The sequence below is a fragment of the Nicotiana tabacum genome, chromosome 19 (assembly GCF_000715075.1).
Source record: "Nicotiana tabacum cultivar K326 chromosome 19, ASM71507v2, whole genome shotgun sequence".
NCBI classification, from domain to species: domain Eukaryota; kingdom Viridiplantae; phylum Streptophyta; class Magnoliopsida; order Solanales; family Solanaceae; genus Nicotiana; species Nicotiana tabacum.
In genome coordinates this window covers 108,675,689-108,747,777 of record NC_134098.1, presented here as the reverse complement: position 1 = coordinate 108,747,777, position 72,089 = coordinate 108,675,689, and the positions used below count along the sequence as shown (strand labels likewise).

General features: G+C 41.3%; 1 pseudogene; it reads left to right on the top strand.

Annotated features, from left to right (window-relative positions):
* Positions 1-26,239: 26,239 nt before the first annotated feature.
* On the top strand, positions 26,240-55,723 carry LOC107792421 (NADH-ubiquinone oxidoreductase chain 2-like; annotated as a pseudogene).
* The last annotated feature ends 16,366 nt before the right edge of the window (positions 55,724-72,089 follow it).

Below are 72,089 nucleotides of genomic sequence, written 5' to 3'. Positions count from 1 at the left end.
ACGTTTTGAAACTTAGCAACACAAGACAATTCACTGAATGGTTGTTGGCTCTACCGGAGGAGTCTGAAATCAACAGCATGTAATTGCTTGGGCATTGAGTGTTCCTCTGCTTGAGGAAGTGTGTAAGAGGATCGATGTTGAGCAGAAGTGGGGTTAAAGCAGCCAACAAAGCATCCCCCTTTACTTAGTAGGGCTTGAAAGGATGGACAGTTTGTTTTCCTTTCCTGTCCAGTCGTTGGTTGAAAAGCAGCCAGCAAAGCATCCCCCTTTACTTAGTAGGGCTTGAAAATCCGCAAGCACCACTAGGCCCGGTCGTCGGTTGAATGTCAGTAGGGTCCGATATTCATTCCTTACTCAAATAGGAAGGTGGCTGTCTCAATCTAGCGGCGTGGTCCAGAACAAGCCTTTGCTGATCCATGGGTTTTTGTTTTGGTTACAAGAAGTGCTTCTTTGCTCGCTTGCGGTGCCTCGACTCGAGTTTCCGCTGTTGGATTCAGTGAGGTGATGAGAGCTGAAGCCAAGGTTCCTTGCTACGGTCCATAGATGTTCGTACGATTCTTGTGGATTTTGGGTGTGTTTATATTCAGCCTCTCGTTAGGTCATCACTGAAGGATTTTCCACCTTCTCAAGCCTCTCTACCATACCCTTAGAAAGTGACAACAGATGAATTGCATTACTAAATGGAAGAACTTTTCAAACTAGTTGATAGTTGTTCCCTGATTGCACCCCACAATGGGTTCTAATTTACTAAATCACATGTTTCTATTTTCGGAACATCACATGTAGAGTGTTTTTGGGGAGAATCACTCAGCGCGGGGCCTCCCGTGTGAGGTCAGGTGATGATCAACAACTTAGGTAGGAAATGCTGAAAAGGGGCTAACGATGCAAGAGCTCTTTTCCAAAAGTGATAGGTATGTGTTGGGTAAGGGTTCCAAACCTTCCAAAAGTGATAGGTATGTGTTGTTTCTTGGTACTCTCTTTCTATATTATGCCAACCTAAAAAGAGCGATGGAAAGTGGATTTCAGGTTCGATAGTCTCGAAAAGGTATGAGCGACCGTTGGGCGGTGGTTCTTCTCCTTCCTCTTGAACCTCAAGCAAAAAATCGATCTCGCCATCAGCTCGACTAAGAGTTTTGAATTAAAAAAGTTTTTTCTGGGGCTATTTATTCTAAATTTCCCTCTCCTAGAATAGAAGGATAAGATAAAAGGCAGGCTAAGCCCGTATTAGCTCTTTTAAAGTTGATACGGTAGAATTTAAAACATTGGAGCACATCCTTACCTACATCGAACTCTATGTGTTAAGAATATAGCTTTTCCTTCTAAGACAGGATCACACTTCACACTAACCAAATCTCACATAGAATCCATAAATGAAGAAAGCATCTCAATTGGAGAAAAGTTCATTTTCCCGGGAAATTTGCTTATCAACAAAATTCCACTCATAAGTAAGTCCAGATCGTGATCTAAGTTCCATTTCCCATCGAGAGGCTATGATACTGGTAAAGAGTCCTATTATTCTCCTTGGGTTATGAAATAATTCAATAGATCCGGGCTCCGTCACTGCATTCCAAGGTAAGTTCCTACTAGATCCTACTATTCCTGATATTCCTACTGGATTTGAGCAACTCGAGTATGAACACTGTATCTCTATGCCCCTCGCTTAGCCCCGCTCTTTGGTTTAGGATGGATCCGGGATGGAAGCGAAAATACCGAAAAAATGGCTTCTTTCTTTGTCTCCGCCGGACTCTTTTGTAATAGATTGATGAGCTAAACCAACAAGAGATATTACGTTCTACCTTATACTTCGAGCCCGACCGAGAGTGAGCTTCCCGATAGTCTCTTCCTTCCTAGAAATAGAACTCTAACTATCACATCCCGTCTCCTTACTCGAGATATCTGAAATAGCTCCGTAAACTAATAACTTATAATAGACGATCCCATTATCCTTATGTTCTGAACATTCTTATTGGTACAAGGGGAGGGGTGAAGAATTCTAGTTCCAGTTCTTCTTCTGCCTTATCTTTAGTACCACTTTGAGATTGAATCTTTAGAATTATGTGCCTAAGAGGGCGGGGACCTTTATAGCCATAATTCTTCCCCCGGTTATACCTCCTTCTATAATAGTGATCTACCCCGTAAATTCCACCCATGAGCTATCTATTCTAACCTATCTTTGCCTAGCAAGATATGTCTAGTTCTCTTTCCGCTTGCCTATCTCAGTAAGAAATTGGAACAATCTGCGATTTCAAAGAAAAAGCTTAGGCGAGAGCTATACCTTCTGGAACTGGAGCAATAACTGCTATAAAGTTAGGAAATGCCCAGGAACGATCCCTAAAGCAAATACTCGCAAAGCTCCACGACTAAGTACACCCATTCAGACTTGCTTTTGTTCAATTATAAAAAAATAAGCACTTTGATGAACATTTATAGCATCATTCAAGTAAATACAGATTAAGATCGTAGAAACATGAGTTTGTGATATACCTACACCTAATTACATGCCGGTTAATGCATGAACTTTAAATAAAGGATCAAGATCCCCTATGAAATATAAAAGATCATTCATACATAGCATAGTCCAAGTGAACCCACTTAAAATCTTTACTGAACTATGACCAGCCATCATATTAGCAAATAAACGTATTCTTGAGCGTAATGCTCGAAAACAATAAGGGATTTGCTCAAGAAGTACTAAAAAGGTGCTAATGGCAGTGGGGCTCCTGCAGGTAATAAGAAGCTTAAAAAATGAAGCCCATTTTTTTGGAAATCCCACTATAGTAATGCCAATAAAAATAGAAAATTAAAGACCCAAAGTAATGAGAAAATGACTTGTAACTGTTAAGCTACAAGGTATCATACCCAGGTGATTACAAAATAACGAAAAAGTAAAAGTGACCGAGATGCAAGGGTAAAACTTTTGTTTAACATTTCCGAAAAGACCACCTATTTGTTCGTTTACCGGGTTCAGCAGGAAATCATAAATAAACTATACCAAGGATTGTCCAGAATTTGGTACTGAGTTTCCTCCTCCCTTTTTAGTAACATAATAAACCAAATGTAGGACCAAACTGAGAGTTAGTAGCATAAAGAAAGATGGATTTGTGAATGAGAAATATATGTTTCCTATTTTAATAGGAATCAATGGGATTATTTCAAATTCTTCAAGTGGGTTATAGAAGAGTGAATTTATCCAGTTGAGTCATTCTTGATTGATTGAGACAAAATGATTCCCTCAATACAGCTTAACTCCGTTAAGCCTGTACGAGTAGTGAAGAAGTATAGAGCACTTTGGTTGGTTGTTGACCAACGGAAAGCATGGGAGAAAAAAAAGATGGACGAAGACAACAAAAAGGGACACTTCCCTATACTAAGTGACACCAAAGTACTCTTTAAGCGGACTTGAAAGCATTAGATTGAATCACACTGAAGGTTTACCCCTCACCTAGTCTCCCCCATTACGAAAATTGCGGAGAAAGTCATGATAGACGGGGGCTATTTCGCCCTTGCTGTTGTAGTTGAAGTAGCATTATACGAAGAAATTTTTTGAGTACTGTGTTCATTACAGGATCACGGGAATACGGATCAGTTAGACCGGCTCTGTCTAACTGCAAAATTATATACTCTAGGATTTCTGGCCTTAAGCCTTGTTCCCTAAAAGGGGATTCGCGTAAAATCGGAAGAAATTCGCTGTCTGGTTTATTGTGAAAGAGATTAAAAAGTTGATCCTGAATATTCACTTTTAACTCTAAAACATTGATATCGAACAACTCATTATTTACCGCTGTTAGAAATTCAATCGGAGTTCAGGTTTCATTTAAAAAGCTTCTTACTAACTCTTTGTATCCCCTAGCGTTAAGTTGAGGAGGTAATTGGTCGATTTGTAGTGCTTCTAAGAGACTGATTCAAGCATAGAAGTCTATCTCCAGATCCTCAAGCTCTGGGAACTGACGACCCCAAAGAAAATGAGAATTGGAGAGAAGGGGGGGGGGGGCAGATTATCCTGCCTAACTGGAAGTGAATTTGTATGGGATGATTCTATAATTATAGTAGTATTAGAACTGGACGAATCCGTTTCTCCACTTGAGGAAGGGGAGTACAAAAAATGCGAAAAAAGAGCAAAATGTCTATATGACCATGACCCTTTCTTAATAAGTAAGGAATTAGTAGCAGATAAAGTATCCGTATTAAAATATGTATTAAAAATCTTACTACTCAGGATAGTAAATAAGAAAGTTTCATCCAAAAATGAATTTGACCTAAAGTTAAAGTGCCATATCTTCCAAAACTTTCCTTCCATATAGATCGTCGTGGCATGAACTAATTTCTTCGATTCAATTCTGCCCCTAAAGCTAGCTCCTCCTTCTCCTTTAGGATACGATCTTCCTTGGTCCTTTTTACATAACATTCTTGGCTGCCTCTGGTCCGGTAGGTCGGTCGCCCTCTAGCCAGTGACTAGCCCAGCTATGGATCTAGGTCTACACCGCCACATCGAGACACTCTTTCAAAAGTGAGATACCGGCTTTCATAAGAGGGAAGGATCACTCCGTCATGCAGCACAGCAGTGTTCATCCAACTAGAAATTTCATAAGAGAAGAAGAATCGTAGCGTAGGGTCGACATAAACAATCGGTTAAAATAGTCTAATGAGAAAGCATTTGTTCACGTTCGTAGTTGCAATAAGTTTTCGTTTTTTAATCAAGATTGGCTTGGTCTTTAGTCTACCTAATGAAACCTAAAATCTCACTCCCTCGCTTTCTCCTTCTGATAGACTAGCTTGCACATCTTCTCTTTGGCACTCATCCTTGGCTTAAGGAGTGCTCTCTCTCTTCTGTGTCAGCGAAGGAAGGATAAGAGTAAGAGCAATCGGCCGAATGATTGTTATTCCACTTACTATTATTCCAATACTCCAGCCTTGGTTTTCTGGGATTATTTCGATCTAAACCCGGAAACCCATATATTTATATACGAAATTACTTCGTCATTTTTTAGCCCTTTTTTTCATTGGGGGTCTCCTTACCTTCGGTCTCATTCAAGACATGATCAAGGGATTTCCCCTTCTGAATATTGGTATATAGGGCTTTTCTTTTTGTTCCCATTTGTCAAGCAATCGAAAAGAGACCAAAACCACATGAAAAAGGTTTCATAAGCAAACATTATTGTGGAATCAAGGGAGAGTGCCGTTTTAGAAAAGATACAATAGTTTCCGATTCCCCCGATCTTAAGGGTCAATTACGGGGGTTAACCTGTCGATCAACTTATTTCAGGGTTAACCTGTCAATCAAATGTAGGCTGAGCGTTTAGTGAAATACTAAAGCCCTACCTTATAGAATTTAATTATGTTGTTTTGCAATAACTTGGCTTTTTTCTTCTCTTTAGCTTTTAGATAATTTTAGCCACCGGGGACCGGCTCAATGAGCACCTTTGGGCGATGCTTTCTCGATCAACTATCTGACTTATTCAAAATGACGGCGAACCAAGACATGAAGAAGTGCAATGTAAAAGAACGCCTTCTTTTTGGAGGCCCCGGGCAGTGGAAGATGAATAGTCGCTAAGGAATAGCTTGAACTAAGTGGAAGTGAAGTAATACTTGGCCAATTCCCTGGTATTCATTGAAGACTTTGCACGTACCCCAGCTAATTCATTTTCTAATACTAAGGCCGTATATCTGTACTCATTAGTAGGATAAATCCCTTCACTTCAAAACAATCAATCAGGACTGGTGCCATCTTCTCTTCTTCTAACTATTGAAAGTGGAAGTTCAAGCTTTGAAGCTCATTTTCCATTATTCCTTTCAATTCTTTCAACCGATTTGGCAACTTTCAGTTATACAAAGTTAGGTGATTTACCGGGTCGACATCCATCTTGATTTTGGCCTTTATTTTCTTCCTTTGAAATGATCGACCTGACCAGATTGAAACTTGATTTGATTATCTAAGGAAGCTGAGCCAATTGAAAACTATATTTTTCAAACGAAGACTCTTCCTTTTAGGAAGACGATTCCCGGCCATTCTTTGACGTGAGGCTCCATCTTAAAACTTTGAAACTATACCAAATCATACTCGGTAACTGAAGCATGGAGGATAAGAGCCGAAAAGGGTGAAACATCCCTTTTCAAAAGAAAGCGACCAGCCAAAAATTATGACAATAGAGAACTCTTTAGCGAAAATGGTTTCCTGGCCTATTGAAACCCTTTCAGCCGATTCGCGGAAACACATTACTTCAGATCAGATTTGTGCCAATTCCTCCATTCACAGAATTCCCTTATCAATCAAACTTTCTCTCTCTTAAAAGAACTATCCTCTGCAGCTTCATCTTCAACAGCAGCACAATCTTTCATTTTGAAAAGAAAACTTGGATGTCACGAGACTTTCTCACAACTTCATTCCTTGCGTTTTTTCCATCTTTAGCAGTTCCATATTAATCGGTTTCATTCTGATCGATCACTCGAGATGGTTAGTGTCACGCCCCGACCTGGAAGCGAGACCGGCACCCGGTGCCTCACCTAACCTAGCGTACCAAATTGCGACTAAGGGACTCTGAACATATAATGTCATACTTTGGCCATGGGGCCACCTTGCAAGCCAATTTGCAAAGCAAAATATAAAACTGAATGGAAACTAGCGCTAACTAAACATCAATATAAAGCTAGGCCGACAAGGCCGTCATAGCTACTACAGCTGACAAACCATCAAATATACATACCAGGCCTACAAACCCAACATACTGCACTAACCAACAGGATATGTCTACAAGCCTCTACTGATAGATGTACTATGATCGGAACAGGGCCCCGACCTACCCATAACATATATACAGATATACATAAGATGTACACAAAAACTCTAGACCTGGCAACTCCGAAAGACGTGGAGCTTACCGATCAGGCTGAACTCGGGAAACACCTACTGAGGAGATCTACTCGTCTGTCTATCTGAACCTGCATGCATGAAATGCAGCGTCCCCGAAAAAGGGACATCAGTACGAAATAATGTACCGAGTATGTAAGGCAATAACATAACTGAAAATCGAAACTGAACTGATAATATAATAACTGGAAGAGTACTTACCGCGGGAGATCCGACAGGCTCGAGTCGATCAGTTTCTAGCCCTCAAGCAGGGTAATATGAGTGTTCGAGAGTATAGTCTCCGTTTTGACTCATTGGCCAGATATGCACCATCCATTGTTGCTACTATGCGGGACAGGATTCACAGGTTTATAGCAGGGTTAGCCCCAGAGTTAACCGAGGCATGTGCCACCGCTGCATTGCAGGATAGTATGGATATCTCCCAGATTCAGGCATTCGCCCAGAATATAGAAAGGGGTAGGCGTCGGCAGCAGGGTACAGAGAGGGCTGAGCAAGGGCAACGTAAGAGGATGAGATTTCCCAGGTCTCAAGAGCAATCTCAGGGTAGTTATAGGACCCAGTACTTCGGACGGCCACCTAGGCCTCCGCCACCTCAGTTACAGGGTTACAGGTATGACCGCTATATTCAGTCAGGACCAGGTGAGAGCTCACGGGCGTCGGGTTTGTAGCGACAGCGAGGTTCTGCGCAGACATGGTCATTTCCTCCACGGTGTGACATCTGTGGTAGAGGACACTTGGGCCAATGCCGAGCAGGGTCTGATGCTTGTTATACATGTAGGCGTCCGGGGCATATGATGCGAGATTGCCCAAATAGAGATTCTGGGGGAATGACACAACCAGCGAGTTCAGCAACAGGATCATCTATGTCCGTGCATCCTTTAGGGCGCGAGTCTCAGTCTTCGGCTGGTAGAGGTCGAGGCAGAGGTAGAGGTTCTAGTTCAGGTGGTAATCAGAACCGTATCTATGCTTTAGCGGGTCGACAGGACCAGGAGTCTTCACCAGACGTTGTGACAGGTATATTAACCATTTGCTCTCACGATGCTTATGCTTTGATAGACCCAGGATCTACTTTATCGTATATTACCCCATTTGTCGCGAGGAAGTTTGGTATAGTGCCTGAAATACTAAGTGATCCTTTTGCGGTATCTACACCGGTCGGAGAATCGATTATTGCTAGACGGATTTACCGAGGTTGTACGGTGACAATTTGTAGTTGTCAGACCTCAGCGGACCTAGTTGAGCTAGAGATGATGGATTTTGATGCTATCATGGGCATGGACTGGTTGGCAGCTTGCTATGCCACAGTTGATTGCCGAGCAAAGGCAGTCAACTTAAGGGGGGAGTATTGTTACACCCTATATTTACGTACGTAAAAATGCATCGTAAGCAAACTAATGTAGGACCAAAAATGAGTCAATATTTAAAAGTATATAAAGTAAGTTAATCATGTTACCTCTGAGGTTACAAATATTGAAGATCATGAACAACAAGTACAAAGAGGGTTGGACAGTTTAGAAGCTAAAGCAATTGAATAAAACAATGTTTCGTCGAAAGTCGACAAGTTGGGAATTTTATAACATGTACCTTTGGGGTGAGACTAGGGTGATTAACATGATAAAGAGATTATGTTATGATTTATATTAGTCGTATGACATCCGTGTGTTATGTTTTGAAGTCAAGCGAGTTGTGGAACAAAAGTCGATGAAAGAGATACAAGTATAGAACGACTTACCATGAATTTACAGAAGAAAAATTGGATGAAAGAGATAAGTAAACTCACCTTATTTGTTGGATAACTCAGCTCTTATCTTGGTTCTTCAAACTCTAGGTTTTACCTCCAATTGGAACTTGAAAGGGAGAGAAAATCAATTAGGGTTTGTGGGAAATTTGTGGGAGGATTCTTTGCAGAGCTTATATCTGGTTATTATGCTCTATTTTAAGTCTAATATATGAAGAAAATAGGCCCTTAAAAGGCCTCTTTGGACGACCCGAAATGGCCCATTTTTTGGGCTTTCATTTAAGCAAGTAGGTGACACACCTACTTGTCACCTAGCAGCTTGCGCAGTATCGCACAAATGCCCATATCTTTCTACTCCAATGTCGTATTGACAAACGGTTTAATGCGTTGGAAAATAGACTCATAGATATTTAATTTGATGGGTGGAACACCCCATAACTCTAAGTATATTGGGAGAAAATCGCAGTTACATTTGACCCAAAATTTCAGTAAAACTTATGAGTGTAACTTGTGATGACTTTCATCGACTTTTGTTCCACAACTCGCTTGACTTCAAAACATAACACACGTATGTCATACGACTAATATAAATCATAACATAATCTCTTTATCATGTTAATCACCCTAGTCTCACCCCAAAGGTATATGTTATAACATTCCCAACTTGTCGACTTTCGACGAAATATTGTTTTATTCAATTGCTTTAGCTTCTGAACTGTCCAACCCTCTTTGTACTTGTTGTTCATGATCTTCAATATTTGTAACCTCAGAGGTAACATGATTATCTTACTTTATATACTTTTAAATATTAACTCATTTTTGGTCCTACATTAGTTTGCTTACGACGCATTTTTACGTACGAAAATATAGGGTGTAACAGTTAGCTTTGGCCTTAATAATAATTTTTATATTTAGAATACCTAGACTAATGACAATCTTCCTTACTAGAATTGGAGTCTTAAGCAGCTCAATTCTGATCTTCACTAGTCTGAGAGGGCCCTCTGTTCAAGTACCCCTTCTTTTACTCGAGCCTCGGCTTTAAAAGGACTCTTTCATATTGCAGCGGTGCTGGAAAAGATTGGACTATTCCCTACCGAAACAACATAAACTCTTCAACGGATCCTCCTTTTTTCAACTAGTAGATCACCTTCTCTTAAGGATTCATACTACTACTCAAGTGACACGTGAATTGCTCAGGAGATGTTTTTCAAACCGAATTGAAATCGTAAGACAGTTCAGTTCTCTAGACCCATCTGCCGCCCTGGAGAAAGGGGGCGATATTGAAATTGTTGAACCGGAGAAATGAGCTGGAAAAGAGTTGAACAAAAGCAGAAAAGTGAAGACCAAAAGAGATAGGTGTATGACTAAACACAATCCGGAACGAAGCCCAATCGATTGGAATCGGTCAGTCAAACAAACAAAGACTATAGTTTGCGATCAAGTCGTTCGCTTCTATAGCGGTTCGGAATTCTATTTTGATCTGTAAAGTTCTTCAATTAATCCATCAAGGATAGAAGGGAGCAGGGATATAAGTAGGGGCTCCAACTCTATGGATTTTTTGGATTTCCCATAAATAAGGCCTCCAACTCTATGTTATAGCCTTCGTGCCCGCGATCTGATGGTCCTCATTCTCCCACTTGGCAAGCTGCTACTGTGAACAACAAAGTAAAGGATGCTTCCAGAAAGCGTTTGGGTTCTTCCTAGGAAGATTCCTTCTTTCTGTCCTATTGAGAAGATGATCCTTGGCCATCGCCTGTGGTGTTAGATAAAAAAGGTGACCACATCTAGTTCCGAGGTTGGCCTAACCTAACTTGATGATACGCTTATAGAGCTTTCCGACCTCAAATGCTGCATAAAGGGTCTTTCTTGCTCAGTGATCAGTCAATGAAGTCGTTCTGGATCCCTGACTCGTCTCATTTTGAGCCTTTGGCCTGTTTGACATTGGGTTAAATCTGTTGTTTGGGCATCGCCCCTTCTCTTGATCTACTTTGGTTACAACTCGATAGTGAGTTTTGAGGGTCAAGTAAGGGATTGGGTTGAAAGGAGGGTCACCATCCTTCTATATACGAAATACTTAATAGCTAATGGCTGTATGGAATCTATCCATCCAGGCTGAAGTTTTTGAGACTGAGGGCTTGGATCGAGGTCCTGAAAAGCGTTAAATGTAGTAAGGACATTGATGAAGTATAATCCCTGGTGAAATACGAAGGGTGTAAGCGAAGTGATGATGATTATTCTCTAACCGGGCTCTTAGTGGAGGTCTAAACCCATGTTTAAGTAAAGGAGATACTGATTCATTAATGAATATTTACAGGCAAAATGCCACTGACAATGTGTTGAATTGGCAGGTTACCTGATGAAGAAGCTGGGAAGGTACCAACTGCCTGCGTGGTGTTAAACCAAAATGCTAAATAGAGCGAAGGGGAAATCATGAACTACGTTTCATGTAATGTAGTACACTATAAGAGAGTTATAGTACTGCAGTGGACACAATTTAAAAATAACCTTAAGGAAAGGGCTTATATAAAATAAAGAGAAATTCAAAACAAGTTACATGCTCGTGACCCACAACAACTAATAGGGCTAACATTTTAGAACTACTATTTTGATTTTTGCAACTACATACTTTCCTGAAATAAGAAAGCCTGAAGGTGACTTAACTCCTTTTTGTTCATTTTTTCTAGTCTGCCAGGTGACCGAGTGCTCCATGAACAATGAGTGCTTCCTGCTCCGCCCGCAGCGCTTGTTGCCTCTCCTCTAAACCCTTTATGCACTCTCTGGTAGAGAAAATACATGCTTCTTTACTTGTAGGATCCATTGTTCTAATACTTCTCAAAAGGAAGTTTAGCACCCTACGGTGCACTTGAATTTCATTTTGCAGTTGCCCCATTTTGGCAACAATTGTAGAAACCCTGCTTGCCATATCCATAGCCATACGTGCTAGTACTCAATTTATTTGAAAAGAATTTGATGAAGTGAAGACACTTATCGAGCCTCCATTTGTAGAGTGGTAGAGTAATCTCACCATGCGTCAATAATTGGATGGCAGGCATAATTCTAACTAGTTCTCCGCACAACCTTTGTGCAGTTGAAGACTATCATGCCTGTTAAATGAAAAACTGGCTGGCTCTGACTACCTTGCGGAGCAAACAAAAGATCCCAAAATCACACTGCATGTATGAACAAACAAACATTGCACAACTAGCTTACGTAGAAAAGATTCCATATTCTATGCCAATAGATTCGTGACATTCATGTAGTGAGTCATCAAATGAGCCATGTTAAGAAAGCCCAAACTTATACGCATTGGCCCACAAGGTGCCCCAATAGGTCCAGAATGAAAGACCCAAGCCTACATGAATGACATGAACCATCAAAGTCTGACAAATGAAGACTTGGCCATATCAAGCATGCTTTCCTCGATAAAAGCCCACAGAAAGGGCCAAAGAACAACAAGCCTACTCATCATCAAAGCAAGTCCAAGCCGATGCAAAAATGACCTCATTTTCATGGGAGCCATTTCCTTACTCCTCAATATAGTCACAGGTTCTATACAATAAGATTTGCAGCACCTATTCAGGAACCGGGGAATCGGCTTGCAAGGAAAATGTTGATTGAAAGTCGATATCATTCTATTTTCCTCTATCTCGGTCTGGAAAAGAATGTATGCGTCAAACTTTGGTGTCTCACCGGTTTAGATACGACGAGATAATCATCAAAGTTTGGGAATCTCAACAGAAATAACTCACTGCACCGGTACCAGTTATGAGCCACATTAAGTGAATAGTTCCTGGTCTTTGTCCCCTTAATGCATTATAAATTGCCAGGAAAATTAAAAAGAAAAAAAAACTTGAATTCTATAGGTTTAGCTAAGACGATTTCAGAAATTAGAAACTTATTCCTTTTTTGTTTGGTGCGAGCTCAACTTAAGCTATATATTGCCCGAGTTCAATCACTTGCGGACGAATTTCCAAATCTATTTAGTATGGAGATATTGGCACAAGAAGGTGAACTATCATTATATATCAATATTTTGCTCCGGCTGCTATTGACTTGACTACATTGTCTCACTGAGCAGTGTTTTCTCATGGAGGAAAGAAAGATGGGCCAAATCATGCGGGTAAGTTCCCAAGAAATTTCATACTAGCTACTTCCACTACTGTCACCCCTAAGTATTGCATTATTTGTGAGAGTTCGGCCATTTGAAGAAAAGACATCGGATTATACAAAGTGTCCCTAATGCTATGATGTTGACACAATCTGGTTGGCGGCATTTTCTAATTCAAAATATTAAAGATTATTTGTACCATTGTTCCAATGTATCTCAGCCTTTCTGCAAGTTCCAATTTAGAAGGATGAAATTGACCATTAGAAAACAAAACAATGGCCAATAAAAAGAATTCTCCTTTGAAGTTTATTTTAAGGAGCATAAAACCAGGCGAAGAGTCTAATTACTGCTTTTCTGTTGTTTCACTTTATAGGGTAGGATCATCGTGCCTTTGTAGGTCATAGAAAAGAAAATACATAAAGCCTAACAAGCAAGCCATGCTTCCTTGAAATTTTCCCGAATTGGCATCAGCTATGGTTGATTAAGAAAAAAAACTGGAAACAAGAGATCTGGTTTTTTTCCAATTTCTGATTCCAGAATGTCTGCATTTATTGTTGTTGTTATAGACGAATGTTTAGATGAGCTACACCTCCTGAATTACATCCCTCATCGCATGTATTTGTTGATTCACTTCCCCCGACAATGAGAATTTAGAGTATATTGTATGGCCGCACAGTATTTTATGATTATTCGGAGGAATTTATAGCATCCATCTGCTAATGTGTAATGTGCTTCCTGGTGACAAATCACCAACTCAGAAGTCCTTGAAAGCATTGATCTACGAAACTGACATATACTTGTGCCCAATGCATGCATCAGCAGAAGTGGCACACAAAATATTCTCATCACTCAGGCCATACAAATTGAACATTCCAGAAGCTTCTAGAGACCGGCGCCTGGGTACAGCAATTGAGGTTGCTCCTGCTATAATTCAAGGGCCCATCAGCAGAAATGTCTCGAGGAGTAGTTAAACAAGCAGGAGATAATAACAGAATAATGGTGTGCACTGGTGGACCTTATACTTATGTACCCGGGCTAGCGACCTCTCTCTCTAACAGAATGCTATCTATTCTTATTCATATATTACCTTCCATTATTTCAAAAAACACACAGAAATAAAAAATGTTAAGATATTCTTAATGATATTCGGGCTTCTACCCAGCAGAGTTTTCCATAACTGACCGACCAATGAAAGGATAGCCGGACCCGTTGAAAGCCGGCAGTTATTGATGGCTCGGAAAGAAAGCTGGGCTACGTCTTCTTCCTTTAGAGAAGGTTATTCTCCTTTCCTGAGTTCTCAAATATTTTCTTTATTCTCTGTTTATTATATTATTAGTTCTATTGTTCCAATCTTCTTGTGTTTCAGGAAAGCAAACCGAAGTAAATTTATTCAACAATGCTCCCTCGGGACATTCAGTATTGGATTTTGCCAACACTGTTTCACCTTCCTTGCTTTATGTTCTGTCTTGCATTTCACCATGGCACACTCTTCTTTTAAAACTGGTAAAAAGAAAGCCCTTAGCCACCATTACATTACTTATGCACCGGCTTTCATCTCCTTGCACCTATACCTAATCCATTCATATGGGAAATTCCATCCTATTACTGTCCTATCCCCTGCTTTTCAACCTTTCCGTATCTCTCTTTGTGCTCTTTCCTTTCTGTCTTTTCTATTATTTTCTTTCTTTATTTTCTTTATTATGTAGCTTATTATCTTCAAAGCTTTCCTTGTCTTTAAGGATTTACCGAAATATGCTTAAAAGTGATCGGTCATTGAGGAAGACTTAGCTTAGGGCTGAGAAGTAATGAGACTCCAACATTCATTTCCATTTTCTTTTTGTTTTTAAGCATATTAGCCGACATTGTCATTGAGATTTAATGAATTTATTCACATATACCTACTTTCTTTAATCATTCACTAATACCTACGGTTGAAACAGAACCAGACTTTGTTGGTTGTGTGCCGATAGTGTTTTCTCGTCTTTCAAATGGTGAGTCACCGAAGCCAAATCCATTTTGCGCAGACGGGAGACGATGATCGAAGTCAGACATGAGTATGGGACAAGAACTCGCTAATTTTGACCCCCTTGTTGACCAAGCAAGGTCGCACTGAGACTGAGAACACCAATGCAAAACTCTCTTACCCCCACTGACCAGCTAGTGTGCAATGACGACCGGCCCGCAAGCTACTCGATTTTTTTCTTAGCTGCTATGGATTCTATTCTACATGCTACTTACTTACATATTATGTTTTATTTCACAGGGTTGCCCATCTATATATCATATCTGAAAGCGGACAAACAAGGTTTTTCCCATAGCGCTACGTATGCGTAGCCTCTCTCTCTAACTAAGGATTCAATCCAGGGACACTTGGGACTGGATTGAATCTTCCCCTTTTTTATATAAGCGAGCTAGACCCCTAAAATGCTCGGTACTTTAAGGTGAGGAAACCAATCCTCCTTGCTCATTCCTAGGCCTTTTTTTTATCGGCTTATTTTATTCACTGATTTCTTTAATTCATTTCTCTTTTATGAATAGTTGGTTGTGTTGGATGATTGATGTGTAGTTTGAGGGACGAATGCTGGAGGGCATCTTTTTAGATTGGGCGCTCTGTGTGGTATTTTTGATGTTTATGTCTGTATTTGTTCTGTAGTTGGATCAACCATTTTCCTTAGTATGTCGAGGGTGGATTAATGAATGACTACTTTAGCTCTATCGACAGAGGCCCCCACCTAATGTTCTGACTCCTACTTCAAGCACTGCTCTGGGAGAATGGCCTCACCCGATGTGATCGACGCTGCATCTCTACCTATTCATGCTGCGGAGCGAACACCTACTTTGAGCAGAAAGAAATCCTTTCCTAAAGTGAAAGTGAATTCAAGCCGGTACATCATAAATCAAAAGAGAGGCTTCAATTTCTTGCTTATGTATGGAATATCGCATTGTTACTGGCCTTTAAAAAAAGAATTTTATTGTTAGAAAATAAGGGAGACCGTGACTCTCCCCCTTTATGTGTTATATATCAAAGTGAAAGAGGGGCTTGCCATCTAGCAAAAATATGTTTTGCAGTGAGGGACATCTTTCTTAAGGGTTTCTTTAAATGCCTTACAATTTGTTCTCATCAGGAACCTCTGGTGTTGGATGTAGATTTTGAACTTTAGGATTGATTTCATCGGTTTTATTTTTAAGGGAAAGAGGAAGCCCCGGACGTCAACTTCTTTGATGACGACCAAGAGGAGGAAGATATTTTCCAATAGGGGTCCTTCTTTTGTCAAAATTATAGACCAGGTATATATTCATGTCGTTCAAGTTCTATTGCACCCTTCGGTCAAGTAAACCAAGCTCACAGAAAAAGGGAAATATTTTACACCGATGTATCATACTCCCTCGACCAGGTCATCATAAGAAAATACTGAAAATCTTTCCAAAGTGAGAGAAGGAGGGAAGGCGTGCTACAACTAACATAACAGGTAGCTGAACAACATTTCTTAGCTAGGCTAGCGTGCAATGTCTTTCTCTGATAGGGGCTTGCTTCTTTAAATTCCGCCCAACCTATACAAGGTGCTGCTCTCTTTCTCTTAGCCACTAGTGGCTTATGTAGTGGTCAGCATTCCTACGTGCTCCTCCTTGCCCCCCCCCCCACTTAAGAATCCAAAGGTCACCTTTGGATGTTGTCGTGACAATTTAGTTACGAAGGTTACCGCGGTCTAAGTTTATGGATGGATTCAGTCAGCTAAATTCCATCAAACTCCTCAATAAATATCAACAAGATGTCGAGACCGCTTGGGCTTGGTTTATGTTGTCATAAAAGAACGTTGGTTTCGTGGGTTCATTGAATACTACACCTCCAATGCTAGTAAGGTCGTGACCGTGGTCGGCCGTCTCCGGTTTGTTAGTTGATAAGATCTCTGGTATTGACCAGCCAGCTGGGTTTATTTGTCTATTATTTTCTATTTAAAAGGAGTCAACTGTCTGTGCGAGTCACCTTCTTCTAGGATTCGCTGGACGACACAGCATTTTTGTTGAAATATTTATAGGTCGCACGTACTTTTGATGGTTCCCAAGGATCTAATATTATCACTTAGGTATATGTTGCCACGATATTATTCTATGGAAGCGGCCGGTTTAGAAGTTCGGCCCGGTTATTTTGGTGTTGTAGGGGAGGGATTGACCTTTCTAATGCATATTTAGTCGTACCTGCATGGCCCCACTGATTTGTTTTCGATCGGAGCATCAAGAAGCGCAAACCGGTTCTACTTGACTAAGCCCGTGCTCTTCCAAGGAGAGAGTTTGCTTTACCCAACTAACCTTTTGATAACAAGGCATAAATCCCAGACCTAACACTTGTTAGTTTCGAATGAAGAATGAAAAGTGCCCTACCCTAGCAAGCACCTACTCCTATCAAAAAACGAGACTTTACTAAACAAGCAAGAAAGGCTCTTTCTATCTTATTAGTCAAGCGCTAACGAGCAAGAAAACGGATGCGCTAAGAAGTAACTTGGTGCAGCTGTTGCACCCTTGCTTCTTGCCTTATCTTACTTAGTAAAGCAACCTTTCGCACTAGGCGCTCACCTTTTTTGGCTTCCCTAAAATAGAATATTTGGAAGTTGGTAAAGACCCGCCTCTTGTTTCGGTTAGAATAAGTCCACGAGACCCCGGGATAATGGCTTCCGCCAACAGTGAACTATTAAGGATCGCATCCCGCACATATTCTACATGATAGCCTGCAACTGATTCAACTTCCACCTCTGGGAGATCAAATGGAGCTCGATTAGTTTCTGCTAGACGAGATATAAAGAACATAAGCAATACAAGGAACAAGGGAATATCAGACCTTATTTGCTTTTGCTCCAAGACAATCTTACTTGAATTACGGGAACCTACACATATTAGTACAGTATACTGGATTCCCCGGCCAGAACCACACGCACTAGTTTCCCTACATGTGGCTCTTTCGTGCTTTCTGAGGCGCTGCCTATGACTCAGCATGGGAGAAAGGGGTGGAACTGCACACTTTCGTGTTCAAAGCATTATTTTGAGGGAGAGAAAGCGTGGTTGAAAAACCAATCATCGGAGGTGACTATGCTTTCATCAAATGATGCATGTGGGCTGAGCCATTCCCATCCGAAGAAGTTCCCCGATTCGGCCTGGCCGGTCGGGAAGAGATTCACATAGAGACTACTACTATCTGGGAATCTCTTTCTATGTTGGCTAGCGGGGGTGGGCTTTCCTATGGTAGTCCCACTGCGGCCGTCCCATCTTATATTGATTTTGCTATACTTGTATGTAGCTAGCCATGTTAGCTCCACATAAGAGCCTTTTAAAGAAAGGCTAAAAAGTCAGTCATCAGGCAGCTCGGCCCCTTTCCTATTTCTCTTTGCCGCCTATTAAGAGAATAGGTCCAGAAAAAGCGGCCCGCCTTTCATCATCTATACCAGCTGCCATGCAAGAACCAATAGAAAGGATTTCGACTCCCCTCTCGTCATAAGAGGCAAAATGCACCATCACCTATAACCCTTTCGTCGTATGCTCCACTTTTGTTGCCCTGGTTTATATCCCGGAGTACTCCTATGGACGATCTGTCACCCAACCTACTTAAACAACCTAAAGGGTTGGCCCTATCCCGTTTGGAGAATGACCCCTTATGGCATGACTTAGTCAGTTATTCTCGCAGTTTAGATAAGATTCGGACCGGGTTGTGTTAGGTCTCTGAAAGTGTGGTTCTTGGCTCCTTCTCCCCTTTGAGCTCGTCCATTTGTTAGGTGATCCCTTGCTCTCACGTTTGAGTGTTTGCTCGTCGTTTTCGCCTGTGAGTGAGATTTCTGCTCATTGCAGTCACCTCCGGGGTTCTTCGCACCTGGATAGTACCAGGACCCTTGTGCCCCGACCCTTGATTAGATAAAGTTGCCCGCCTTATGACCCATGACTCAAAATGAGCCTTGCGAAGAGTCGCGGACATTCCCCATGCTGTTGTTCCCTCCGGTCCATCCTCGGGTTGGGTTAGGGGAACAACCGTGCGATTGCCTTCGCGGATCCAAACGTGCTCAAAAGGCGCACAATAAGAATAAGACCAATAGATGCTTCATAAGGGACCATTTGAGCTGCAGATCATAATGCTCCTAGAGAGGCATATTTCGAATATAGAGGAGTGAAAGTTCCCAACAGATAAGTACTTTTTCATATCCTTCTATTAATCGTATGAGCACGTCCTCTGTCACCCCCCACCGTGCTTACGGCTCTACACCCTAACCCAACTTGCTCTGGCCTCGGGTCCTTCCTTTCTATTCCTCGGTAAGCAGACCGTGGGAGCATCGGGGCGATATATGCTTTTGTCTGATAGAAAGCATCTCTCTTTTGTCCCTCCTGACCGAACTCGCCAAAAAAATCACAATAGAAAAAGTTGTTCTTGCCGGGAGAGTAGCGTCGGAGACAACGTTATCTGTGGAGGAGGCTTCGTCGTCCATCTCCTCGTAAATGATGTTAGGATCGGCCGGCTCATCCTTAGAATCCAAAAAGAAAACAGAGACAGAACGGAGTCACTTTGTTTCAGTGACATATCTAATCAGACTGAATATGATTTGAAGAGCTATCATGATCATTCTCAAAAATTTCAGTGAACTATTGAAGATATCAGTGTGATTGATCAGACAAGTACCAAGGGCTTTCGGTATACTTCTTTCATTTCCGAATTAGCTTGCAACAATTCCTAGCATTAGTATGAGTTTGTTGACCACGTAAGGGCGATCCATCTTGGTGACAAATTCTATGATAACAAGAAATCGAAATTAATCGTTCGATATCTCCCCTCTTCAATTCCCAATGAATAACATGATCTTGACCTATCATTTGTTCAATTTGGTCCATTTGATACTTAGTTAATTCTTTTATCTTTATGTTTCCACTTATGCTCTATTGATAATGAACCTGAATGGCTTTTTAGGTCAAATTCCATCAATTTTTGTTGAGGCAATTCTTACTTGTTCATCACCAACTAATCTAGCTCCTGAAATATATAACATTCTTGATTGAATGACACAAAACGATTCCCTCAATATCGCTTAACCCTGTCAAGCATGTACGAGTAGTGAAGAAGTATAGATCACTTTGGTTGGTTGTTGATCAACAGACAGCATAGGAGAATAAAAGGGAGAACTCTTTCTTTTTTATTATGATTGGGCTCTGCGGTGGTAGAACCTCGTGAACCAAGCGTACTACTGAACTTGCTTTTCTTCTCTTATGATATTTCAAGTACTGCTTTCATTTCAGATATATTCAAATCCATTGTTCTTTGTAGCCTAGAGAAGAAATATAGATTTTTAGTAGAGGAAGGACGTAGCTGGCACAATGAGGGAAATGAAGGCACTAGCAGATGTAATTTTTGGAATAGATGGCTTAGCTATACTTCTTAGTCAATCCCCTTTGTTCATGGCTTTGAATTTATTGTAATGCTTATATTTTATGTAAAGATCTTGATGACCGTTTAATTCATCTTTCCTTTCCCGCTCCTGAATGAGAAGTGGTTTTTTTGATTCCTGCGGTCTTGGCCTGAGAAAAGTGATCTCTGAAACTGAAATTCGACTTAAAAGTTACCAATCGAATAGGCTTTAGAGTAGCTCTTTCCAAACAGGGCGAGTATCCATTTATATTAATTGAATTAATTAAAAGGAGGAAAATTATTGGGATTCACACGCACAGCCTTATCCTATGAGTCCGCCTATGCTACGCTCCTACCTTTGAGAACATTTCTGCTAGTTCCCTTCTTCGGCATCATTGAACCTCGTTAGCATTTCAAAAAGAATTGGAGGGTCAAAATGAATGATCAAAGGAATTGATGATTCGTGTTTAGTCTCCGATCTTCGCCTAGTATTAGAACCTTCACTGTAGAGAGGGGAACAAGCACCTCTTGCTGCCTCTCTCCTCCCAGATGTAGGTATTAATAGAAGTGAGAACACTGCTGCCCAACGTATAACCCGGTCACTCCCCGTCTTCATCCTAGACGCCACTGGTACTATTCATCTATACTATATATGGATTACTCCTGCTTTCTCCCTAATGGAATGATCTAGACCCTTGCGAAAGGACCTCAAAATACACCGACCTTGACTGAAAAGCTCCCAATTAGGTCAGTAGCTGGCTGACTCGCTGATAGACCAAATAAGCACAGTAGTTGTTTAGAGCCGAAGGAGCTCAATTTGGGATTCTATAGCCTACGCACTTGCCTTTAGGGGATTGAAGTTGGATGAATCTCCAATGGTTCTTTCCATCGGCATCATCGAACCACGTTATCAATCCAGAATAACTTGAAGCTCGAAACGAGCGGTCAAATGAATTGATCTGTTTAGTTCTATTCTTCTCCTAGTTTTATAGCACACCCATGTTGAGGGATCTTTCCGACGCTAAGCGCGCTGCATCTCCTGTCCAACCAAGTGAAGAATATCTTGTCCATGCTTGCATCCTTCTTCTGCCATTGGGAATGAAACATCTCTCCACTTGTAAGTGGCAGAAATTAAGGACTCTGTTGTAGGTTTTGGTTGATTAAAGAATCCTCTCAGAAGTCCATGTTTATTGTCAAAAATGAGACCTTTACGGGTCTGATACTGATGGCTTGGCTCCTTGTACCGGCGTGCCCTCCAAATGCATTATATTGGGCTTTTGACCAGATTTATCAACAACGGGTCTTGGCGCCTTGGCTGCTGCTTAAACAGGACATCCTCTCAGAAGCTCGTGTATATTAGTCAAATATGTGACTTTCACAGGTCCTCTTGCCCTTTGCCGTCAAATGGAAAGTTAGCTCGTAGGGCTTTTCTAGTACATTGCGGATGATGCGTGAATTGGCCTGCTTTTTCCCTTTCATCAGTATGCGCGAGTTGCAGGGCTTCAAGCTGCTTTGACATATCGGGTGGAGGATGTGCTTCTATCCCCTTACCGAATTCTCTATAATTTTCTATAATATTTAGTGTTGTATGATGTTGTAATACATTTTATAGTTGAAAGAAATTCCACCTCCTCCTTTTCTCGTTCCTTAGCTCTTTGATGAGCTCTTCGAGAGTAATGAAATAGGCGTAGGCTCAGTGAATCTTGAAAGTGAATATCGCTCGTAATGGCCACCCTGATAGTTGAACCCTTCAATGGAAAATTTCGTATGCTAGCTCCAATGAGTAGTAGAGGAAAGCTCGGCCTCAGTGCGTCTAACTTGTGTCGTGTTTTAAGCCTACTATGCATCCTTGCTCCATCTAGCATTCCTTACAATCCATTTATGGTATGCCCGCTTCTTCGTAAAAAATTACTGACAATCCATCCTATATTTATTGGGATCATACCCCCTTGTACAGAGAGAATTTAAGGTTATCACACTTTATTGTGACGATTTATAGAAAATCGGGGGTATCATCGTACTTCACGGCTAACTGAAGCAGGTGCAGATAATTCCTTTTCCGAATGAAAGGCGATAGGGGATGTACCCTAAGGAAGGAAGAAGGGAAGATTTTCTTTAGTTTACCGCTAGAACCTTCCTTTCATGAGTGAACCCGGTCACGAGCCTACCTTGGTTGAACCAAAAAAAGGGTACCGGCGTACCTTCCATTATCATATAGGGAATGAACTGAGTTAGAGGCATATGCTTCCTTTACCGATAGCCGGTACCAAACTATCCGAAAGCCCTCTAAAAGGCACAAGAAGAAGGGTTGGATGATCTGCGGAATGTGAAACTGCAATAATTGGCTGACCAAATTCTTACCCTTTCTTTCCCTTTGGACTGGCATTATCACACCGCCATCACCAGATTCAATAGCTGCTCCTAACCCGATTCCAAGACATAACCAGGTTTGAAAGTTCAAGCAGCGTTGATCAACTATAGGAAAGAACCAGTTTTCCACAGTGACAATGACTTCGCGCGAAAGCATTGATTTACGGTCTCATAGTGGCAAAGAAAAGGAAAGAGGAAGTACTCTTGTTCTTGTTGCACGGACCCCACAATAAAGAACGATGGAAGACAAGAAGCTCGGTAGCAAGGGCGTCTCATACTCACAACTTGTCTGTCATTTCAAGCTTCCAAAACAAGCAGAAAAATACGTTGTCAGTTCAGCAGCTCGAAGTTCATCTCAATAAAATGTCAGGTCAATCACACGACTCATCCTGTTAGTCGAGCATAGCTAATGCTACCATGACGCTGTGTTGCGCCTACACTGACGTGACTTGCAAACAACGCTGACGCTATATAGCCATATAGGCAACGCTCGGGACCACCTCCCTTCGCTTCAGAGTCTTAGGCGCAGCTCTTCTAGTTAGAGAAGACTCCAATTGTGAACCTGTGCACTCCTATCCTATTGTTGCTTCTATGACAATAGGAAATCGTGTGATTCTTTCTATTCCCGTACTGTCTCGCTCTTATGGAGTTGTATTCCCTAGGTTATGCAGTTATCTCCCTTGTCCTGACATTAGTAAAGGGAAAACCACTTGAGCTTTTTCACCTTTGTTCCTTCTTTCTGGAGCGCACTAACGGAAAACCTGAGATAATTCTTAGCTGTTGTGGAAGTTAGCATCTTAAAGAAAGTAAGTGCCTGGTGCTCCTGCTCTTATAGTTAGACAAGTCACTAAAAGCATACCTTATCTCAAGGGCATGAGTACACTGCTTTCACGCTCGAACTCTACTATTGTGTGTTGTGTGTGCTTTCAAGCAATAAGACTGCTTGCTAAACGAACCACTAATGACAAAGTGCCCCATATCTGCACTAAGGGGTAACCTGAGATGAGGTATGGAAACAGTCTGATTATTTCCACTTGAGTCAACTTAAATCTTTCTCTCCTCATACAGTCTTGGCTCTAGTAAAGAGAAAGAATCTCTCCCTACCCTACTGTGGGAAAAAGCACTGTCTATGGCCCCGTGCTACAAAACAATCAAACTTATCTAAGCACTAAAAGCTACAATAAGGAATGGAATGGGAGAATCTATAGTGCAGATCACTTTTCACTTTCTCATCAGTCCAGACTTTGTCCTTGGTTCTATTAGCTATGGAGTCTTCCTCTGGTTCTTCCCATCTCTAGTACAGTTCAAATCACATGATCTCTGTATGTATGCGCTGAGGAGCTATATCTCCCAGTCAAAAGACTTCTAAGCCCCGATTTCCGGAATGGCAACAATTGACTTATTTCTGTCTTACATATTTCTTGTAGTACTGCTCTCTTTTCAAGCGAATCTCTATTTCAGTTGCATACTCTATTGCAAAGAAATCAACCACTGTTGTTTTTGTTGATAGCTTAGTTTCATGTAAGGTGTGAGCCTCTTCGGTTGTAGTGAAAGTTCCCGACTCTCTAATGCTATCCCCCTCTTTTTCAGCTTGACATTACAAAAGAAGGCTTCATCCATCGGATGCCCTAGCTTTCTTTTTAGTTTTCCAATCTTCTGTCCTTTATTTTTGCAGATGCAAATCATAGATGACCTAGTAGCATTTATGCCAGACCAGAGCATTCTTCTCAAGAAAAGAAAGCGGAGAGGGTGACTGAATTTCACTCTTTATCATTCCTTACTACTCGTTAATTCCCATCAAGTGTTGTCTTATTTCCCAGGCCCTGCTTAATCCTCCTTTTTCCGATTGATTAAAAGTAGCAAGGAAAGACAAGCAAAAACTTTGTTGGCTCGAGAAGCAAATGAGGAGAGAGAAAAAGTAGTAAAGGAAATACAAGTAGCAGTTTTAGGTCAAAGGAATCAAGGAAGAACTTCTTCTGATATTGCGGTTACTCTTTCAGGATCTCATCCTGATACCTAAGTATGCCATTCTCTTCGTCAAGAAAGATCGAGCAGCATAGAAGCCTTGACTTCAGGCTTAGGTCTTTTTAAAAAAAAAAGGGAACTATGGCAACTTTAAGGTGCAGGGGAAGAAAAAGGCTAGCAAACCTCTTTGCAGGCGATACAATACAAAGGGCGAAGCTCGAGTAGGTTACTTTGAGTGACCTTCATGGCGGGTGTTCCGGTGTTAACGAGTTCGGAAAGAACGTCAAGAATGAACAGTAGACAAAGACAAAGTAAAGAGGAGATGGAGCTGACCTGGGAGCAAGCTTGCTAACCTTCAGCCACAGTGACTAGTGACGAGAGAAGTGTCTTAGGGACCTACGGAGCTAGTGACCAAAGCGGAGTCAATTCATATTAAAACAAGAAGAGGGAATTCAATGTCAATCGCCATATATTTGGCACACATGAAGGTTATCACCTCTACCACGTCCTCCTTAACGTCCCTTGTTATCTCGTGCGGAATATTTCCTCTGTTGAGGCTTCTGCTGGTCATCTTTATTAGCTCTATCTCCTCTACCGAATCTCTTACGACTTCATCCTCCCTTTTTGCTCATAAGTAAGCTCTTCTCCACAGTGTATTTTGACCCTTACCTTCGCCTCTTTCATTCGCTTTCTGTTTTGGGCTCAAGCAGAAGATCCTTCAACCCTCAAAGAAATACAGTATGCTCCTTCTATGTTGTCCAGAAAAGACAAATGCGATTCAAAAAGTCAGCTCGAATATTGCATTTTGTCTTCCTCATTCACTCTATATTGTAGAGACAATATGTTAAACTCCCTCATGTACTTTCTCATAAAAATGTTTTAAAAACCTTGTTTCAGATTCTTAAACTTATTTATGAATTCTGATTCGACATCACCTGGTAGAAATTAATCCTTAAACTTCAGAACTTCGTATTCTTCGTAGCGCTTCTCCTCCGGCACCCTCTTCTGTCGTACACGTGCTCACCATAAACCTACCTTTTTGTTTTCTTCAACTTCGTGGTAATGAAATGTACCCGCTCCGGGTCTGAAGTCTCTTTAAGTTTGAAATACTGGTCCGTCATGATTAACCAGTCTAAGACCACATCACAAGAGAGGTCTCAGCTTCCATAAAACAAAAGTTTGTAACTTCTACGCTAGTCTTCACAATTACTCCACTTTCCCTAATTATTTGTGCTTCTCCTCCTCCTTCCCTTCCTTGCTTCAAGGAGGTTATATAATAGTAACAGAAGGAGACATGTATAGAATAGAAGTCTACCCCAGTCACTAAATCTAGATCACCAAGCCTTAGGAGTGCTCCGCCATGGGCTTGGCTTATAGCGACTGAATCTTGTTTTCGATAGAGCACCATTGATTGGTCTATTGGCAAAGGAAACCCGGGAATACAAGATTTTGTTCTGTCCTCCAGACATTTATTATGCTGTCAATTTGAATTGCATCAAAGCTCTCGTTCAAACTTTATATACGAGAATTCTAAACAAGAACTAGAGATTTGAATTGAATCCAAGTGGAGATTCTTTCTCATGCCGTAAGTAATAGCACGCAAAAGACAGCCTGGAAAGACAACGACATGATTTCAACATAAAAAGCGGTGGATGAGCGGTAATGGATGGGGAAGAGGGCAAGTACATCCTTTATAGATATGAGATCAATGACTTAAATAAAAGAAAGATGTCGATAGAAAGTCATAGCCCTTAAAATGCGTTGCAAAGAGAGATCGAAGACGACAATTTTCTGACACAGTGCGGGCACTTGATGGAAATGACAGATAAAGGAACAACTCATCGGAAGGGCATACCTCAAGCTGCACAAATCTCCCCCGGCAAAGATCTATCCACGCGAAGCCGACCTATGGATAGAAAGGAAGATAAAGGAAAGGCAGATGATAGAAGAAAGAAAAATTTTCTTTGGGAGTGTGAGATAGGCAGAGGGGAGTACGCAGCCAAACAACCATTGGGGTTTCCAGCAGTGATAGCTGAACTAATCAGAAGGGCTTCCCAAAACCTTACGCTGACATTTAAATCAGAAATCAACATCAGTTCCCAGCTATCGAAAAAATGTAGACTGAAGAAGAAGATCTCATAATGCAACACAATGAGGGGGTCGTTAGACCGTAGCTTGCGCGAAAGAAGAAGCTAATCAATCAGATTTGAGACAGGGAGAAGAGGCGAAAGGGAGACTTTCGAGCCTGCCATAAGCAAGCAACAACGGCTTTTCATACGCTGCGCTCTAGCTTGTAGTTTAGGGGTATAGTAGGGGTACCTCTTTCTCAAACTGTTCTATAATATAAGGTATGATTTTTGGAACCCTAGCTTAGAAGTTTTCCCCAACCAACCAATACCTTAATAATAAAAAGGGGTTTCCCTTTTTCAGCTGCATTGCACTGCCGCATAAATAATGGATCTGCTGGGCTGGTTGAGCAACCTTCTATCTGGCCTCTGTACCAGTAGTAGAGTGGCCTGCTACTTTACAATTAGGAAAGGAATATTAAGCCAGGCAAAGGAGAAAGAAGTTGTCCCCTCTTCTCTACCGCCGCCACATATATAGAAAATGAAAGAGCGGAGAAGGAAGAACAATTGTTTGACTTTGTCACATGAGGTGGCGGGTTTGGCTAGGTAAAATAATGGAAATGTATCAGACTGCAAATCCTGGAATGACGGTTCGACCCCGTCCTTGGCCTCGAGGGGTGGTGAGCAGCACGGATTGTGTTTCAATCAAATGGCATAGTATTAGGGTATGAGGCTTTCCTTTGTTATAGAAATCCACATACAACATTCTGGAACTTCCAAACCAAAGAAATGTAAGATGAGAAGGAGCTTTTTATGTTATGGTCCATCAAAGTTGTTGTCCCACTTGAACTCAAAACTATCTGACCTTCAATCCAGCCAACTCATAACAAAATGTTAGACATATCTCAGGGGTAACACAACCAAATTGGTTGAGGAAAAGGAAACCCTAGCGACCAAGCACTCCTGCCCCCAAAAGCAGAGGCCAATCAACTGCCAGGTTGTCGAGGACACATCTGAAGAGGAGGCAGGCGCCCTCTAAGTTGACCACCCTACCCACTAATGGAATATGGGGGGGGGGGGTGAGGCAAATGGGAACCGACCGAAAACCCTCTCTTTACTCGATGGATAATGCTTATTCTCTTTCAATCAACAAAATGAGAAATTGGGGGATAAAGAAATAAAAGAGGTCTTTATTGAAGAGGCTTTGCACCTGAAATAGGACTAATGCAGATCTAGAAGAATGGTTTGGGCTTTCGAAAAGATGAAGATGCAAGGGGTAAAGAGACAGTCTTATGAACAAGCAAGCTGACATGAGGATTCTCGCTCTCGCCCACTTAGAGCAGATGGAGATTCTCGGACAGGGAAAAGCGGCACTCGACATCTATTAAACAAGACCAAGAACAAAGCCATACCATGCCCTCGGGAGAATGTAGTGATGATTGCCATGAATACTTCCCTCGAGGACATGTACAAGAAGGTCTTTGCCGATTCCTATCAACATGGTGCATCTCTTAGTAGAGGTGCATGAAAAGTGGACACTTTGACCGAATGAATAGGGATCAATTGATAGACATTTTTCTTGAGGAAGAGAATCCAGGATGAATGCTTTTTTCATTCGCTATGTGCTGACTGTATGCATACTCGTGTGATCAATCGATGAATGAGGGAATTGAGTGAATGATGAGACCAGCCTAACCTAAAGTCAAGGCTCTTCCATCCCTTGATAGAGAATCTTGATTGACTGACACTAGGAACCAATTCGGAGAAAGAAGAAACATGGCATGAGATAGGCGGCAGATCAATTTTTGATAGCGAATTACTTGACTCGATGGATGGAGGGAGAGCCCTCCAACTCAAGCACGAAATCAATGTTGAGTCAACAATCATCGAGAGGGGTACCACCAAGCGAGATCGAGACCAGCCCCTTGTATAGGTATAGGGTGGAAAACCTGCGCTTCTTCAAATATCCCATAAATCTAAATAAAGTAGGGACTTCAAAGCTTGACTAACAAGCGAGAAAGTTGACTTTGAGAAAGAAAAGGGGCGCCCTAGCTGCAATCAAAAAACAGCGCTAACGAGCAAGAAAGACCCCCTTACTATAGATAGGGTGTTAGCGCTCTACTAATAACATATATAGGGCTGACTTTTTTCAGCTTGATCGGAATCGATTCTATGATTGAGTAGCTGAACTGCTACTTAGTAGTAGAAACTCAGAGAGACAGATAGAGAGGGGACTCTTTCATACCTTCTAACTCCTAGGATGAGAAGTAGGTCCCTTGTTTTTGGTAGGAAGAGTTCCAGCCTTTGTTGCCCCTCGGTAGAGTGAGTCTACTTAGCAAACTGGCAGGAAGCGGAGATCTATTGATCAGCATGAATCTCGAGAATGGATGGTTGATCGCTGCCTCCTTGTCCTGGAGTCTCTACGGCTGGGGAGGGGCTTGATATCGTAACTTTTTCTCCTGATGTATGTGAAAAAGAGTGACAGACTCATTTTTATTCGGTCATAGGTTGGTCCAAAGAACGAGAGTCATCTTCCAACATAAAGTTCATTGTTCCTCAGCAACTCAGTGGTAGAGTTGTCGGCTGATAACCTATTCATCGTAGGTTCAAATCCTACTTGGGGAGATTTTTTAGTTATAGCTTTTCTAACCTAGCGACCTCTGTCCTTCTCCTTTGTTTCTAAACTAGCAGAATCATGGGACATCAAATGCGGTAAGTTGATTATTGGTTTATTTTCCTCACTCTCGTATAGGTTAACTTGGTTCGTTCCATTCTTAGGCATAAGAAGGATCAACTGGAAAGACTGGAGTAGTATCTTCATTAGCCAGAAGAACGAACATGAAAAGGGTTACTGTTTAGGATAGATGGATGTGGCCCAATGGATAAAGCTCTGCCAGCTTCTTGTAGACTGTACTCTCTTCTCTTTAGGCTCCGAGTTCATTTTTGCGGGGATGGTCTAATTTACTAGTGGCAACGAAGTTCTTGGTAATTAGCAAGGGGGGAGAAGGATCTCCACATATTTCATTCATTTAGTGCCTGCGGTGAGGCGCGACCCACAACAAATAAAGGGGGAAAGCTTGTTTTGCTTGTTGTAGCCCTATTTTTGTAGATTAGGCTTGGTAAGAGTAAGTAATATTTAAGTACGCTCGCAGCTTCGCTCAGCAGAAAAGCCTGACTTTTTATTATATTAGTAAAGCGCTACTGCCCAACATATACAAGGGCTTTAAAGGGATAGGGGAAGAAAAGAAAACAAAGAGAGTCATTTTCATTTAGGAACATGGCTCCTTCATTCACTTGCTCATAAACTTGTAGCTTTGCCAGAAGCGGCGAGGGGGGGCTGGGGAAGGACGGCGACTATATGAGGAGGAAGCTTTCGTAGAAGCCTTACCCCTTGATTTACTAAGATAGTTATCAACTGACTAAATTACTAGATTCTCCCGGAACGCTAGCTAAGCTAATCGTCTTAGTTCCCTTCAATTAAATCAATAAGCTTTTTGATTCATTCAGGGCGCCGCCCCCCTTCTTAGAATTAGAACCCATTAAGGGGGGCCTCAGCCCGGGAAGGGGAGAGTGGCCGAGTGGTCAAAAGAGGTAGACTATAAATTTGTTGAAATTTTTCTACTTAGGTTCGAATCTTGTCTCACCCACTTATTTGTTGTAGACATCAGAAAAGAGAAAAGAGGCATTCGTCAGCGTAGGAAGGACAACCGAGTGAAGCTCTTTTTTTTTTGCCGTGCCGTGAAGTGAAATTATATCGTATGTTAGTTGGAGAGGTTGGAAAACTACTACGATCTATAGATTTCCCATCTATATCCAAATCCTAACGAAAATATAAGCGAGTCGCTTCCGGCCTGTCTTGTAGTCGTAGTCTTTTAGCTTATGTAGTCGTCGGCCTTCCTACTCGCATGTGTCTGCCAGAACGCCTCCTTGGTTAGGGACGAAGCCAAGCCGATACATATGATAGGCAAAGGAAAGACCCCCATTTCATAGTGCCTGGGGAACACATGTTTGATCGAGGATTGGAGAGGAGAGGTGGAACAAAGGGCTCAAGATGGATTTAGGAGTCTTTGTGCGAGTCATATGCGGTGAGAGTCACACCTATGGTAACGAGGGGGGTTCACATTTATCTATGGGTCTACTGGAGTTACCCACTTTGATCAATTAGCCAAGATTTTGACCGGATACGAAATCACTGGTGCTCGATCTAGTTATGGGGATTCTATTTATCTCTGTAAGATCCCTATTCAAGATCACTGCAGTTCCTTTTCGGGCGGCTGTAGGACGGCCGCCTATAGGTGGTAGGGTAGGGTGGGTGGTACCGCTCAGATTGCGGCCAATCTTCCTAACCGCGCGCGGGCCGGGCTTAGAGCGCGTGAAACTCATCACTACCTCGTAAGGGCGTTGAGACCATAGCATGTTACACGAAAGCGCCGCTTTCTCTGTAGTGTTGTCACACAGCTACCCGCCTAGAAGAGCAACTCGCTCTGTAGTGTTGTGACACAAGATAAGCACTCCGCCCGCCTGCTGGACGGGCTAATCGAAGTTATCTTCTGGTCAACTGTCCACCCAGTCAAGTGTAAAAAAACACAGTAGAATCACGCAACGCACGCTGCTTGTGTGCTTCTTGCTCGTGAGGAATGAAAGAAGAGTGACAGGGTTCAGTTCAGATTTTACTGTTTGTAGCATGGGGGCAAATTCCCCAAAAAATCCCTGGGAACAGTGAAAAAAAAAGATATCTCAGTAACGAAAACTATAGGGGGTTGTATTGGTGAGATCCAACAGTGAAAAACTGCCCAAAAGAAAATCCTTTTGCAAGTCCGAGGACCTTTAATATTGTACTCTACCCCCGAACCAGCAGCCTTCGCGCTAAGCAAGACCGCCCTTGTCCCTTTCCTTTCTCCATTCCGCCTCTTTCTTTGCTTTGTTACAATAAAGTCTAAGGCAAAGTGGTTCGTATGCCTATTGGATGAAAGGAAACGAACAACCTTTCATTTCCGGGTTTATGGATTGGATTCAGTCAACCTCATGACATAATCAGAGTGAGGCTTTGGTTACCGGCAAATGTTTCTCCAAAGGAGACCCTCTCGAGTTTCCGGTTGTTTCCGTCATTGAAGTAACCTTTCGTCGCCCTACCAAACGAAAGAAGTCACTATCAAATAGCTCGCCCTATTGGAGTACCAAAGGTGCGCTCAGCCCGGTGACTAGGAAAAGGGTTTGCCCTAGAATTGATGTGATGAGGTCGGAATGAGGGAAGTAGGGCTCCTATTGACTAAATCTTGGTTCTTTGCTTTCCTTTAGAATGAACGTTGCTATGAAGCCCCTACTACTTACTTTGTTTGATTCAAAAGGCGAACATCCCCCCAACTAGTTGTATGGGGTGGGGTGCTTGTGAAAAGCTGCTTTGGATATGAGTAATTCCTAAAAAAAGGCAAAGTCCGGTATTTGACGAAGATCTTTCTATCAATAGATAGGAATAAGTGTTCGATATAGGGGATATGATCCATTTGCTCTTTATCTCACAATATTTTTGTGAGAAATATATATATCGTTTATCTATCTCTTGTCTATCTATCATTGATTCTCAAGTCAAAAGGCTTCATTTTTGAGTTCCCCAAAGCCCCAAATGGAATGGATCATTTCTCCCAACGAAATGAACGTGGAGCCCGTTCTGAATGCTTATACGATCTATAAGTTCTCGCAAATAGAATAAGATGTTGCTCCCCTTCACTCTTTCTTTTCCCGCTTTGCTAATCTTCCCCTCTAATGCGGGCCGGGCGGTGACAGGTGCGGGAGGAAGAAACCTAAGAGAAGATGCTCGTCTCTTAGGTCCTTTTTTTCAGTGCAACATAGGAAAGCACCCTCTTTTGTCATCCCTGTAGCTTTCCAGATTTTGTATTGAACGCATGGCATAGCTAGGACATTTCAAATTCTGTTTGATCCTATGTTCAAGCCAAACCCACCCTTTATTTTACTAAGGCTAGAAATAATGCTCACCAAGTTCAGATAATGGAATGCTTTCCCAAACCATTAAAGGAAAGGCTCGACTAAGGGAGGGAGGTGCGGCTGGGGAAGGAAAACTCTTTCGGAGATCAAAATTCTTTTTCATCGAAAATGAAGAAGGCCAAGGATGGCCTACGGTGTGTCTTATCTGAAGGGAACACATTTTTTTGACTATCTTGGTATGATTGTCGGGCCCTCTCCTCATTCCGCCCTTCCTATTTAGATAGCTGCCTTCGGGCTTTCCCTGCCCTTTATAATAAACAATTCTGGCTTGGCCAGAAAAAGCGCTGGCAACAACAAGAAGGAAGGGGTCCACGTAGCTGCTGTGTCTGCCCCCATCTTAGTCAATAGGGCACAGTAAGTTCGGCATCTACTACAAAAGAGATAATCCACTTCAGATAACCACGTCTCTGCTAGGCAACATGTGGAATGGTTGAGAGCGGACCTTTTTGGATATATAATCCAAGTCGAGAGTAGAGTTGCAGGAAAAGCCATCTGATGGAAAACTACTTTCACGTTCGGTTCAGAGATCACTTTTTTCGTTGAGAATTCCTCGTTCTCTTTCGTGTGAATTCCCCAGCGGCGAATTAAAAAGTTGTGGGGCCCTATATATTCCATCTCTCGAGCCTCGAATAAAACCCCCCTAACCTTCGGACTCCATATATCTTTTGACTATATATATGTGGGCACCTGATATCTATGAGGGTTCACCCATCCCGGTTACAACATTCCTTTCTATTGTGCCTAAAATCTCTATTTCTGCTAATATTTCACGTGTTTCTATTTATGGTTCTTATGGAGATACATTGCAACAATTTTTCTTTTTCTACAACATTGCTTCTATGATCTTGGGAGCACTGGCCGCCATGGCACAAACGAAAGTAAAAAGACTTCTAGCTCATAGTTCAATTGGACATGTAGTTTATATTCGTACTGGTTTCTCATGTGGAACCATAAAAGGAATTCAATCACTACTAATTGGTATCTTTATTTATGCATCAATGAAGATAGATGCATTCGTCATAGTTTTAGCATTATGGAATACCCGTGTCAAATATATAGCTAATTTGGGCGCTCTACCAAAAAGAATCCTATTTTGGCTATTACCTTCTCCATTACTATGTTCTCATATGCAGGAATACCCCCATTAGCCGGCTTTTGTAGCAAATTCTATTTGTTCTTCACCGCTCTGGGTTGTGGGGCTTACTTCCTAGCCCCAGTGGGAGTAGTGACTAGCGTTATAGGTCATTGGGCTGTCAGAAGGTTGCCACGAGTAACTATGTTTGTGTGACCGAAGGTACTTCTCCGTGCACCGGACACGTAGATTACTGAATCAGTTGCTACATGTATGGGAATTCATGCTAAAAAGCTAGTGTCGAATCTGCTACATCAACCGTCTACTCAATATCCTTGTACGAGTCCACAATGACTACACGAGATGAACCTTCATTTGGTGAATTGAAGTTGGCCTTGTGTGTAATAGGACTCCTAGTTACTGCACGCGATCGTATACTGAGGTACTCCCCGCCGGTTGTTGGAATGACGCGAGGTGGACCGGGTCTCGATTCAGAAAGATGAAGGGCCCAAAAGTCTAAATAGAGGGTTACAAATTCCCCATCTCATTGAAGGCAGAAAACGAATCGACATCTCGATGTGATACAGCCCTTTCAATTTTAGTTGGAAAAGAACTATGAAGTCCATCCGAACCGTCCAATGAAGAATAAGAGGAGAGCAAAGCGCCATTGGTGCGCAAAGCGCATGCATAATGGGCACGGAGAAAAATAAGTGTGGCGGAGAAGCAGCCGAGCTCATTCCCTTCACTTCCTTGGCCCAACACAGTGCAATCTTTCCTGGCCAAATCAAGGATTTGGGGCTTCTTGCTATGCTACAACACTATAAAAATCCATTTTGATTAGTAACATATATGAATAGAATGATAGATCCATCCATCTATCCTATCCGATTTATATTTTTATATATATAAAAGAATCGATTTCATTCAATGTTTGATTCAAAGAACTGCGCTTAGCGCACACCCGGGCTCATGGAACGGCTCTGCTGCAATGCTGCAATGGATGGTAGAGGGTCCGTAGTACCAAAAGCACTGGACTGATCCAGTAGCCAGGAAGAGGTCTATAAGTGCCTACTACTACACCACAATTCACTTGGCTCTACACATTTATAGAGCTAACCCATGTCCAGTGCCTGGCAGAGCTAAGAGGGCTTCAATCCTTACTATTTATCCCCATCTTCGCCCAGGCTAACGGGGCCTTACTTATTCAGGGGGGGGGGGGGCGAAAAGCACTGTTGTGAGGAAGATCCTTGGCCACTTTTAATTCTCTACAAGGTTCCAAACCTTTCTTCAACATAGGTGAAAACAAGCCAAGAAGAGATGAAAAAGATCAAACACGGGAATAAGAAGCAAACTCGCCTTCCTTTTTGATCATTTTGATAGAGGGGGATGAAGAAAGTGGACAAAACAGACTCACATTTCTCATCGAACAAATACAGGAAAAGAATCATATCGAAAACGCTCCTAACCCAACCCCTTCCTTCGTAGAGCCCGTGTATTGTAAGTGATCCGAACCTGCCCGGAGCGAGACTCCCATGGAGGCAAGTGAAGTTGGTGAGCCGTATGATGGGCAACTATCTCATGTGGTTCGGAGATGACTCAGTTTTTAGTTAGTACCCCCTTGGTTTTGGGGTGGACCTTTTCACTCTATTTTATTATATACTCTTAGCGAAAATAATGTTTTTTGATACAACTAGGACATGGATTCTATATGAACCAATGGATTGTGACAAGTCGTTACTACTAGCAATGACTTCCCCTTTCATTACTTCATTCTTTCCATATCCCACTCCTTTGTTCTTAGTTACTCATCAAATGGCACTCAGTTCATATCTTTACATTCGATCATTGACAAGGTTCAAAGAAAGGGTGGGCCATTGATAAGGAATCGATTAAAAACCACAATTCTAGCAGATGGCAGGCCTCAGCTTTTCTTTTCATTAATGAAACCTGCCAGTTATTATGAACTCAAATAAAACAAATTGGAGTTAGAAGGCTTGTTCAAAAGAAAAAAGACGTGGGTGAAATTATGACTGGCGTGTCAGTTAGAAAGGTTCTTACAATGTTTGTTTAATCAAGCAGCATTCGATTTTTCATTACATAAGGAGAGAGAATATGTCTTTCTAAGAAGGGCTTGGGAACTATGAACAGAACAACACAACAAAATGATGAAATGAAGAAGAATGGACGGGAGGCATCTGAGGAAGGACTGACGAACTTCTTACTTTTGTTTGGTTAACTACTTTACTGACTTGGGGTTCTTTCTCGTAAGTGGTATACCTACACCCCACACGTACACTCACTATATATATATACGTATAAGTTTCTAGCCTTTCAAAGAAGACACTCCCTTCGTCTACGTGCTTTTGCTTAGTATATCGTTTATATGCTTCTTATTAAGCCAAAGCCCCCTATTGTTTGTTCTTATTTTGCTTGGCACCAATCCAGGGGCTAGGGGACCCAATTATTAAGCCAAAGGCCCCTATCGTTTATATGCTTCTTATTAAGCCAAAGGCCCCTGACTTTAGAGCTTGATGAAGTCAAACTTGACCCTATTTCAAGGTTGCTAATAAGCAATATTTTCTGATGATGGTGAAGAGTATTCTCCCACAATGTTTGTTGGCAAGTCAGTTTCCGGAGTTTTAGTCTCAAGGTAGGAATCACCACTTCCTTTAGCAGAAGCTACGATATGAAATAGCAATCATTAGAGATAGATTTTGAGATGCTTGTATAGCTGCAGCCTAGCCTTTTCGTTAACTGGTTCTCCTACCTCCACTGTTAATAAGTGGCGGCAAGACTCGAATCCTGGACCTCTGCCTGCTCTACTATGGTGAATTGTGTAAACCGTCTCATCTAAAAAACATAGATATCATAGAGGGAACACTTTGATTTAGTTAATTATGTATTAACAGCTAGTACGTCGTTGCTGAGTTAGAATACCCCAAACAGTGTCATTTGAACACTTGGTTAAAAAAGAATTTTGAAGAAAGTCAAGCGCACCAAGTGCGTGTGATAACTAGAAATTCACAATTAGAAAGAGTCTATAGTTTCCCATAGAAAGCATGTGGCTCAACAGTTTCAAGATTTAGGCAGAGTTTTGGTTATGTCTATCTTATCCACCATATATAACAATGAACTTTGTCCAACACCATTAAACAGGATAGAGCAACGCTTAACTTGCAGTTCATGACACAATGGAGCATCTTAGACAAGATGAAATTGAGGATTTGTCATTGTCCTATCCAGCTATTAACTCCATGCAGATTGCTTGAAGCAATGAATTTGGCTATAACATAGTGTCACGACCCAAGCCGATGGGCCGCGACGGGCACCCGGTACCTTACTCAACCGAGTACCAACGTAACGTATCTTTCTTATTACATCATCATATGCATGTGACATGCGGGCCTAATAGGCTAACATGATCATTTATAAACTCAAAACATAGGCAGACAAGGCCGTACAATCTTTCACGTACACGACATATTTCTACAGCCTCTAAGAGTATATAAATGTCATAAAAGGTCGGGACAGGGCCCCGCCATACTAATCAGTACATCTCCTAATCATATTGACCACATAAGCAACTCTGGATAAAATGGAGCGCACCAACACCTTCCGCTGAGCTGATAGCCTACTTGGAGGACTCTTGACCTGTCTATCAGGACCTGCGGGCATGAAACACAACGTCCCCAGGCAAAATGGACGTCAGTATAAATAATGTACCGAGTATGTAAGGAATAAAAATCAGTAAATAATAGACATGAGAGAAACATGGAGTAAAAAACTCGACATGTACATCTGCATAGCTTTGTGAATCATTTCATTTTTATAATGTCTAGCATATGCATATAAATGTCATACCATGCATTGGTATATGCGTTCATAACATCATCAAGCCTCTGAGGGAATCCCATCATATCATTTCGGCCACTGTGGGCAAATCATCAACATATACCAGCTGATCAAGTGGTGGTGCGTATATAACGCCGTAACCTTTTTCCATATCCCATATACATATAATATACATGTATACGCATATAAAACGCCGTCTGGTCAATGGTCAATGTAAATGAATGCAATGCATGAGAAGTACGTCAATAAAATCTTGCAGACTGTCATAAGACCCTTATACCTTTTGATCAATATCATGAAATAAACTTTATCAACTTACGTATTTTCCGAGACCCATGAACAGACGATAAAATAATAAGACATACGGGAATTCAATAACATAGACATCTCTAATACCTCTATGAATAGAGTCATTTATGGAATTTGTGCATTTCCTCATTTCGTTTGTGTCGAATAGATCATGCCAAAAAGAAAGAAGGGATAGCCTCAACATACCTGAAGTAGGGAAATATCCGTAAGATATTCTTCGAAAAGGTCGCACCGTACTCCTTTATAATCGGAAAATATCACATTGCTAAAGTGCTAAGAAATCTCGTTGGAATTCTTCTGTTCCATGAAATCTTGTTGAGATCTTGTTGGATTGGGGTCATGTCTATTTTGTAATATTTGTAGTATGGAGAAGATTATAAGATTGTTGATTATGTTAAGGCCAAGTGAAGACCACAATCCCAAACTTTTAATGTCTTAGTAGTCTTTACGTAAGTGTCATTTGTATGACACCTTGGATGGCCACCTTTCATTTTATATCATGAGTAATTTAATTTGAATGGAGGGGCTGCCACCTCATGCCCTTTAATCCTTATGCAGCATAATTCCTTAATTAATTGGGTAATAGCCGATTATCCAATAATTAACCAATCACCCACATAATTAAAAATTATCTCAAATTACTTAAAATACTACTCACTTTTAACATGCCTTGTACATCTTACTATCATGGTCATGTAGTATCTTGAATGGCACTAGTCCATAAATACCGGTATTCTAGCTCTGTCCGTATTTTATCCCAAATTGCCAAGCTTTGATGAAACTCATTTTCTATGATTTGCTTACCCTCTCACCTTCACGAATTTACTTATCCCCTGTTTAAAATAGCATAATGCTTATAACCTCAAAATAATCTCATTCCCGAGCTTATGTTGATTAACTTACGACAAAACTTCAACGTACGAAAATGCGGGATGTAACATTTCATTTCCGGCCTTATATCAATTTACTTATACCATTTTTTTTACGTACGAAAACATGGGGTGTAATTTCATTCCCCCCTTTGGAACATTCGTCATCGAATGTTAACTTATGCACTTATAATTCTCATAACCCATAGCTTTTGCGAATACTTTATTATTCTTCTAGCCATGTAGGCAACTGTTCTTTGAATAAATCCAAAGTCTAGGGTATTCCCCCCTTTAGTTCTCTTTCTCATACCACGACTTGTGGTTGAGATCTTTCCCATCTCGTAACTGTTACTACCTTCTGTCATGCTGCCTGTATGACTCTGACTTTGTAAGTGCGCCTATACGACTCTTCTCTTCTTTTCCTTCCATATTTTAGCCAATCTCTAGGGCTCACTTTGTAAACATATACAGAGCTTGACAAGATGTCCCTCTGGGCATCTATAGGTATACTTGAAGTTCTTTGCTCGGTTCCCTTTTTTTGAACTTACGAATATTGCTATATCATATTTCATAGGTCCGCTTATCCGTTTGAGCACTTTTGTCACTAACGACGCCGCTATCATTCCTGGATACCGATTCTCCACGCTTCTAGCTTTCTATTTGCAGTACGGACTATTCCCAACCTTTTGCATTTAAGTATCTCGTACGTTGTTCATTTTTACCTTACTTACCTTAAAATCTCGCATCACGTCTTCTATCTCTTTCATGACCACCCTTTCACATAGGTATAATTCATATCCACAATTTGAAGCTCAATTATAATACTTGCACCTCTGGTGCACACACAATCCGGTGGGAGCTTCATACTGACTTCTTATAAGGCTGGTACTTTTCTGACTGGCTTTAACATAGAGCCATTATAGAATATGGTTAATGTACTATCTCTCTTGTATTTAAGAGTGATCCTGCAATGTTCTCAATCACGAGGTCTAAAATTTTCTTGGTCTAATAATCAGACTCCTGATTTACTGAATTGATGTAACTCTTTAGTTTCCTCTTCCTTCCGATCAGCCTTCATGTAGGCTTAAACTATCTTCCAATATGCGGCTCCTGGGATTAGTTATTACTTTATCCTTTCAAGGGCTATATGGACTATCTATGACACAATCTTCTAACAATTCCATCCGTTTTTATGCCCTGGGCTCAATTCTTTCTTTTACTTATACCAGAGTCTTCTATGGCTGTATGATTGTCACATATGTGCTGCATAGATAATACTCAGAAATCTTACGTGCATTCATAACTTAACTCACTCTGGGTCACTGATCGAATAATTCTGTTAGTTCCTTCTCCACTTTTTTTTAAATGTAAGCAATTACTTTTCCCGGTCGTTTTGCCACTTGTTGCATGTATACTTGGCTTATCTTAGTTCCCATGCATGCCGAAATGTTCGTGCAACTCATATGATCTCGAATATTACTTTTGATTTTTTCTTCCTATTCCTTAGCCATTGCAGGTACCACTTCCTTATGGAGAGCATACAATGTTGTTGTGAGACTGTTATTACAAGACCATTTCCTCCTTAGGTTACTGAGCTTAGGTGGAAGCCTTCTTCCTTACTTCCCCAGGTAGTCTTTCATTGTAGTATTTAGGGAGGATCTTCTGGTTCTTGTAAAGCTGTGAGCTTATCACATCGTATACCCGATGGAATATTTTTGATGTCCTGCCTCGCCTATAATTACCCGTAGTTACTTACCTCCACGCCCTTTTAGGGTTGCTTGTGAACTGATATTTTGATTGTCTTCCCAATGGGATGCTCTTTTATTTTTGTAACACTCATACGGTACCTTTACTACCCCAACTCCTATCTGAATATTTCTCAAGGATCGCGATGTCGTATCTGTGAGACTGAATTCCCCATATTGGGGTTCACTATGTTCATCTTGCACAGTCTGTTGATTTGTCTGTGTCCTCCTGTTTAGCCATAACTAGGCTCTTCCTGGATCAACTACTAACTACTCGTTGGCCCATTCTCATATCAATATTCAGCATAATCTTTCTTGGGTTATTTCCTTTGCATTAACATTCCTTGACGTCATGTTTGTATAATGTTTTGGAATCGTAGCATATCTTTAGGCTTTGAATAAGTGCAATCTCGTCCCATTTTCATTTTATCGCACTCTTCCTCTACCATTCCATAATTACTAGAACCACTTAATTTTGACTTAATTCCACCTCACTCCACATTCCCCTCTTTGGGGAAGTACTAATATTTAGCGCTACATCGATCTACCTATAGATGTTTTACTTCTTCATCTTTGGCGTCGTTTCACAACATCATGATCCTTACTCGCCTTGCGGAAATCCTTCTATACCAAGGATAACAAATTCCCTTACTCTCAATGGTGACACTTAGTGCAACTGGCACATACAATCCCTTAAACTTAACCTTTCTCATATTGCTTGCTTTAGGGAAGCGTCTTCCTGAATGACCATTTTCTGAATTTCTCATGAATCATCTTCTGCTGTCCATTCTATTATCGCCGGAAGGCAAATCGGAAATTCTCATGATGCAGACTATTATCAGGTCACTCAGTTCCTAATTCATGTTTAGTTTATCTTGTTCACCAGCCCATACCGATTTCTATTATTCTGGGGTCTAACTTTACCTTCTGATAATTACGTTGGGGTCACAAACTTATTTTTTCAAAGTAAGGATATGACTTTATGTCCTATACTCTTTTGTTGTCTCAAGGCCTATCACCTCTTGTTTTTCCCTTCACTTGACTATAGACTCTGTAATACTATCATTTTTTGATCTACCGTTGTCATCCATGTACCACATTTTACTCATACTGCTCCATTAACTCTCTTCTTATTTTCCTGCTAACATTTCTGTCTATCACTTTATTCTAAAAACTCGAACAAAACATTCTTTTGCTTTTAACCCCTCTTGCTCCATCCATTGGCTGCTCGAATTGCCTAACGTTCTTTTTCTACCAGGAATGGGAGCCACACTAAGATAATATTTATCCTTTCTGGGCTTCCAGTGCTTATCTTTGTAGTACTTATATCTAGGTGTACTATTTTAGGGTGCACCATCGAGGTGTATCACAAGGAGATGCATTACCACGTTTTCACTATCCTTCGGAAATGTCAACTAACTCTACCAATCCATCCACTATTTTGGGTTACTCTATCCCCAGCTGGATCCTGATACCCGTCCTTATCTTAAACTATGTCTACTAGCTCCCATAGGGCATAACTGAGATCGGTGTGGTCGATTGTACGTACATCTGTCACTGTTGAAGGTAACTCAAAATGCTTATATCTCCCTTCCTGAATAATGATAATCTTTATTAACTGGGTACCTAGTAGCCTTCTTCATCTTGCTTCTTTTACTCCTTGAAACTTGCATTTATCTTCTGAATCTCTCATTATCTTTCACCATAAAGGTGGATAAATATTCTTGCCTTAAGGCTCCTTATCAAGAGGCTTACATGTATTAGTACAAACATGATCAGATAAATACCTCAAGTTTATCCATCATAAGCATGATGCAAAAATTGAGTCCCTCTGACTTAACTCTTCCACAACTATATCTCTTACCAACCGTCTTTCTGAATGTAGGCATCATTGTATTACGAATAGGATAGAGTTTAGGAAATTGAGTTCTTACAACTGAGCTCTACCACATTTTCTAGAGTAAGAAGAAAGAGTGACAGTCCTAAATGCCTTGTAGCCTCCTACTTATAGGTGTGGTGCACGACACACCCATAAAAAAGACTCTACTAGTCACGACTTGTAGACTCCCTAGGACAGAACTGCTCTGATACTACTTTTTTAATGCCCCAAGCCCATGGGCCGCGATGGGCACCCGGTACCTTACTCAACCGAGTACCAACGTAATGTATCTTTCTTATCACACCATCATATACATATAACATACGGGCCAAATAGGCCAACATGATCATTTATAAACTCAAAACATAGGCCGACAAGACCATACAATCTTTCACGTACACGACATATGTCTACAAGCCTCTAAGAGTACATAAATGTCATAAAGGTCGGTACAGGGCCCCGCCATACTAATCAGTACATGTGGTAATCATACTGATCACATAAGCAACTTCAGAGCAAATGGAGCGCACCAACACCTTCCGCTGAGCTGATAGCCTACTTGGAGGACTCTCGACCTGTCTATCAGGACTTGCGGGCATAAAACACAGCGTCCCCAGGCAAAAGGGATGTCAGTACAAATAATGTACCGCATATGTAAGGAATGAAAATCAGTAAATAACAGACATGCGAAAAACATGGAGTAAAAGACTTGACATATACGTCTGCATAGCTTTGTGAATTATTTCATTTTTATAATGTCATGCATATGCATATAAATGTCATACCATGCATTGGTATATGCGTTCATAACATTATCAAGCCTCTAAGGGCATCCCATCATATCATTTCGGCCACTGTGGGCAAATTATCAATGTATACCAGCTCATCAGGTGGTGCTGCGTATATAACACCATAATCTTTTTCCATATCCCATATACATATAATATACATATATGCGTATATAACACCGTCTAGTCATGGATCAATGTAAATGAATGTAATGCATGAGAAGTACATCAATAAAATCTTTCAGAGTGTCATAAGACCATTATATCTTTTGATTAATATCATGAAATAAACTTTATCAACTTACGTATTTTCTAAGACCCATGAACAGAAGATAGAATAATAAGACATATGGAAATTTAAGAACATAGACATCTCTAACACCTCTATGAATAGAGTCATTTATGGAATTTGTGCATTTGTTCGTTTCGTTCGTGTCGTATATATCATGCCAAAAAGAAAGAAGATATAGCCTTAACATACCTGGAGTACGGAAAAATCTGTATGATATTCTTGGAAAAGGTTGCACCGTACTCCTTTAGAATCGCAAAATCTCACATGCTAAAGTGCTAAGAAATCTCGTTAGAATTCTTTTGCTTCAAGAAATCTTGTTGAGATCTTGTTGGATTGGGGTCACGTCTGTTTTTTAATATTTGTAGTATGGAGAAGATTATAAGATTGTTGATTATGTTAAGTCCAAGTGAAGACCACAATGCCAGACTTTTAATGTCTTAGTAGTCTTTACGTAAGTGTCATTTGTATGACACCTTGTATGGCCACCTTTCATTTTATATCATGAGTCATTTAATTTGAATGGGGGGCTGCCACCTCATGCCCTTTAATCCTTATCCAACATAATTCCTTAATTCATTGGGTAATATCCTATTATTCAATAATTAACCAATCACTCACATAATTAAGAATTATCTCAAATTACTTAAAATACTACACACTTCTAACATACCTTGTACATCTTACTATCATGGTCATGTAGTACCTTATATGGCACTTGTCCATAAATACCGGTATTATAGCTCGGTCCGCATTTTATCCCAAATTGCCAAGCTTCGACGATATTTATTTTCTTTGATTTTCTTACCCTCTCACCTTCACGAATTTACTTATCCGTTGTTTGAAATAGCATAATACTTATAAGCTCAAAATAATCTCACTCCCGAGCTTACGTTGATTAACATACGACAAAATTTTAACGTACGAAAATGCGGGACGTAACATCTCATTTCTGACCTTATATCAATTTACTTACGGCATATTTTTACTTACGAAAACATGGGGTGTAATACATAGAGTTCACGTCTCAAGCTTACCTCAGAAACAGAAGCTCTGAAATTGATATAGAGGTAGAGGATGATACATCAATTGTTGATAAAGATCTACCCCTCCCCATATTTCTCATGGTACTGTTTTTTTCTCTAACCAATCTTTCATTTCTCAGAAATGTTTCAAAGAATAAAATTATTGATATATGTTTCAGAGTTTTGGCTTCTTCCATTTATATGGTCTTTGAATGCAATTCGCGGATGTTGAGTACAAGGTGAAGATTAGCCAAGCTTCCTCTAGAAATCTTGTCAAGGCAGTTATGTAGCTTCCCAGTTTTTGTCACGCCCCGAACCTAGGAGCGAGACAAGCACCCGGTGCCTCACCTAACCTGGCGTACCAAATTGTGACGAAGGGACTCTGAACACATAATGTCATACTTTGGCCATGGGTCCACCTTGTAAGACAATTTGCGAAGCAAAATATAAAACTGAATGGAAACTAGTGCTAACTAAACATCAATATAAAGCTAGGCTGAAAAGGCCGTCATAGCTACTACAGTTGACAAACCACCAAATTATACATACCAGGCCTACAAACCCAACATACTGCACTAACCAACAAGATATGTCTACAAGCCTCTACTGATAGATGTACTATGATCGGAACAGGGCCCCGACCTACCCATAACATATATACAGATATACATAAGATTTACACAACACTCTAGACCTGGCAACTCCGAAAGGCATGGAGCTTACCGATCAGGCTGAACTCGGGAAACACCTACTGAGGAGATCTACTCGTCTGTCTATCTGAATCTGCATGCATGAAATGCAGCGTCCCCGGAAAAGGGACGTCAGTACGAAATAATGTACCGAGTATGTAAGGCAATAACATAACTGAAAATCGAAACTGAACTGATAATATAATAACTGGAAGTAACTGGGAGTCAAAGATGATCTGGAGATATACTTACCTGCTGATACTGACTCAACTCCTTCAATATAGTAAGTAAAATAATTGTACGGCCTTATAAGGCTCGGTATATATAACCGCTCTGCCATAGTAGGCTCGCTCATAGGCGCTCGGCCATACTAGGCTATGTATCTCGACCATGCTGGGATCGCTCATAGGCGCTCGGCCATAGTAGGCTCGGTATATAACTTTCCATCTGATCAGAGGTTGCCCAATAGGGGCCTGCCCATCGATTATAGCTTGATGGTAATGAAAATACTGTAATACTGTATATATAGGCTTGCTGCTCTCTTGACTGGAAGAAGACAATACTAAAATTGAATATAGAGTCTCGATAAGGAATAATATTGTAACTTATGAGACTAGAATAGTGTGAATAAATTCATGAATATGAACTTCTCTTTTTGTCTCATTACTAACACATGTAGCTACGAGATCATGCCAAAATGAAGGAAGGCTTAGCCTTAACATACCTTATCACAATCTTTCCAATCACCAAGTTGAACTCACCTCTTTGCACCTTAATCTACAAGAACGATAATAATACTATCGTTAAGTTACGAAAGGTACAACTATCGCACAACGAACGACAAACTTATTTTGTATTAAAACGGGCAGCATCTCCCCTATAATCCTTACTTCCTCCAAATTCAAGATAACACCAACAATACAAGAATAGAACAATAACAACATATATACATCATTTTCCAGCCCTATATACACCATCAAATACTACCAAACAGCCCAACACACCCCAATCTCTTCGTACACAAAACGACCACCGTAGTAGTGTCAAACGACCCGAAAATGTTATGACGAATGACCCGCCAACCACCCTACATTTATATGGTGTTTATAAACCCCCTTCCTCCTCCAAAACTCCACAAAATAGTAGTAAAACACGCAGCCCAACAGCAACACAAAACAGTCCACAAAACAGTCCGCTACAAGTGAATAACTCGAACTCACGGCTTCCGATCACCGTCCCGTGAGTTCTTACAAGTATAGAATGACTTACCGTGAATTTACAGAAGAAAAATTGGATGAAAGAGAGCAGTAAACTCACCTTATTTGTTGGATAACTCAGCTCTTATCTTGGTTCTTCAAACTCTAGGTTTTACCTCCAATTAGAACTTGAAAGGGAGAGAAAATCAATTAGGGTTTGTGGGAAATTTTTGGGAGGATTCTTTGCAGAGCTTATGTCTGGTTATTATGCTATATTTTAAGTCTAATATATGAAGAAAATAGGCCCTTAAAAGGCCTCTTTGGACGACCCGAAATGGCCCATTTTTGGGCTTTCATTTAAGCAAGTAGGTGACACACCTACTTGTCACCTAGCAGCTTGCGCAGTATCGCACAAATGCCCATATCTTTCTACTCCAATGTCGTATTGACAAACGGTTTAATGCGTTGGAAAATAGACTCATAGATCTTTAATTTGATGGGTGGAACACCCCATAACTCTAAGTATATTGGGAGAAAATCGCAGTTACATTTGACCCAAAATTTCAGTAAAACTTATGAGTGTAACTTGTGATGACTTTCATCGACTTTTGTTCCACAACTCGCTTGACATTAAAACATAACACACGGATGTCATACGACTAATATAAATCATAACATAATCTCCTTATCATTTTAATCACCCTAGTCTCACCCCAAAGGTACATGTTATAACATTCCCAACTTGTCGACTTTCGACGAAACATTGTTTTATTTAATTGCTTTAGCTTCTGAACTGTCCAACCCTCTTTGTACTTGTTGTTCATGATCTTCAATATTTGTAACCTCAGAGGTAACATGATTAACTTACTTTATATACTTTTAAATATTATCTCATTTTTGGTCCTACATTAGTTTGCTTACGACGCATTTTTACGTACGAAAATATAGGGTGTAACATCACTCCCCCCTTGGGAACATTCGTCCTCGAATGTTTACTCTTAGAGACTTTGGAAAATTTTGCCAAAGTATCCTTCGTACACTAGGTTAAAACCAACCTGCACGTAGCCAGAAACATACTATGCATGCCACATATGGCCAATCTTTATAAATAGCAGCAATTTGCCTCACCGACCGTAAATCATAAATATTGAAAGTGAAAAATAAAAGCTTACCTGATGACCTGCTAGCCTACATAGAGCTATGTTGTAGCATCCCATCTCGAACCATATCTTCAGTTTGAAATAGGTGGGGGTATTTAGACTTCATTTCTTCCTCCGATTCCCACGTCATCTCTTCTACATTCTTGCTCCTCCATAAAACCTTTACGGAAGCTACCTCCTTATTTCGTAGATTGCGGATTTGTCGGTCTAGGATGGCAACTGGAATTTCCTCGTATGACAAGTCCTCTGTAATCTGTACATCATCCGTGGGCACCACTCAGGTAGGATCGCTAATGCACTTTCGTAGCATAGATACGTGAAAAACCGGATGGACAGACTCCAATTCTGAGGGCAACCCTAACTCATAAGCTACTTGGCCCACTCTCCGAATGATCCTATAAGGCCCAATATACCGTGGGCTAAGCTTGCCTTTCTTGCCAAACCTCATCACGCCCTTCATAGGTGATACCTTTAAGAATACCCAGTCATTAATCCTGAACTCTAAGTCTCGTCGCCGCACGTCAGAATATGACTTCTGACGACTCTGAGCTGTCAACAGTCGCTCTCGGATAAGCTTTACTTTCTCTATGGCCTGTTGAACCAGGTCTGGCCCATATAACCCAGATTCCCCAATATCAAACCACCCTATAGGAGATCTGCACTTACGCCCATACAAAGCCTCGTACGGAGCCATCTGAATACTGGAGTGGTAACTGTTATTATATGCAAACTCGACAAGAGGTAGATGTTCATCCCAACTTCTTTTAAAATCCAACACACATACTCGTAACATATCCTCGAGCGTCTGAATTGTGCGCTCGGCTTGTCCATCAATCTGTGGATAAAAAGCTGTGCTGAGATTCACCTGAGTCCCTATACCTCTCTGAAATGACCTCCAAAAATGTGCTGTAAACTGAGCCACACGGTCAGATATAACAGAAACTGGTACTCTGTGTAGCCGCACTATCTCCTTAATATATAACTTTGCATAATCTTCTGCTGTATATGTAGATCTGACCGGTAGGAAGTGAGCTGATTTCATGAGCCTATCGACTATCACCCATATGGAATCGAACTTATGATTAGAACGAGGTAAACCTGTGATAATGTCCATGTTTATCGCCTCCCATTTCCATGTCGGGATCTCTATAGTCTGCATTAGCCCTCCAGGCTTCTGGTGCTCTATCTTCACTTGCTGGCAACTAGTACATTGGGCGACAAACTCAGCAATGTTCTTCTTCATATCATTCCACCAGTACACATCCTTAATGTCATGATACATCTTCGTCGACCCAGGATGGATGGAATACCATGAATAATGTGCCTCTAACATAATCCTGTCTCGTAGCCCTGCTACATCTGGAACACACAAACGACCCCTATATCTGAGAACCCCATCTCCCTTTAGCTCTAACAGTGGTTTCTTCTGCTACGGAACTCGCTCTCTCAGCTCGACCAACTCTGGGTCCTCGTACTGCCTTTCCTTGACTTCCGCTATGAGGGATGATTTTGTAGTGTTTTGGAGTTCAACTCCACCATCCTCAGAATCTACTAACCAAACCCCCAACGAAGACAATTGATGAATCTCTCTAGCTAATTGTCTTTTCTCGGGATCTACATGTGCTAAGCTACCCATAGATCGGCGACTTAATGCATCTGCTACAATATTAGCTTTCCCCGGATGGTAGAGAATGTTAACATCGTAATCTTTCAATAACTCAAGCCATCGCCTCTGTCGCAAATTCAACACTTTCTGCTTGAAGATATATTGCAGGCTTTTATGATCAGTAAATACATCAACATGAACACCATATAAATAATGCCGCCATATCTTAAGTGCATGGACAACCGCAGCTAACTCGAGGTCGTGGGTCGGATAATTCCTCTCGTGCTTCCTCAACTACCTTGAAGCATACGCAATTACCTTCCCATGTTGCATCAGGACACATCCTAACCCGACACCTGATGCATCACAATACACGGCATAACCCTCTAGACCCTCTGGAAGTGTTAGAACTGGAGCTGAGGTCAACATGTTCTTAAGCTCTTGGAAACTCCTCTCACAAGCCTCTGTCCTTTGAAACTTAGTTTCTTTCTGTGTCAACTTCGTCAATGGTGCCGAAAGGGAAGAAAAACCCTCTACGAACCTCCGATAGTATCCTGCTAAGCCTAGAAAGCTACGAACCTCTGTCGGAGTGGTAGGTCTAGGCCAATATTTCACGGCCTCAATCTTCTGAGTGTCCACCTTTATCCCTTCATCTGATACAATATGCCCCAAGAATGCTACAGACTTCAACCAGAACTCACATTTAGAAAACTTAGCATACAACTTACGATCACGGAGGGTTTGGAGTACCGCTCGTAGGTGGTCCGCATGCTCATCCTCTGAACGGGAATAAACCAGAATATCATCAATAAATACTATCACGAACAGATCTAAAAATGGTCGGAATAGGCTATTCATCAAGTCCATAAATATAGCGGGTGCATTAGTCAACCCGAAGGACATGACAAGGAACTCGAAGTGGCCATATCGGGTCCTGAAGGCTGTCTTCGGAATATCTTTTTCCCGAACTCTGACCTGGTGGTACCCCGACCTCAAATCTATCTTTGAAGAGCATCTAGCCCCCTGCAACTGATCAAACAAGTCATCGATCCTTGGAAGTGGATACTTGTTCTTAATAGTTACCTTGTTTAGCTGCCTATAATCGATACACATCCTCAGCGAGCCATCTTTCTTCCGCACAAATAGTACTGGTGCACCCTAAGGTGAGGTACTGGGCCTGATGTAACCTTTCTCCAGCAAATCTTTTAACTGCTCCTTCAACTCCTTCAATTCGCCAGGTGCCATTCTATACGGAGGGACGGATATTGGTTGAGTTCCTGGAAGCAAATCGATGCTAAAATCAATCTCTCGCTCTGGAGGAATACCTGGAAGCTCATCTGGAAACACATCTGCATACTCTTTGACTACGGGAATAGACTGAAGTGTAGGTATTTCAGCATCTGCATCTCTAACTCGCACAATATGATAAATGTACCCTTTTGCGATCATTTTCCTCGCCTTCAGATAGGAAATAAACCTACCTCTGGGTGTTGGTGTATTACCTACCCATTCAAGGACTGGCTCACCCAGAAAATGAAATCTGGCTGCCTTTGCTCGGCAATCAACTGTGGCATAGCAAGCTGCCAACCAGTCCATGCCCATGATAGCATCAAAATCCATCATCTCTAGCTCAACTAGGTCAGCTGAGGTCTGACGACTACAAATTGTCACCGTACAACCTCGGTAAACCCGTCTAGCAATAATCGATTCTCCGACCGGTGTAGATACCGCAAAAGGATCACTTAGTATTTCAGGCACTATACCAAACTTCCTCGCGACAAATGGGGTAATATACGATAAAGTAGATCCTGGGTCTATCAAAGCATAAGCATCGTGAGAGCAAATGGTTAATATACCTGTCACAACATCTGGTGAAGACTCCTGGTCCTGTCGACCCGCTAAAGCATAGATACGGTTCTGATTACCACTTGAACTGGAACCTCTACCTCTGCCCCGACCTCTACCAACCGAAGACTGAGACTCACGCCCTGAAGGATGCACGGACATAGATGATCCCGTTGCTGAACTCGCTGGTTGTGCCATTCCCCCCGAATCTCTAGTTGGGCAATCTCGCATCATATGCCCTGGACGCCCACATGTATAACAAGCATCAGAACCTCCTCGGCATTGGCCCAAGTGTCCTCTACCACAGATGTCACACCGTGGAGGAAATGACCATGTCTGCGCAGATCCTCGCTGTCGCTGCAAACCCGATGCCCGTGAGCTCTCACCTGGTCCTGACTGAGTATAGCGGTCATTCCTGTAACCCTGTAACTGAGGTGGCGGAGGCCTAGGTGGCCGTCCGAAGTACTGGGTCCTATAACTACCCTGATATTGCTCATGAGACCTGGGAAATCTCATCCTCTTACGTTGCCCTTGCTCAGCCCTTTCTGTACCCTGCTGCCGACGCCTACCCCTTTCTATATTCTGGGCGAATGCCTGAATCCGGGAGATATCCATACTATCCTGCAATGCAGTGGTGGCACATGCCTCGGTTAACTCTGGGGCTAACCCTGCTATAAACCTGTGAATCCTGTCCCGCATAGTAGCAACTATGGATGGTGCATATCTGGCCAATGAGTCAAAACGGAGACTATACTCTCGAACACTCATATTACCCTGCTTGAGGGCTAGAAACTGATCGACTCGAGCCTGTCGGATCTCCCGTGGTAAGTACTGGTCAAGGAAGACATCTGAAAAATTCCCCCAAATAGCTGGAGGTGCATCACGTCCCCTAGACCTCTCCCATCCCTCATACCAAAGGATGGCTATATCTCGGAGTCGAAAAGCTGCTAGCTCAACTGCCTCTTTCTCCGTGGCATGCATAACACGAAAGATCCTGTGAAGCTGATCTATGAAATCCTGTGGGTCCTCCCTCTGATCTATCCCCGTGAACTCTGGGGGACTCAAAGCAATAAACTCTCGGACCCTTGAACTCCCAGACCCCTCAGAAGTTCCTGCACTAGCTGATGCCCTAGCCTGTTGCTGGGTAGCTACCAACTGTGTCAACAAATGCACCTCACTCCTTAAGTCCCGATCTGATGGAAGTGGAGGGGGAACTGGATGTGCGGTTTCCCTAGGAATCTCTGTAGTTGGTGGAGGAGCCGGTAATGGCTGAGTAGGGGCCTCACCTTGAGCCTCAGACTGGGCCCCATCTACTGGGGGTACCCTGCTGGTCCCCTCACCTACTGCTGTATCTCTCCTCTGGCTAGCCGTAGTCTTCCTAGTCACCGTCATCTGTGCATGCAAACACCAACACATAAGTTTAATTCAAATTTCCTATAACTCAGTTCTATAGCACGATTTAGATTTCAAAGAAGGGTAACCAACTCCTAAATGCCCTGTAGTTCCCTGCTTATATAATGTGGTGCACAACACATCTATAAACAAGACCCTACTAGACACGGCTTGTAGACTTCCTAGGACAGAACTGCTCTGATACCAAGTTTGTCACGCCCCGAACCTAGGAGCGAGACAAGCACCCGGTGCCTCACCTAACCTGGCGTACCAAATTGCAACGAAGGGACTCTGAACATATAATGTCATACTTTGGCCATGGGGCCACCTTGTAAGACAATTTGCGAAGCAAAATATAAAACTGAATGGAAACTAGCGCTAACTAAACATCAATATAAAGCGAGGCTGAAAAGGCCGTCATAGCTACTACAGTTGACAAACCACCAAATTATACATACCAGGCCTACAAACCCAACATACTGCACTAACCAACAGGATATGTCTACAAGCCTCTACTGATAGATGTACTATGATCGGAACAGGGCCCCGACCTACCCATAACATATATACAGATATACATAAGATGTACACAACACTCTAGACCTGGCAACTCCGAAAGGCGTGGAGCTTACCGATCAGGCTGAACTCGGGAAACACCTACTGAGGAGATCTACTCGTCTGTCTATCTGAACCTGCATGCATGAAATGCAGCGTCCCCGAAAAAGGGACGTCAGTACGAAATAATGTACCGAGTATGTAAGGTAATAACATAACTGAAAATTGAAACTGAACTGATAATATAATAACTGGAAGTAACTGGGAGTCAGTGATGATCTGGAGATATACTTACCTGCTGATACTGACTCAACTCCTTCAATATAGTAAGTAAAATAATTGTACGGCCTTATAAGGCTCGGTATATATAACTGCTCTGCCATAGTAGGCTCGCTCATAGGCGCTCGGCCATACTAGGCTATGTATCTCGACCATGCTGGGCTCGCTCATAGGCTCTCGGCCATAGTAGGCTTGGTATATAACTTATCATCTGATCAGAGGTTGCCCAATAGGGGCCTGCCCATCGATTATAGCTCGATGGTAATGAAAATACTGTAATACTGTATATATAGGCTTGCTGCTCTCTTGACTGGAAGAAGACAATACTAAAATTGAATATAGAGTCTCGATAAGGAATAATATTGTAACTTATGAGACTAGAATAGTGTGAATAAATTCATGAATATGAACTTCTCTTTTGTCTCATTACTAACACATGTAGCTACGAGATCATGCCAAAATGAAGGAAGGCTTAGCCTTAACATACCTTATCACAATCTTTCCAATCACCAAGTTGAACTCACCTCTTTGCACCTTAATCTACAAGAATGATAATAATACTATCGTTAAGTTACGAAAGGTACAACTATCGCACAACGAACGACAAACTTATTTTGTATTAAAACGGGCAGCATCTCCCCTATAATCCTTACTTCCTCCAAATTCAAGATAACACCAACAATACAAGAACAGAACAATAAAAACATATATACATTATTTTCCAGCCCTATATACACCATCAAATACTACCAAACAGCCCAACACACCCCAATCTCTTCGTACACAAAACGACCACCGTAGTAGTGTCAAACGACCCGAAAATGTTATGACGAACGACCAGCCAACCACTCTACATTTATATGGTGTTTCTAAACCCCCTTCCTCCTCCAAAACTCCACAAAATAGTAGTAACACACGCAGCCCAACAGCAACACAAAACAGTCCACAAAACAGTCCGCTACAAGTGAATAACTCGAACTCACGGCTTCCGATCACCGTCCCGTGAGTTCTTACAAGTATAGAACGACTTACCATGAATTTACAGAAGAAAAATTGGATGAAAGTGAGCAGTAAACTCACCTTATTTGTTGGATAACTCAGCTCTTATCTTGGTTCTTCAAACTCTAGGTTTTACCTCCAATTAGAACTTGAAAGGGAGAGAAAATCAATTAGGGTTTGTGGGAAATTTTTGGGAGGATTCTTTGCAGAGCTTATGTCTGGTTATTATGATATATTTTAAGTCTAATATATGAAGAAAATAGGCCCTTAAAAGGCCTCTTTGGACGACCCGAAATGGCCCATTTTTGGGCTTTCATTTAAGCAAGTAGGTGACACACCTACTTGTCACCTAGCAGCTTGCGCAGTATCGCACAAATGCCCATATCTTTCTACTCCAATGTCGTATTGACAAACAGTTTAATGCGTTGGAAAATAGACTCATAGATCTTTAATTTGATAGGTGGAACACCCCATAACTATAAGTATATTGGGAGAAAATCGCAGTTACATTTGACCCAAAATTTCAGTAAAACTTATGAGTGTAACTTGTGATGACTTTCATCGACTTTTATTCCACAACTCGCTTGACATTAAAACATAACACACGGATGTCATACGACTAATATAAATCATAACATAATCTCCTTATCATGTTAATCACCCTAGTCTCACCCCAAAGGTACATGTTATAACATTCCCAACTTGTCGACTTTCGACGAAACATTGTTTTATTTAATTGCTTTAGCTTCTGAACTGTCCAACCCTCTTTGTACTTGTTGTTCATGATCTTCAATATTTGTAACCTCAGAGATAACATGATTAACTTAATTTATATACTTTTAAATATTATCTCATTTTTGGTCCTACATTAGTTTGCTTACGACGCATTTTTACGTACGAAAATATAGGGTGTAACAGTTTTAGCATGACAATTACAATCAGATACTCAAGGGTATAACAGGAAGGGTGAAATTCTTGCCTTAATGGGGCCTTCTGGCAGTGGGAAAACAACCTTGTTAAAGATATTGGGAGGAAGATTGCAAGAAAATGTCAGAGGAACTGTCACATACAATGACATCCCATATAATACAGCTATCAATAGGAGGTATATTACCTATCCATCAATAATGTTTTTTCCTTCTCTCTTTCTATTGCTTTAAAACCAAGAATATATAAAAGTCTTTCTTTCAATGTACATGATTTTGTATTAACTTCAATACCGAATTGAGCAATGTTGTTCTAGGTGGGTTTCGTGACACAAGATGATGTGCTTTTTCCACAATTGACTTTAGAGGAAATCTTGGTATTTGCTGCATTCTTAAGACTTCCAAGCAAGATGAGTCGACGTCAGAAGTATGAAAGAGCTAAAGTGATTATTAAAGAATTAGGCCTGGAAAGGTATGTGAGCTACCTTTCCATGAACTTCCTTCTCGCCCTTTATTACAAAGCACTACAATCTAAAACTGTCAAAAGAAATTGAACATGATTGTTGCAACTGTTCATTCCTGAATTTCACAATCATAGATGTCGTCACAAGATAATAGGTGGAGGACTTATTAAAGGCATATATGGGGGAGAGACAAAAAGAACTAGCATAGGGTATGAAATCCTTGTTGGTCTTTCTCTCCTCTTGCTCGATGAACCAACTTCAGCCCTTGATTCGTCCTCCGCAAGGAAGGAATGAGTCGTTTCCCCTTTCCATCTTTCGGTTGCATAAAGAAAATAGATTCAAATTGACAAACCATCAAAAGCGTGAGAAAAATGGGGCAAGTGTACATTAGGCCATGTGCAACAAACAAAGTACAAGGATAGAATCGTACCCTCATAGTCCTCAATCTTTGGCACATCTGGATCGGGATCGGCAGAAATTCACTCGGTCTACGCGTCCACCGGGGCACCATACTTACTTTTTTCTTTATGATATAAGGAGTGCATGGAACTTCATAAAAATCGAATATAATTCACTCTATACCAATATCCCTGGAACAACTATAAAATAAACTCTATCTTAGTCTACCAAACTTTGACTTTGACTTGAAAGAGTAAGTTTTCGCCACTGTTGTTGAAAAGTCAAGACCCGTTGGGGAAACTATTCTAGACCCACCTGCCGGCCCTAAATCTATCTTACTTTTCCACGGATCGGTGGATATGAAATAGAATGAATTCCAGGACATAGTCACCGGTATACTGTGATCCAGATCCCGTTAGGGCCAGAAATGAATAGGAAAGACTCACTTTCATAATAGGAGAAAGGGATCGCACTAAAGCTAGAGAAGCTCTTTTTCGCGATATAGGTTTAATTAAATTAATTCAGTACTTAAGGTCGTACCTCGTCAAATGAAAAAAAAATCAAGTTGGCTTTTCGTTGTGCTCCTTTTTTTTACAGTTATTGGGCGGAGAGAGGGAGGCAACGGAAAATTTTAGAGTCGAGTTTATGCTCTTTCCAGCTTTTTTGATAAGCTTTTCATAGCCGTAGTCGTACACAATTACCCTTGCAGGGGAATCCACTTCTGAGATGGAGAGAATCCCGGTATGCATATGCTCTTTTCAGGGTTGAAGGAAGAAGTAAGCGCAACTATTGGACTTCTTTGTGGTATGGCAGCAGTAGCAAAGAAAGAAGCTGCTCACTCTGCTTTACCGACAAAGGGGTGATTATCATACGGAAATGAAACTTGTAAAGTACGATACCGAAACTCTTGCTTTCGTCTTTTCTTTACTCTTCCCCCCATCCTCCCGTCGCCTATCAACTTGACTCTAATACCTGAATCTCCTTTTATTTGAAGTTTATTTGACATGAATGAACCCGAACAGACGTACCCGCTACTTCTGCTTTCTGCCATATGGGTTCAGTTTCATAATGTTATTACTAGACTCCATTTATTGAATTTGGTCTAGCTATATTACAAGCTTATGTTTTTACGATCTTAATCTAATTATAGTAGATAACCAACTTTCTTAATAAAGAGAAGTTGGGGACATAGTATACCTCCTACTATAAGAGCGATTCCCAAGGACCGGAAGGGGAAAGATTGAATCATGATAAACTGAGCCCCCGGCTAGCAATATCAGGAGGGTTAGTGTCGTCTTAAGAAGGAATACCCAACATCTGGGGTCAGCTTCGATCACAAGGAGAGAAGAGCGGACCATTGGAAGTCTCAGTTCCTATCCGCCCAAGGTAGAGAGTTAGATTTCAAATATAATGTTTTATTGATCAACCCTTCTCCGCAAACTCTTTCAGTTGTTGGATGCGCAAAATAACCTATTCCCCTTTACGGTGACTTAGTTACCTTTGACACGTTACACCTGGTTGCACGTAATCTTTACTTTTGCCTTTCACTCGTGCAGTTGGACTGACTCATTACTTTAAATTGAAATTTAAGACCGAGCCCTGCCTCTCACCTTTCGATTTATTGCAAGGAAAGACTAAAAAGAAAAAAAGAAGCTTTCGGCGGACACAAGCCCTCGGGACTTGACAATTGGACACTGGGAAGCTTGCCTCTTAATACTGGGTCTTTCGTTTGGAATTGCCCTTTTCTTTTCCAAAATGGAATTCCTCCTTGCATTCCCCTTTGACCTATGCCAAACTTCACTTTTGTTGTTACTAGGTGGAAGGATTTAATCAACGTCGGTATCGGCAACCAAGACACCCTTCTCTATCGAATGAATCTTCTAATCATCATCTTCAAACCACGACTCCAATCACGGTTTCCAGGGGTAGGAGAACACTTCACAAAATGTGCATTGACAGCGAGCGAGATCTTTAAAATTCAATTAGAACAGCACTGGGTGGCTAAGATATAGGATTCTTGACCGAGTCACGTGGATCACAAAAATGGATCTATGATTTCAAGTCCACTCGTTAATTTCAAGAAAACCGAATCAATTGACTTTTTTCCCAGCGATGCCTCCAACTCGAGATTTTTCTTCATAGAACTGGCCATCAAATGTATATTCATCCATCTATCAGCTGCGTCTTCTTTAGTGGATAAAAGAGAGACTCGTTTCATAGGTAGCAAGGATAGGAAGAAGGGTTTCAATGAAGGCTGATGTTGAGGTTTTTATTCCAACTAGCGAGGAAAGACCTCGTTTTGGTCCTGTAGAATGAACGTGAAAAGCATAATCCTCATAATTGTATGATTCACATACCTCACCAAATGAACAGATAAAAGATCGGGATAGCCAGGATGACCTATTTCAAGATCAGATGATCCACCACTTTGTCCGCTTGGGAGGGCTAACCCGGATAGGTCAGATACGAGGGAAACAACCCATAAAAGAGAGATCGGATGCCCTTTTCAATGCAGTTCACGATGCAGAGCTGCCAACTAGCTAAGCTGGGTAGTTTTTTGTTAGAATATCTATCCTAGTAGGAAAATGGAAAGAATATACTATACACTATAGGAGAGTCAAAGAATAGGCATGTTGGAACTATATCAAGATTAGAATGACAAGGAATATCCGTATCTGTATATAATAAGTTGGGCTCTATCCTTCCCGCCCACCTCATTAATATTTGGAGGGAAGAATCCGACGGTATCCTGATGATCAAGGGATAGGGACACTGTCAACATGGTATGGTTCTTTTTTATCACCCCGGATGACGCACACTACTTTAAATAAAGCGCAGTGAATAATACGCCAGACTGCCTAACCAGTTTAACCATTCTCTTATAGAACGGGTAAGCCGTCAGGTCAAAGTACGTAATTGAGGATTGCCTCTCCATGACAAATGTCTTCCTCCTCATTTTCTAATAACAAATTCAAATAGGCTTGACCCTTCTGCTTGGGTTATTTGTGACTGTTGGAACCTCCGCATAATCTTTGATTATTGACTTCTCCATAATCAAACCTACCATAGACCCCTTTTGATAACCTGTCCTTGTAACTTTCCTATGTATGGTCTCTCCACTAAGCTTTGATCTACACACACTAGCTTCCTTGGAGACTACTTCCCTTCTGCTGGTCTTTCGTCCATTCCCTATGGTCTTTGGTAAGTAGCATATAGTTCACTTTCATCTATGGATTGCCCCGCTCCCTTTTCAACTTAGTTATTAGTACTTTGGAGTAGTGCATACTCTCCTGCTTGGCTATTGAATGAATCTTATGCTTGTCAGGTCCACTCCTCTGTTTTCTCTTGCCTATCGTCCACTTCGGTGAATCCAATCCCTGAAAGATGATCTCTTCCACTAACCCCCCCTCCCCTTGCTAACTAAGGCTGAGGTGGTGTCAACCAAAGGATCAATAAGTTCTCACATGAATAGTCATTTGAATATTTTCTCAGTACTTAAACCTTCAATCACACGGATTCGTCGTTCACCTTCTCAAATCGACGAAGCCTACTTGACCTTTGTATTCCCTGCCCCCATACCTGGATGAAGGAAAGTAATAGCTAGAAAAAGTGGTTATTCCATCGATGGCATAAGATGATCCGAGGAATCCAATCAAATAGGGATGAATAGGCATGTGGGAACGACATTGCTTGCATTGATTCAATTGATTTGAAGCGTAGGTTATACGATACATATATAGTTTTCACTAGGGGTTTTTACCGAATTATTCACAAGCCTGTCAGAAGCAACCTCAGTAGAAAGATACTCTTCTAGAGTCTCGTCCATCGTCTGCTTAGGCGACTATTAAATAGCCTTTAGATCTTCCTGGGATATAGTGTTGTAGCATTGCAAGAAGCCCATGAAGCGAAGGGAATGAGCTCGGCTGCTTCTCTTCCACACTTCTTTTTCTCTGTGCCCGTTCCGCATGCGATTCGCACGCCATTGACACTTTGCTCTCCTATTATTCTTCATTGGACGGTTCGGATGGACTTCGCCGTTCTTTCCCAACTAAAATCAAAAGGGCTATATCATATCGAGATGTCGATTCATTTTCCGCCCCCAATGAGATGGGGAATTTGTAACCCCTTTTTAGACTTTTGGGCCTTTCATCTTTCGGAATCGAGACCCGGTCTGGCTCACGTCGTTCCAACAACCGGCGGGGAGCACCTCAGTGTACGATCGCGCACAGTAACTGGGAGTCCTATTACACCTAAGGCCAACTTCAATTCACCAAACCAAGGTTTATCTCATCTATTCATTATAGACCCGTACAAGGATATTGAGTAGACGGTTGATGTATCACACTAGACCCTATCTTTCGTAGCATGCATTCCCATATGTCTCGCAACAGATTCGGTAAGCTACGTGTCCGGTGCATGGAGAATTGCCTTCGGTCCCCCAAACTTACTTACTCGTGGCAACCTTCCGGCCGCCCAATAACCTATAACGCTAGTCACTACTCCCACTGGGGCTAGGAAGTAAGCCCCACAACCCAAAGCGGTGAAGAACAAATAGAATTTGCTAAAAAAGCCGGCTAACAGGGGTATTCCTGCGTATGAGAACATAGTAATGGAGAAGGTAATAGACAAAATAGGATTCATTTTGGCTAGAGCGTCCAAATCAGCTATATATTTGACACGGGTTTGCCGTAATGCTAAAACTATGGCAAACTCATCTATCATCATTGATGCATAAATAAAGATACCAATTAGTAGTGATTGAATTCTTTCTATGGTTCCACATGAAAAACCAGTACAATATAACCTACATGTCCAATTGAAGCAATGCTGCAGAAAAAGATTTATTGCAATGTAGCTCCATAAGAACCATAAATAGAAACACGTGAAATATTAGCAGAAATAGAGATTTTAGGCGCAATAGAAAGGAATGTTGTAACCGGGGTAGGTGAACCCTCATAGATATAAGGTGCCCACATATATAGAGTCAAAAGATATATAGAGTCCAAAAGGTAGGGTGTTTTCTTTGGGGCTCGAGAGATGGAATAGATAGGGCCCCGCAAGTTTTGAACTCGCCGCTGGGGAATTCACATGAAAGGGAACGAGGAATTCTCAACGAAAAAAGTGCTCTATGAACCGAACGTGAAAGTAGTTTTCCATCAGATGGCTTTTCATGTAACTCTACTCTCGAATTGGATTATATATCCAAAAAGGTCTGCTTTCGGCCATTCCACATGTTTCCTAGATGAGACATGGTTATCTGAAGTGGATTCTCTCTTTTTTAGTAGATGCCGAACCTGTTGTGCCCCATTGACTAAGAAGGGGGCGGACATAGTAGCTACATGGACCCCTTCCTTTCTGTTGTTGCTAGTGCTTTCCCGGACCGAGCCGGAATGTTTTATTATAAAGGGAAGGCAAAGCTCGAAGGCAGCTATCCTAATAAGAAGAGTAAAATGAGGAGAGGGGCCGACAATCATACCACGATGGTCAAAAAACATGTTCCATTCAGATAAAACGCATTGTAGGTCATCCTAGGCCTTCTTCGTTTTCGATGAAAAAACAATCTCGATCTCCGAAAGCGTTTTCCTTCCCCCGGCGCACCTCCCTCCCTTCGTCGAGCCTTTCCTTTAATGGTCGGGGAAAGCATTCCTTTGTCTGAACTTGGTGGAGATTCTTTCTAGGCTCAAACAACTTTTAAAGGGTCCTAGCTACGCCGTGCATTCAATACAAAATCTAGAAAGCTGCAGGGATGACAAAAGGAGGGTAATTTCCTGTGTTGCACTAAAACAAAGGACCTAAGAGATGAGCGTCTTCTCTTAGGTTTCTTCCTCCCGCGCCTGTCGCCGCCCGACCCGCATTAGAGGGGAAGATTAGCAAACCGGGAAAAGAAAGAGGGAAGGGGAGCAACATCTTATTCTATTTGCAAGAACTTCTAGATCGTAGAAGCATTCAGAACGGGCTCCACATTCATTTTGTTGGCAGCATCTTATTCTCTTCGCGAGAACTTCCGGATCGTAGAAGCATTCGGAACGGGCTCCGCGTTCATTTCGTTGGCAGAAACGATCCATTCCATTCGGGGCTTCGGGGAACCCAAAAACGAAGTCTTTTGACTTGAGAATCAATGATAGATAGACAAGAGATAGATAAACGATATATATATATTTATCACAAAGAAATTGTGAGATAAAGAGCAGATGGATCCTATCCCCTATATCGAACACTCATTCCTATCTATTGATAGAAAGATCTTCGTCAAATACCGGACTTTGCCTTTTTTTAGGAATTACTCATATCCAAAGCAGCTTTTCACAAGCACCCCACCCCATACAACTAGTTGGGGGGGCTGTTCGCCTTTTGAATCAAACAAAGTAAGTAGTAGGGGCTTCATAGCAACTTTCATTCTAAAGGAAAGCGAAGAACCAACCTTTAGTCAATAGGAGCCCTACTTCCCTCTTTCCGACCTCATCACTTCAATTCAAGGGCAAACCATTTTCCTAGTCACTGGGCTGAGTGCACCTTTGGTACTTCAATAGGATGAGCTATTTGATAATGACTTCTTTTGTTTGGTAGGGCGACAAAAGGTTAATTCAATGACCGAAACAACCGTAAACTTGAGAGGGTTGCCTTTGGAGAAGCGTTTTCTGGTAAACAAAGCCTCACTCCGATTATGTCGTGAGGCTGACTGAATTTAATCAATAAACATGGAAATGAAATGTTGTTCGTTCCCTTTCGTCAAGCAGGCATAAAAACCACTTTGACTTAGACTCTATTTGAACAAAGCAAAGAAGGAGGGGGAATGGATAAAGGAAAGGGACAAGGGCAGTCTTGCTTGGCGCGAAGGCTGCTGGTTCGGGGGTAGAGTACAGTACTAAAGGTCCTCGGACTTCCAGGCGGCTTTCCTTTTGGGCAGTTGTTCGCCGTTGGATCTCGCCAACCTGTAAACACTTAAAAATCCCTCGACTTGGGTGATGATGGCTTCGTCAGGTTCTGGAACCACCACATGTTTGTCAACCCAGTTACAATCCTTCTTGACTTCGGAGAGAAGAGGAGGGGTTTTCGACTTTAAAATCAGCATTGACCGGGCACCCCCCCCCCCCAAGATGAACATTTTTAGAGAAGGTTCTGGTGCTGGTTCCTCCTCTAAAAATTCAATTGTTATGCGATTTTGAGGGTAAATATAACCTTATTTAATGGAGTATTAGTTATTGAATAGATCGTCTCTCTATTCATTCGAATTGAATTTCCATTCGTAAATAATTTAATATAAATATAAATGTAATTATATAATTATCAGACCCTGTAATTTGAAAGCATATTTTGGATCAACCATACATTAAATTTAATTTGATACAGTAATATTAATAGAGTAAAGTTATTCATTAATTCAGAATTTCAAAAAGAAACAAATATATGAGTATCTGTCCTATAGCTGCCCGAAAAGGAACTGCAGTGATCTTGAATAGGGATACTACAACGATAAATAGAATCCCCATAAAAATACCACTAGATCGAGCACTGGTGATTTCGTATCCGGTCAAAATCTTGGCTAGCTGATCGAAGTGGGTAGCTCCAGTAGACCCATAGATCATGGAACATATAGGGTGGGTAGGCCTAAGCACCACACTACACATATAGACGCAAAGCCCCCTCGTTACCGTACATGCGACTCTCACCGCATACGACTCGCACAAAGACTCCTAAATCCATCCCGAGCCCTTTCTTCCACATCTCCTCTCCAATCCTCGATCAAACTTGCATTCCCCAAGCGCTATGAAATGGGGGGGGGGTCTTTACTTCATCTATCGTATGTATTTTCTTGTCTTCATTTCAAACCAATGAGGCCTTATGGCGGACGCATGCATGTAGGAAGGCCGACGACTATAGAAGATAAAAGACTACGACTACAAGACAGGCCGAAAGCGACTCCCTTCTATTCTCGTTGGGATTGGATAAAGAGCTTTGCTCAGTTGGCCTTCGTACGCTGACGAATGCCTCTTTTCTCCTCTCTGAAGTCTATAACATTCAAGTGGGAGAGGTAGGATTCGAACCAATGTAGAAAACCTTGAACAGATTTATAGTCTACCACTTTTGACCACTCGGCCACTCTCCCCTTCCCGGGCCGAGGACACCCTCAATGGGTTCTAATTCTATAAAGGGGGCGGCGCCCTGAATCAATGATAAAGCTTATCGATTTAATTGAAGGGAACTAAGACGATTAGCTTAGCTAGCATTCTGGGAGAATCTAGTCATTTAGTCAGTTCATAACTATCTCTGTAAAGCAAGGGGTAAAGCTTCTACGAAAGTTTCCCCCTCATGCAGTCGTCGGCCTTCCCCAGCCCCCTCTCGTCGCTTCTGGCATAGCTGCGAGTTCATGAGCAGGTGAATGAAAGAGCCATGTTCCTAAAAGAAAAATGACCCTCTTTGTTTTCTTTCCTTCCCCTATCCCTTCAAAGCCCTTATATAGGTTGGGCGCTAGCAGTTTTCTAATATAATAAAAAGTCAGGCTCTTCTGCTGAGCAAAGCTACGAGCCTTCTTAAATATAGCTTACTCTTACCAAGCCTAATCTGCAAAAATAGGGCTACAGCAAGCAAAGAAAGCTTTCCCCCTTCATTTGTTGTGTGTCATGCCTCACCGCAGGCACCGAATGAATGAAATGAGTGGAGATCCTCCTTCCCCCTTGCTAATTACTAAGAACTTAGTTGCCACTTGTAAATTAGACCATCCCCCCAAAAAAGAACTCGGAGCCTAAAGAGAAGAGAGTTCAATCTACAAGAAATTGGCAGAGCTTTAGCCATTGGGCCACATCCATCTATCCTAAACAGTAACCCTTTTTTTGTTCGTTCTTCGAATGACGCTAGTGGAGACTAAACCATTCCCCCTAATGAAGATACTACTCCAGTCTTTCCAGTGGATCCTTCTTATCCCTAAGAATTGAACGAACCAAGTTAACCTATATGAGAGTGAGGAATAAAAATCAACAATCAGCTTACCGCTTTTGATATCCCATGATTCTGCTACTTTAGAAACGAAGGATAAGGACAGGGGTCGCTAGGTCAGAAAAGTGATAACTAAATAAACTCCCCAATTAGGATTCGAACCTACGACCAATCGGTTAACAGCTGACCGCTCTACCACTAAGCAACTGATTAACAACAGACTTCTTTGGACCAACCTATGACCGAATAAAAATGAGTTCGTCACTCTTTTTCACACATGCCGGGAGAAAAGGTTACGATAGCAAGCCCGACCCCGGCCGGAGAGCCTATAGGACAAGGAGGCGGTGATCAACCATCCACTCTCAATATTCATATTGATCAATAGATCTCTATGTCCTACCAGTTTGCTAAGTAGACTCACTCTACCGAGGGGCAACAAAGGCTGGAACGCTGCCTTCCAAAAACAAGGGACCTACTTCTCATCCTAGGAGTTAACGAGTATGAAAGAGTCCCCTCTCTGTCTGTCTTTCAAAGTTTCTACTACTAAGTAGCACTTCTGCTATTCAATCATAGAATCTATTCCGATCAAGCTGTAAAAGTCAGCCCTATCTATAGTAAGAAGGCCTTTCTTGCTCATTAGCTTAATTTTTTGATTGCAGCTAGGGCGTTGTTTTTCTTTCTGAAAGTCAAATTTCTCTCTTGTTAGTCAAGCTTTGAAGTCCCTACTTTATTTAGATTTATGGGATATTTGAAGAAGCGCAGGTTTTCCACCCAATACCTATACAAGTGGCTGGTCTCGATCTCGCTTGGTTGTACCCTTATCGATTATTGTTAACTCAAAATTGATTTCGTGCTTGAGTTTGAGGGCTCTCCCTCCATCCATCGAGTCAAGTAATTCGCTATCAAAGATTGATCCACCGCCTATCTCATGCCATGCTTCTTCTTTCTCCGAATCGATTCCTAGTGTCAGTCAATCAAGATTCGCCATCAAGAGAGGGAAGAGCCTTGACTTTAGGTTAGGCCGGTCTCATCATTCACCCAATTCCCCCGTCCATCGATTGATCATGTGGGTACGCATCCACTCAGCGCATAGCAAATGAAAAAAGTGTTCATCCTGGATTCTCTTCCTCAAGAGAAATGTCTATCAATTGATCCTTATTCTGTTACACCCCATGTTTTTGTACGTTAAAGTTTCGTCATAAGATAATCGACGTAAGTTCGGGAATGATATTATTTTGAAATTATAAGCCTTATGCTATTTCAAACAAGTGATGAGCAAATTCGTGAAGGTGGGAGGCTAAGCAAATCCAAAAAAATGAATTTTCGTCGAAGTTTGTCATGTTGGGATAAAATACGGCCCAAACTAAAATACCCGGTATTTATGGAGTAGTTCCATACAAGGTACCATATGACCATGGTAGTAAGGTGTATAAAGTGTGTTAAAAGTCAGTAGTATTTTAAGTAATTTGACATAATCATTAATTATGTAAATTATTGGATAATGGGGCAATTAAATAGTTAATCAAGTGATTAGTGGATAAGTAATCCAAATATTTGGATAACAATTACATCTAAAAACGTGGCAGCACATCAATGCAAATTGGTGACTCTTAAATCATAATGCAAGGTGGCCAAATTGTACTCCAAATCACTTTCGGCCAAGCACAAAAGAAACATTGTCCAAATCACTTCCGGCCAATATTTTCTTGGATGGAAATGTTATCCAAGAGTTTCTTATCCCAATCACATAAGAAACGTCATTTTGGGCATGGAAAGGTTTCTGCCAAGATCTTCTTTGAGCAACGTGATTGCGTTGAGCTTTTCATATGACTTGTTCCATGTTTTGTCGCAATTAACGTGTGTTAGAGGAATTGTCAAGAGAATTGGCTCAGGTATGTTAAGGCTATCCCTTATTTCTTTTGGCATGATCCATATGACAAAAACAAAACGAGAAAATGCACAATTTCCATACATGACTCTATTCATACAAATATTAGAGATGCTTATGTTCTTGATTCCCCACGTGTCATATTATTTTATCATTTGTCCATGGGTCTTAAAAATACGTAAGTTGGTAAAGTTTATTTCATGATATTAATCAGAGATATAATGGTCTTATGACGTACTAAGAGATTTTATTAACGTATTTCATATGCATTTCATGCATTTATACATGCACATTGACTCATGATCGGATGGTGTTATATACGCGTATATATATGTATATATATCTATATGGGATATGGGAAAGGTTATGGCGTTATATACATACCACAACATGATCAGCCGGTATACGTTGATGATTTTGCCCACAGTGGCCGAGATAATATGATTGGATGACCTCAGAGGCCGATAATTTTATGAAACATATACCTATGCACGACATGACATTCATACGCATAGGCATGACACTATCATTATTTCATGATTTACAGAGTTATCCAGACATACAGGTTGAGTCATTTACTCTATATTTCTTTCATGTATGTTATGTACTTATTTATGTGCCTTACATACTCGATACATTATTCGTATTGACGTCCCTTTTGCCTGGGGACGCTGCGTTTCATGCCCGTAGGTTTCGATAGACAGGTCGAGAGTCCTCCAAGTAGGCCATCGGATCAACGGAAGATGTTGGTGGGCTCCATTAGCTTCGGAGTCGCTTGTTTGGTCAGTATGATTTAGACGTATATTGTTTGGTATGGCGGCGCCCTGCCCCGACCATTGTGATAAGTATGTATTCTTAGAGACTTGCAGATAGATGTCATATATATGAATGCTTGTATGGCCTTGCCGGCCTATGTTTTTAGTTTACAAATGATCATGTTGGCCTTATAGGCCCGTATATCACATGTATAAGTTTTTATATAATGTTGGGTTCATCCTATTTTGAGTTTTCCTCTATGTTTATTCTGGTTAGCCTATGACGGCCCGTTTGGTCCATTTGCCAATGAAAGTACAATAAGAAAGATATGTTATGTTGGTACTCGGTTATGTAAGGTACCGGGTGCTCGTTGCGGCCCATAGGTTTGGGTCGTGACAAAAGTGGTATCAGAGAAGTTCTGTCTTAGGGAGTTTACAAGTCGTGTCTAGTAGAGTCTTGTTTATGGGTGTGTCTTGCACCACACTTATAAGTAGGAGGCTACTGGACATTTAGGACTGTCACTCTTTCTTCTTACTCTCGATCATATGGTAGAGCCCAGTTGTAAGAACTCAATTTTCTAAACTCTATCTTATTCATAATACGACGATGCCTACATCCAGAAAGACGATTGTAAGGGATATAGTTGTGGAAGTGTTGAGTTAGAGGAACTTGATTTTTGCATCATGCTTATGATGGATAAAGATGAGGTATTCATCAGATCATGTGTATACTAAGATATGTAAGCTTCTTGATAAGGATCCCTAAGGCAGGAATGCCTATCCACTCTTATGGTAAAAAGCAATGAAAGAATGAGAAGGTATAAGTTTCCACAAGTAAAAAAAGCAACATGAATAAGGGTACGAGGCGCCCAGTAAATGAAGAATAACGGTATTTACAACACAGGCAAAGAATATAAGCCTTTTGAGTTACCTTCAATAGTAACAGAGGTATGTACAATTGGCCACACCAAACTTAGCTATGCCCTATAGGAGCTAATATATATGGTATAAGCGAAGGACGAGTATCAGGATCCGGCTGGGGTTAGAGTGACCCAAAATGGTGGATGGATTGTTTTGAGTTAGTTGACATTTCAAAGGATAATGTGCCGATAGATCTCCTTATGAGACACCTAGATGGTGCACCATAAAATAGTACAACTAGATATGAGTATTAGAAAGATAGGCACTGGAAGCCTGGAAAGGATAAATATTATCTTAATATGGCTCCCGTCCCTAGTAGGGAAATGATGTTAAGCAACCCGAATAACCAGTGGATGGAGACGTACATGTCGAGTCATTTACTTCTTGTTTCTCTCATGTCTATTATTTACTGATTTTCATTTCTTACATACTCGGTACATTATTTGTACTATCGTCCCTTTTGCCCGAGGACGCTACGTTCCATGCCCGTAGGTCACGATAGACAGGGCGAGAGCCCTCCAAGTAGGCGATCAGCTCAGCAGAAGATATTGGTGCACTCCATTTGCTCCGGAGTTGCTTGTTTGGTCAGTATGATTTAGATGTGTATGGTTTGGTATGGCGGGGCTCTGTCCCGACCTTTATGACAATTATGTACTCTTAGAGGCTTGTAGATATATGTCATGTACGTGAAATATTGTACGGCCTTGTCGGCCTATGTTTTAAGTTTATAAATGATCATGTTGGCCTATCACGCCCGTATGTCACGTGTATATGATAAAGTAATAAGAAAGATACATTACGTTGGTACTCGGTTGAGTAAGGTACCAGGTGTCCGTCGCCGCCCATCGGTTTGGATCGTGACATTATAAGCGTTTATGCTATTTATAACAAGCGATAATTAAGTGTCATGAAAGATAAAGGGTGAACGAATCAAAGAGAATAAGTTTCGTCAAAGTTTGGCAATTTGGGATAAAATACAGTCCGAGTTATAATACCCGATATTAATGGACTAGCACCATACAAAGTACCATATGACCATGATAGTAAGATGTATGAAGTGTGTTAAAAGTGAGTAGTATTTTAAGTAAGTTGAGATAATTCTTAATTATGTGGGTAATTGGTTAATTATTGGGTAATGGGATATTACCTAATTAATTGGGGATATATTGGATAAGAATTAAAATGGCATTATGTGGCAGCCCCCCATTCAGATTAAGTGACTCATAATCTAGATTGAAGGTGGCCAACTAAAATTTATACACATGACACTTACGGGTAAAGTCATAATGAGAAGTTTGGCATTTTCGCTTCATTTGGCCTTTAATCAAGTAAGTAATCTTATCATTTTCTTCCTATTTCAAACATTGCAAATTAGACGTTTGCAATTCCTACAAGGATTCGTAACATCTTCAAAGAAAATTCATAACATCTTCAACCAATTCCTACAAAAATTCCAACGAGATTTCTTAGCACCTTAGCAACGTGAGATTTTGCGATTTTAAGGGAGTACAGTGCAACCTTTTCCAAGAATATCATACAAATTTTTCCCTACTCCAGGTATGTTAAGGATAAGCGATTCCTTCATTTCGGCGTGATCTCGTAATTACATGAGTTTAATAACGACGCATAAAGAGAAGTTCATACTCCCGAATTTATATACATTATCCTACTTTCATAAATTACAGCATTCTCCCTTATCTGGGCTTTTTATTCAATTGAGTATTGTCTTCTTCCAGTCTAGAGAGAAGAGGTTCTATATATACTTATTTATGGACTTTACCTAGCTCGCAGATTCAATAGCTCGTTGCATGTAAAGAGGTTATTTGTAGGGACGGAGTCTGCATTACTCTTAGTTGAAGATGGATATTAAAATTAGTGTTTAAGAAATGCAGGTCCTTCTATTACGTGAGAAAAGTGCGAATGTTCTTTCGTATGCAGAATAGCCTATGCTTCTTTTGTTTTCAACTAGCAGCATGCAATTTGAAAATAAAACAATTGTTTCTTGGTTACGTTATCCTATTTCATTATCTCAAGGCAAAGTATTAACACGCTTCTGACCCTAAAATAGGTTTCCCATTTCTTGTTCATTTAGATATACAGTATTACAGTATTTTCACCAAAATCGAGCTATAATCAGTAGTCAGGCCCCTATTGGGCAACCTCTGATCAGATGGTAAGTTATATACCGAGAGAGTTGAGTCAGTATCAGCAGGCAAGTATACCTCCAGATTATCTTTGACTCCCCGATACTTTCAGTTATTATATTATCAGTTCAATTGAAGCTTTCAGTTATTTTATTGCCTTGCATACTCGGTACATTTTTTCGTACTGATGACCCTTTTTCTAGGGACGCTGCATTTCATGCATGTAGGTTCAGATACATAGACGAGTAGACCTCCTCGGTTGCACGAGTTCAGCTTTATTGCTATGCTCCACGTCCTTCGGGGTTGCCGGGTCTAGAATTTTACATACATCCTGTGTATATACGTATATAGATTCTGGGCAGGTCGGGGCCCTGTTCCAATCATAGTACGTCCAGCAGTAGAGGCTTGTAGACATAACCTGTCAGTTAGTGCAGTATGTTGGGCTTGTTGGCCTTGTATATATAGTTTGTTGGTTTGTGAACTGTAGTAGTTAGGACGGCCTTGCCGGCCCAGCTTCATATTGATATTTAGTCAGTGTTAGTTTCAATTCAGTTTTATATTTTTCTTCGCAAATTTTCTTACAATGTGGCCCATGACCAAAGTGTGACATTATATGTTCAGAGTCCCTTAGTCGTAAGTTGGTACACAAGGATACGTGAGGCACCGGGTGCCAGTCTCGTCCCCCAGGTTTGGGGCGTGACTACAAGCCATGTCTAGTAGGGTCTTGTTCATAGATGTGTTGTGCACCACATTATATAAGCAGTGGACTACTGGGCATTTAGGAGTTGGTTACCCTTCTTTCAAATCTAAATCGTGCTATAGAACTTAGTTATAGGAAATTTAAGTTAAACTTACGTGTTGGCATTTGCATGCACAGATGACGGTGACTAGGAAGACTACGGCTAGTCAGATGAGAGATACAATAGTAGGTGAGGGGACCAGCAGGGTACCCCTAGTAGATGGGGCCCAATCGGAGGCCTAGAATGAGACCCCTACCCAGCCATTACCGGTTCCTCCACCACCTGAGGAGATTCCTAGGGAGACCGTACATCTAGTTCCCTCTCCGCGTCCATATGATCAGGACTTGTGGAGTGCGATGCACTTGTTGACACAGTTGGTAGCTACCCAGAAACAGGCTAGGGCACCTACTAGTGCAGGATCTTCTGAGGGGTCTGGGAGTTCAAGGGTCCAAGAGTTTCTTGCTTTGAGTCCCCTAGAGTTCACGGGGACAGATCAGAGGGAGGACCCGCAGGATTTCATACATCAACTTCACAGGATGTTTCGGGTTATGCATGCCACAGGGAAAGAGGCAGTTGAGCTAGTAGTATTTCGACTACGAGATATAGTCATCCTTCGGTATGAGGGATGGGAGAGGTCCAGGGGACATGATACACCTCCAGCGAATTGGGAGAATTTTTTAGACGCCTTCCTTGGCCAGTACTTACTACAGGAGATCCGACAGGCTTGAGTCGATTAGTTTCTACCGCTCAAGCATGGTAATATGGGTGTTCGAGAATATACTCTCTGTTTTGACTCATTAGCCCGATATGCACCATCCATAGTTGCTACTATGCGGGACAGGATCCACATATTTATAGAAGGGCCGGCCCAAGAGTTGA